The following is a 72,089-nucleotide window of genomic DNA, read 5'->3' on the forward strand; positions in this document are numbered from 1 at the left end:
AATTTGGTGCACATTTTGGTTTTAACACCGTGGCACATAAATTGTTTGAAATTAAAGCCCGACTGCCACCCAGTCAATGGGAGAGCGACTGACGCGACGCGCTAGGCATCTTTTGAATTGCTTTAAAGCACCGACATAAATCTCATATTTCATTTCTTATCAGCTCAATTAGAGAGCGCTTAAATGTTGCCTTGCCTTCTTTTCAATTAGTGTCAATATTTTAATCGCCCTCCATTAATTTCGCATGGCAGCGCAATTTTTCAAATTGCAAAATATGTGTGTGTGTGTTCTCCATTAATATTGACAGAGGTGTAATTTTGGCCATGTTTTCCAATTACGCTGAGATTAAGAACACGTTCATATATTGCAAAATGTCACAACACCAAAAACATTTTTTCTTGATAAATACGCTAATAAATGTACACAATAATGGTATTTAAAGGTTATCTACATAAAGGAGAGTTCACATAAAGGCTATTCAAAATGCTATTTAAATTGAACGATAGTATACCCTGCTTCAAGGACATTTTGAGAGGGTATTTTGCTAATGCATAAATCGAGTAGTTGGCCATAAAAATAGGGGCACATAAAATGCGGAAAAATGTAATGAAAACAAACAAAACTATAAATTCGAACTAGCCTATAAAACTTTATTGGCAGAGCATTTAGTGTGCAAATAAATATGAAAGTTTCATGCCTTTTTGTTTTTGTCGTCAGCATTTGTATTTAATTATGTTAAAAGCTAAATTATGCAATTTGTCTGGGAGGAAGAAAAAAAATTATTGTTTATTTACCTTGATTTTTTTGCTGACAAATTGCAATTTATAATAAACATGAGCATATATAAATTTGTTAAAATTTTAGTGAAAATTTATTACACAAACGTGGAATATGTAAAGATATGGGTAAATGTTTGCGACGAATCCAATTGTTCAGCGAAAGTCAAACAAATTTATCGATTCATCTACACTGAAAAGCTATTTCTTAAAATTCGTAATTGTCATCTAACATACTGTAGACTCATTTCAATAACATCTGTAAACCGTTGTTGCCTCCGATTACAGCCATTTAAGTGTAATAATTTAATTACCGCCTTTTAATTATGAAACATTTGAGTATGCAGTAAACATATTGATTTTTTTGCCTAATGTTTCGACATTGTCTTATGCTAATGTCTTTTAAATTTACATGTGACTCTAGTAGAAACCCAAAGCACACTCAACACAGCCAGGCAAACTAAGTCAAACAGCAACAAGAACAATAGCAAAACGACCTCAACAATTAAGCCAAAATGGTTGCCTGTGGTTTCAGGGTGACCGTAATTATAAGTTAAGCTGCTATTAATTATGGCGCCTAATAGAGCTCTACGATGAGGGGGCGGCGTTTAGCAGTCATTTGCCCCCAAAAACTCACATATGCTCAACCTTAACGTCACACACACACAATCAGGAACTCTCAGAGTTATCGCTTTGCGTCTGGCATCAGCAAAATTTATCAGTCCCGGCAATAAGCTAATCTGGCTGACAGCTTGAAGTCGGGAATTGGGGGTTGGGTGTCGGGTGTGGGGGCGCAAGTTCATCTCCTCCGCAATTACCTATGACACGACCCAAATGAAATCCAAATTAATTTCCCAATAGCTAAAGTTTTGTATCAAATTTGCATGTCATCCACGCCCCGACCCACACACACCTCCTACACATTCGCACATCATTTAATAGCAGCTGTGCGTGGGAACTTTCGTTGCTAATTAGCAATAAATTCGATGTTTGCATCTATTGAAAATACCTGCAACTGAAATATGGAATGAAATATTGTAACCGATATGCGGGAAATAGATGGAGATTGTGTGATTCGCGTGTTCCAGTTGATAGATACAATGCTGTATCAATAGTAGGGTTAATTAGTTGGAACTGGTTGTGTTGGCAATTAACCTTAATTGAAGCCTACACTGAAAGCAATTTTTCCACTTTGCTTACACTCCCATTTCCCTCAATTTATGTGATAACAGCTAACGATTTCAAATATAATCAAGCAGATTCATTCCCTCCGTCTTTGTCTTTTTTAGTCAACTGGAAGAACGGAAAAACAAAAACCTTGAAGAGAAAAAGCTGCATAAATCAATTTGAAATGAAACTTACACTTCATGTACTTTATGTCCGCTTGTCGCAGCTTTTATTTTGCTTTATTGGGAACTGCCTTTCTCCGCTCCATCATCGTCCCTTCGCACATGCAAACACACATATACTACTATACATTGTATCTGCGTAGCTCTACATAAATTTTCCGTGCAAAATCTGCATAAAATCAACGCTAACAAGCCCCATCCGCAGTCCTCAGTCCTCAGTCAGCCAACATCCACCATCGAGCATCTTCGCCGCCAACACAGAAAAGGGAATTCGACTGACTGTTGTTCTTCTTTGGAGGCTTGGAGTGGGACACTAAAATCAGTTACAAGTAACTACAACGTTGCAATCTTCTTTCTCTCGGCAGTCGAAGTCGTTGCTGTTTCCCAGGAAATCGACCAGCAAAGATATTCAGTTCACTGAGCAAATACTGAAGCAAACTGAAGTCAAGAGTGAAAACTAAAAGACAACGTGGGGCTCTTTAGAATGCTTATGGTGTACTGCAATAAACATTCATATCTTCATGAACTATGAGATAATATCAAGTGAAACTACTCGTAATCATCTGTGGTTTCGTTAAAATAAGCCTGATCGGAATGATTCTAGCCACTTATGTATGCTAAATGAATCAGAAACGAAAATAAAGTGTATCTTTTCATCAATTACGGAAGCTGCAGGAAGGCTACACGATTTTTTCAAGCACTAAAACACCAAAAACTTAATGTTCTTACGTTGTCTTTTTCTTTTTATTCTACATTTAACATTTGAAACTTTTATTAAGTAATTTTCAAATTATAAAATAATTTTGGCGGCAACAGTTCTTGATAAATTATTGTTGAAAATAATTACAAGTTGTAAGTAAATACATAATATCATACATACACAAGCACTTGAATTGAAGCCAATAGATTTTCCATTTTGAAAGATGTTATTTTTGAGTACTCCTTGAACTTCTCCTTAAACGTTGGAGCAATGGTGATGTTTTTAAATTTTTACTCCAAAATTTCTTATACAAGCTCTATAAAATTCAAGTCTGGGTTTTTTGGTGGTAAATATATTAGTTGGGGAGCTTAATATGGCTACCAATTTTTCACTATTTAGGGAATCGCCATATATAGGGAATCGCTCTTCTGATGGAAGATGCAACTTCTAATTTTGTCCACAGATAGCTTTAAATTTTTTATTAATATAATATTTTCTTATATTGGGAGCGATATATATGTATGTTATTCCCCTCAGTAATCGCAAAATTTCCAGCTCCAGCTCCAGACTCTGCAACTGCTCCCAAAAACATTAGACTACCGCTAGAAACAGGTCTGATTTGCTGGCGAATCTGAATTCGACATCGACATCACTCGATAACAAGTCAAAAGTTGTGCGTACACATATCAATTCTAGATTCGGTCATGATAGAAATACAATTTGATATTAATTTCCGAGACTTAAATAAAATATCACCTTTAAGAAGTGAAATTAAACAGTTTTAGTAAATAATTAATATAGATACAGTACGATGAAATAGTCACCATGATAAAATAGATCCAATCATGAAATACATTTATACGTAATTGGTTTTTTTTGTATAGGTGCGCGGGTTGTAACACAGTCCTTAATCCCTAATATTTATAATGCATTTAATAGTATGCATTACAATATATCCCGACGGTGATGCAGTTATCGGTCTTTCGATAATTAGTGTTGGCTAATGTTGACAGTTTGGTATATTTATACAAGAAAGTCCTGCCAGATCACAACAAAAGACAAATTAAATGACTTTCTTTAAATGCTAAATTTATTATTACGAAACTTCAGGGAATTTAGAATAAGTTGTTTTAAATTAAACTTTTCTTTATTTGAGATGTTAACTTGGAATTTCAAAAAATATGAATTGCACATTGAATACATTTCTTCTTACATTAACAATAGTTTTTACATTAATTTACACTTTCCCAACATCTCAACCTAGTAAACAGGAAATATGTAGATTACGTATGTATACTTTTATGTACGATTTTAAATTGACACCATGCAATATTCCAAATGTGATAATTAATGAGTACAGTTTGTCTAGATTAATTGGGTGTGACGTGATATGGTAAATAGGGTGTGATAAATAATGAAAATGTGGGGTAAACTTATTTGCCTAAGGCTTCATTACCTTTTAATTACAGATTGAAAACAAAAATGAAATTATATTTACAATTCTTGAAACTTCTTAATGCAAAGGGTTTGAAAGGTATGAGAACGATGACGTATGAGAAAGGAAGCGTCATGTTTAGTAATTGAAAGTGAGCGATAAATAAGGATCGTGATTACTTCGTTTACTACATGCATTGACTGAGGTGTTGTGGATATTAGTGGTTATTTTAGGGGTCGACTATTGTGAGCGTGATCTCGACGCCAGACGGCTGACATTTGGACAGCGGGCTAATAGCAAGGGAAATTGTAATGCTGTGTGGTTTTTCTCAATGATTTCGGCATTGCCTTCAAATGTCTTATTTAGTAAAAAAAACTACAAATAAAAAATTAAGATAAGTAAAATCTGGAGTTAAAGCTTATAAAGAGCATTCAAGCAGCAATTTAAAATTGATTAATTTTGTAATGAATTAAAGAACCCAGAAAAGGTCTACTGTTAATTTAAATTACTGCACTATTTCAAATTAATATTTAACTATAGCTGGTGAAAGTAGGAAAGGGGGAAGGTATCTTTCAGGCCAATTACCAATTGCCAATCTTCGAGTAAATCTACTATGTGCATAAGCCTCTTACAGGCCATTGCACGTGTTCACCAATTTTACTTGGCCAATCTGACTTGAGTGTAAAGGGTAAACGTAAAAGGATGCAGAGGAGGTGATAGAATATGGTTGGAATGCAAACTGACTTTGAGTTTGGTTCGGAGCAAATATAAAACAAAGTTCTCAGCCAAGTTTACGACTACTGTATTGTGGGCAAAGCTGACAGATACGAAAGCAAATACATACCATAGCATGCATAGGTCATTCGGAGTACTATAGTTTCTGATTTGGGGGCACGAGGCATAATTTAATGAGCAAATATTCACACAGCTGCCAAGTGGGAGCAAAGTACATAGACGTGTATGTAAATATCTGTATCTGCTACGGTCCATGGATAACAAACGACTTTATGTTTATGTAAATTGCGTACTAGTACAACGCCATCCGGAGTGCAAAATATGATCAACGCCCGTTAAGGGCCATTTCAGACATGGGGCCCACATAAACTTTAAAATGTCGACTGAAACAACACGAGAACTCGGCAAATATATGCATATGTACATTCGTTTGTATGTGTATATATTGTGTTATATTAAATAAATACTGTATGTAGCTGCTAGCAAAACTACATAAAAATTCCATTTACCGAGTTGAACATGAAATGTGAGCGAATTGTGAAGCAGTGGAAATTCATCCACAGGGCAGTCAGAAGCTCTGAGCTCTGAGTGCTTCTGTTTTCCCATACTATGTGTTGTTGCTTTAGTTAAGACTACATTAGCATTTGACTATTGTGCCGCCAGATGATGCAAAACACAAATTGTAAAGCGCATTATGAGACATAGCGATGACGTGCATATTCATCATGTGCAAATTATGAAATATAGAGTATTGCATACTCAAACTAAAATTTGATTAAACTGGTTGATTTAAGGCTGAGCTATAAGTTATGATTTCTTGACTAGAACTTGTTGTTTGTCTGCAGCAACGACTCTAATCTAATCTCAATACTAAAATAGGGGATTGATCATTTCTATTATTATGCAAATATATCAAATAATAAAGTATTTTACATGATTACTATATTATCATCTTAAATATACTCATTTTCCACTTATCAGCCACCAGAGATACATATCTTTGTAGCAACAATTGGGCGTCACGCGATGCAATTGATATGCAACTAATTGTTAGGTGCTAAGACTTCATTCATTGTAATATCAACTAGTAATTTATAACTCCTCATTCATGTTTAATAGTTACTTTTTAGCAGTCAAGATCAATAAAAATGGGAGTAAATTGACTGATAATAACTAATATTAATATATCCATCTTGTAATCAAATGCTACGATATTTGGATTGTCGGAAAATGAATTTTGTGCTCGAAATAAAACAAGTTTGATTATCATTAGTCAACGCAGTCTGTATTGAAGCGTCTTTGATAGTGGATCGATCATGTGGCATTGGTTGACATTCTTGAGTTTCCTACATTTTCTAAGCCTGGTTGCAGCTCAGACTGATCCTCTTGTGGTGGAGCTACCCAATGGGAGAATACAAGGTCGTGATAACGGAGGGTATTACAGCTACGAGTCAATACCCTATGCGGAACCTCCTGTAGGGGAGTTGCGCTTCGAGGCACCTCGACCATACAGTCAGCAATGGAAGCACGTATTTGATGCCACTCAACCTCCAGAACTCTGCCTACAGTGGTCCATTTTGGTAGATGAGGATAATAAACTGATGGGCAAAGAGGATTGTCTGACTGTGAGTGTGTACAAGCCAAAGAATGAAAATCGGAAAACCTTCCCAGTGGTGGTTGTTATTCATGGTGGTGCATTTATGTTCGGCGGTGCGGCTGAAGTGGGTCATGAGATGATCCTGGCCCATGGCAATGTGATTGTGGTTAAAATCAGTTATCGGCTTGGCCCACTCGGATTCTTGAGCACCGGTGATGCCGACTTGCCAGGTAATTTTGGGCTGAAGGATCAGCGACTGGCGTTGAATTGGATAAAGGATAACATTGCACGATTCGGCGGAGAGCCAGAGAATATATTGTTATTTGGCCAATCTGCTGGCGGTGCTTCAGTACACTTGCAGCTCCTTCAGCCGAATATTAAGCAACTGGCAAAGGCTGCCATCTCTATTAGTGGAAATGCTTTAGATCCCTGGGCTTTACTACAAGGGTATAAACAAAGAGCATTTGAGTTGGCAAAATTTATGGGTTGCGAGGATATTAACAGTTCCAACGAAATAAAGAAATGCTTGAAATCGAAGGAACCCAAGGACATTGTGTCTTCAGTTCGTAATTTTCTCGTCATTGGTTATGTTCCGTTCGCCATATTTGGTCCAGTGGTGGAACCCGAAGATGCGATAGATTCCTTTTTGACCCAACATCCTGAGGATATTATGAAGAATTCCAACTTCGCGGAAATTCCTTGGTTAATAAGCTATACAACAGAGGATGGAGGATTCAATGCTGCTATGTTACTGGAGAAACAACCCAATGGGAAGGAGCTTATAGAAGAGCTAAATAATCGATGGAAGGAGCTGGCACCAGATTTTCTTTTTTATCGCCAGTCGATGAACAGCGTTGATGAAATTGACAGTTATAGTAATAATCTCAAAGAAAGATATTTGGGAAATCGTAGCTTTAACCTAGATACCTATGGTGATGTTGAGCGTATCTTCACCGACATTTTATTCAAGAACAGTGTGGTGAAATTAATGGATTTATACAAAAAACATGGAAAGAGTCCTTTTTATGCATACATCTACGACTTTCCCTCGAAGAAAGGTCTAGCCCACTGGCTTTCTAGAAGGAATGATATTAATTTTGGTAAGAACTTTTGCTTCTGTCATTTAAATTGAAGTTCTTCAATTCGTATTTACAGGAACTGTTCACTGCGACGATTTCATCCTGATGTTTGGCCTACAACCAAACTCCTCGTTAACTTCTGATGAGAGAACTGTATCACAATATTTTATACAAATGATTGAAGGATTCGCACAGAGTTCAACTGGTGTCTTAAACTACGCAAACTGCAAGTTTAGGAACAATCTGGATCATAAACAAATTCAACTGCTTTCGATAACACGTAGCGGCTGCGAGAATCTTGAGATCGACGTACTTCCTTGAATTATAGAAGGTGGTAATAATTTCACTAAAATTCATTAAATTGTTCATTTACAATAAATGCACACAAATATCGTTTTATCTATCTATAATTATTAAGCTTTAGTTCAATAATTTACTTATGCAATTGAAACGAACATTTTATGCTATTTAAAGATATGTGAGTGGGTTTGGTTTGGTCACACTTAATATTTGTATCCCACTCGACTCGAAGTATCATACTTTTTTATTGCCACATCAAAGTGTAATAGCCATTTCATTATATTTCTCCTTTCCGAACTCGAACTTCTTAATTAGATTCCCCTTTTAGACGGCGACTACAAAGTACGTGTAAGTGTGTTTGTGGGACCAAACGATGAAGTTGGTAGACGGATTTATAGCATATATGTATGGTTGCCGAGCACTTTTATCACTCGTAAGTGCAATGGAAAAATCTCCAAGGTATTATTCGAGTATCAAAAAAAAGAAGAGAAACAATCTTCATAAAAACTATGTATGTACCCATATAATACGACTATTAGCAATTACTCGGTGAGGCCTTTTACGATATCTTACTTATTTGCTGAAGCCAGCCAACATTGCGGCTACTCAATCAATATTGGATTTTACCGCAATCACACACACCACCCACGCTCACAAAGCCGCATACATATAGTAGGTATGAAGAATTTATTGTATTTGTTGGCGGTTTGTTTGCTGGCCAAACATGAGACCCGGCACAACAGCAGCAGCGGCAGCAACAACAAGAGAAGCAGCCACAACAACAAGAAAAACAAATAGTCTGGTTGTACAAATAAATTAAATTAAAATGTATACAAACATAAATTATTTAGAGATAATGTACTGGGTATAGGCGAGAAAGAGAGAGAGGGACAGAGCCACATTGGAAGAGGCTACTAACAATAAGCAGCCGGCCAGAAACCCACAATAAATGCAATAAAAGCAAATTCAATTGGCGAATATAACGAAAACGAGAATAAAAGTAGAAGAAATAACGCAAGAAAGCGAAAAGGAAAAATAAAGTGAGGCCAGAGCCAGAACCAAAAGCAGTACCAGAAGCAGAAGTCAGCCACAAACAATGACAAATAAGCCAACCAGCGGACCGAATTCCGAATAAATCACCAAAAATGAGAACTCAAACCCGAGTTCGAACCCCAAACTACCATATAACATATACTGTATATAAAATCCTGTGGCAAAATGAGCGAAATATGTTTCGGCCGTTATTTGTTTATTTTCTGCTTTGGCGAATTCATCTCCCCCATGGGCTGGAGTGGACGTCTGGTTGATTGTTCCGCATTTACCTGACCAACAAATTTTGGCAACTGTCGAGCATCTTGCAAACAACAAAAGCTACCAGTATTGCCTGCAAGTGCCAGAGTATTAAATGCTTTAAGGCTCCCCAAAAATATTCTAATAGAATAAAATATAAACTGAATGCAAACTAATTAAGCTGCTGTCTTTATTATGAACTGTTAAAACATTAGTTAGTCTTGATTGCAACTCAGCTTGTCAAAAGCAAATCAAATGCCACAAAATGCATTATTCTTCACAAATAAAAAATATATACATTTCAAAGTTCTAGTCCATATTTTATTTGAGATAAAAACAAAACAAGTTTCTCTTTGGTTACTTTTCGTAGTGAAACTTATTAAGATGCAAAATAGTAAAACTGGAATCGAGTGCTTGGTAAATCAATTTCTGCATTCCCTCAAAAAATTTGCATTTTCTTTGCGGAAAACAAAATACAGTTAAGTTATTGAATTATATCTTTAGCATAACTTTTCGCAAGAATTTGTTAGCAAGTGCATAAATATACGATTGAGTAAATATTTCAATTTAAAGTTAAGAATGTTTGATTTGGAGCTAACTGTTGCATTTCGAATAATATGAGCTTCAAAATAATGCTCAAATAAAATAATTATTTCAAGTACATTTCTTAGCAAGAAGAACACATTAGCAAACAGAGCACAGAACGTTTAAGTTTAAATTGCAGAGTAATGCCATGCTACTACTACACTACACATGTATATCTTCTAAGTGGAAACTTTTAAAATTTAAATGCGTTCTTATTAAAAGAAACGTATACATAAATTGAATTTACTTTAAATTAAGTTTTTCTATTGAGCTAATACATAATTACTTCATCGTGCACTTATCTTTCTGTGGTATCCAAATTAGACTATTTGAGATAGATTTATAATTTTTTTTCGGATAAAAATTTTTAAAGTTACAAACAACATGGATGACAATCTGATATTTAGCACTTGTACTTGTAGTACTATTGCAATATACCAAATACAGTATTTGATATTTTTGTGGTATTTCTGTAGTATATTAATTTGTTATATTTTAAAATTTATACTGCGCTTTTATTCATAATGGGTAGCGGATATCTCACAGTTGCGTACACTCAATTGCAGCTTTCTGAATTGTGTAATAAGTGAATTTCATATATTTAAACTACAATAATTTTTAATTGAATAGTTATATGTACACACGAGTGTATGCAATATTTAACAAGTAAGAAAGCTACAAACCAAAATATTGCGGTACCACATAAATACTAAAAAATTACTAATTGTATATTGGGTATATTTATTCAATGTATGAATACTATAGAGTGCGAAATATACTAGATTATCAATCAAAGCAACTAAGACCCCTAGTAAGTAGGCGTTTTTCCCAAAGTATTTCATTAACAATTTCGACAATTTTTATCTGATCACAACCAAATTTTCACCAATCACGGTCAGACAGACGGACACGTCTACATCCTCTCGGCTGTTGACGCTGATTAAGAATGTGTGTATATACTTTATCGGGTCGGAGATGCCTCCTTCTACCTGTTACATACATTTCCTGCCGGCATAAAGTTATAATACCCTATGGGTAGTGGGTATAAAAAAATGTATAATTGTTTTAAATAGGGCTTATAATATATTCTTGATTTAAAACTCACGTTCTTTTAAACAATTACGTTATCGATTGTAGGTCGGAATGTGAACTTTCACTAGTCCTATTTATTTCATGAAAACGACATGTGTATCTATAAATACTTGTCGACAACTTTGATGTGAGCTGAGACTGAAATCTGTTTGAGTTTTTCAGTTGTTAGTTGCCATTGCTGTTGTTGTTGCCGAGACTGATTTTTGTCATGTTGGCTTGACAGCCTTGGTCTGTGGCTTCCGGCATGTCCAAGTTTAAGACGAAGTACTTGGCAACTTCATAAAATATTCAGCTGCACTTCAGCTCGGCAAACTAGCACTAAGAAGTTGCCTGCTGGTCAACAATCACGTTCGGAGTACTTGCCAGGCAGCACCTTGTCTCTAAGTGGAGTTCATTGGCGATGGCGAATGGGAGGATTACACACAGGAAGTGAAAATCGTTGCATTGCCAAATGGTAGATTAAAACGGTGTTAAGTTGAGGCTGCCACGAATGCCACTTGCGGCACTTAGAGGATCTAACGTCAAGTACTTAAGATTATGCCAAGCGAATGGTTAAGCTGTTCATGCGACAAAGCGAGGGGCCATCGAATAGTTTATAGAAATGATTCCATTTTGCTGCCGACATTTGAATGAAAAATGAGAAGAAAAAACAAGTGACACTTGGACTTGCTTTGCTAATGCTGTGAATTGAAGAGAAATGGGAAACGAGAGGCAGCCAAGGGTAATGTCGACAGCAACACCTTCTGCAGCTACAGCTACAGCCTGCCACAACCAACAAAATGTTGTTGAAGGACATGTAGTGGATAACATGAAATACACCAGCAAACGACAACAGCAACAATGAGTGAATGCAAACCGTCGTCGGCATTCGAGCATTCGGTTGTGTAAACATTTTAATTTCTGCAGCAAACAAATGCGCAGCAGCCACAGCAGCCTCAGTCTTAGCCAACAATCCCCAGCTCACTTTCTCTTTGCACTACTGTCTTCTCATACTGCTTGCTGTCCTCGTCCTTTCAGTCTCTAATGGCAATACGTATGTACATGCTGCTCCCAAAACAACATTCATTCCATGTGGACCATGGTCGTCCAATCCCATTGCAATGTCGGTTGCCGCCATTGTGTAGGAAGAGAAGGTATTCGGGCGGCATCAAGACGATGATTGTTGTTCTTTGGATATCCGTTTTTAAATTTCCAGCCCGCCACAATTGAATTCCAGTGAAGACTGAGAGAATGTCATTGCTACTTTAGAAAGAATTTGAGTTAAAATTGCCATAAGAACTATAATCTTAAAAAAATTGTTGACGATATTTCAGTATGCATTCCAATGACATTCAATGACAACTCACGCAACCATCACTAACAGAAGGTACAGTTTATGAAATCTTAGTTTTTGAACATTTTAGCTGCAGTCCCCAAATGCCGTTTAGCTCACAATCTCTCTCACACACACACATACAACCGTACATTATGACAGGAGAATATGCTTTTTGTTCAGTTTATGGCCTTTTCTGCTGCCATAAACACCAACATGCCCCCTCCCCTTCCCCGTGCTAACCGCTTCTCAGCTCAAGTTCCCACTCCAACGGCATGCCCCATTACTGCATGCAGTACTTGTTGGAAAAAAAAAATGCACAAAAATACAAGTAAGAATGCTCTAGTCGAGAATGCTCGAATGCGATATCCTCTGCATCCAATTTGAATATCATCATCAACTTCTCTTAGAATCAAACATTGATATTTGAAAGCATTTATTTCCTACTGCAGCAGGAGACTTCGAGCTGGACTGGTATCTTTTTACCCAGCGCAATTATGTGTTATACCTTTTGACCAGGATACTGGGTATACAAAGAAAGCAAAAGGCAACTGAGAAACCGCATTTAGCAGCACCACACACAATAATGTTTATTTGTATATAAAATAAATTCATATATATATGTGTGTTTGTTGTATGTGTGTACATAAGTATATATTCATATAGCATAAGTATTCATAACATAGGGAGAAATGCAGCCATGCTTTTTGTGTGCAAAAATGGCAGATACGAGCTTGCATTTCAAGGATACTGTTACAAAGCGAAGCCTGCCTGACTTGTGGACATACGAGACTGAGAAGGACGGGCAGAAATAGTGAGACAGAGAGAGAGATATGAATTGAGAGGAAAAGAGTCCCGTTTCCACTGTTCAACAAAAAAAAGATGAAAGTTTATTTTACATTTGCACATGCACTTCGCGCAATTAATTTTGCAAAATTTCAAATTTAGCAAGCCCACAACAAAAACGAACGCAAAAAGGGATGGCGAATATCAGAAAAGAAAAACATTTTCATTTAGCTGACAGTTTATTATTTTTAATGAGGCATATTATAAGTGTAATCAACTACAACACACCCTTTCACTGGCCAGCTGAAGCGTTGATTTTGATAGCCACAATAAAAACAATGACACTTTCATTAAAATATTTATACACTGCATCCTTTATTCATTATTCTTTACACTCGACTTGAATATGGTTCATGGCTTCTCGTTTATGAAAAAAATATGTTAAGGTTACTTGTACTTGTTATTCGGCTTAATTATAATACAGCTAAATTCTGTTCGAACAAACTGTTATAAAGTATAAGTCCCGAATCAGTCCATACAATGATGATAATGATAATATATAGTTGCTGAGGTATAAGAATTAGAGTCAAATAATTGAATGTGTAATCAGTAGACATATTTCTAAATGTTCGTATCTCCCACTTGTGGAACACTAAAGGTATTTCCGATACAACAGAAGGTAAAGTAAATGAATATGCATTATTCTGAATGAAATCATATTTCAAATACTTGAACTTATGAATGTAGTTCAGACCAGGCGACTTGATATGCAAGTTATCAAAATAATATTTCTTAAAACAACCAGTAAATTTTGATAAAATATACAAATTAGATATTTTAAATACCAGTAGATCAGTCAGAGGTTATCAAACTAAAAAAATAAAATTTTATTTCTATGAAAAATAATGACTATAAACTTAAGAATACATAAAAATCACCACAGTTCCAAAAGTATTTGAATATGTAATTAGAATTAAATAAGTTTAACAAACAGTAAATATCTTAGCGATTATAATTATCAGAGCCAAAATGTTCTAAATATATTAATAAGATGAAAAAAGGTATAAATACATATTATAGCCGGACTATCAGTTTTAGCTGCTTTGCTTAAAGTGTAAATTATAGTTAATGTTCCTTATTTGTATTTAGCTTTAAAGGATTATGGAATCCTTATTTATGTTCCTATTACATATTCCGTTAGTTACAAGATGCGACAATATTTTGCTTTTTTAGAATGGCAATCGAAGCATGCTCAAATGTATTTCTCAATTGTCCTTGAGCATTTATTGTAAAAAGAAAGGAAAGAGGAAACGTTAGTAATTTGTGTATGTAGATGGCATAAATTCATACTCTCGTAGTATGACATAAAAGATTATTTACCTTGGTTTTGTCTCGCTCTGTAGGGGTTCAAAATATACTTTAACGCATGGCAAAAGTTTCACCCCATAAATTAATTCTCAATGTGGCATTTGGTCTTTTTGGAAAAGTACAATGACATTTATTATAATTTAGCCTTTACGAAAAATGCGACAAAATAAAAGCACCAACAAAAATAACACACACTCATACACATATTCACAATACTTATATTAAAACATCTTTACTGTCTACGCAGTAAGAAATGACAATAAATCTAACTAAGTATATTAAGTACACTGCAAAATTGAAAAAATATATTTAAGCATTTAACAATTATATTAACAAGAATTTTAGGTAAGAGTTACACAAAATTGAACTGAATGTTCATTTTTAGTTATAGAAAAATACTGCAAGCACTAAAAAAAGTTTAAAAATGTTTAACAAAAAAAAAAAGAAGTTATGTAGGTTTTGTTTAACTTTAATTAAAATTAATTAATTAAGATATTATTTTGTAGATGAAATATTATGAAATATTTTGTATTTAATATTTTTTAAAAATGGATTGTATAACAAATATAGTTAATTATGGATATATAATATTTAAATTCGTTTAATAATAATGATATATCAATGATCTTTTAATTTATCCAACTCGACAAAGGGAAATTTGAAGCTTTTTTACGGACTTTCAGCAGTGTAGCTACGGCTCTGCCATGATATCTCATGTAGCCACATAAACGGAATATAATATGCCCGTTAACATGGACACCAGCGACGCACACACACACACTCTTACAAAGACAGGGCTTGTTGAGAAGTGTGGGGCGAGTGCAATTTGATCTTGTGCAAACAATTGGACCGGGTCAAAGACAAAACCAACTTGAAAGCACGCCCAATCCTATGGGCTATACTCGTATATGGCGCTTATGCTAGTCTCACAGTGTCGAGTCTGGGTCTCGGTCTCTGTCTCGAGTCATGTGCAGGAACTGTGTGACTATTATCCTTTGACCACTACTCGGGCTGCTAACCTTAACCATAAATTGGCTAAATAGCCACGCAACATGCCAGGGGTTGACAGCGGAGTAAACTACACGTCTGACCGTCGATATGAATGTTGGTTATGCCGCACATACACATTAGTACGATAGTATACTATGTTTGTACTGGGATGCGTGTGTGTGTGTGTGTGCGTGAGGTCCAATCAATTTATCACTTGAAAAGCGACAAGCTCGTCGCTTGCACTACGTCCCATGTCCTGTGTCCCATGTCCTTTTGCACTACGGATGCGGCTATTTTGCTGTGTCTGTGGTTGTTTTGGCAGCCATCCACACATCCACACACGCCAGAGGTAGGGGCAGAAGCAGGGAAAGGCTCGACACACAAATGGGTGGGAGTAAAAAAGAATTATAATTTTTCCCCCCATTATAACATTTATAAACAAAAGGGATATTAGTGCCAAGCGCTTGTTTGCCCCACATGACGACAGCAGCCGCTGGTCAAGCGATTATTGCAGTGCGAAAACAACTTGGTGTGGCAAGCGTCGAGGTCGTGTGTCGTGTGTCGTGGCATTGGGAATATTGGTCAGCTGAGAGGGGACCGAAAAACTGAAAGGTATTAGGGCGCACGTTATGGGGCTCATTGAATGTGTCGCAAAAGATTTAATGGAGCATGATCCTGGCATAGGTGAAATATGCAGTATAAACGTACGTATTTAATCAGACGGGAAAACAAGCCATGGACTCTATGGATGACCGCTGACCCAACAGCAATAAATCATCACTCTGCCAGGCGGCGGCGAGTTGCGTCCAGTTCCTGGCATTTGGTTTATTGATATTGTAGTCATAGTATTACATGGCATTGTTTATCCATGTCCTGTGTCTCCATCCTTCTTTCTCCCACACACATACCCACACACGCAGACACACATTAATATTAATCAAATTTATACTTTACTCTCATATTTCGTGTATCTCGGTTTTTGGGGAGAAATTGATCATGTTGGACAAAAGTTTACTACAGCTTATTGACTTGCAGCTGCGTTTCAACCAAAACTTTAACAATTTGCTTAAGGCAGGTCCTGCCCTGGACTAAATTATGTTAATTTGTGTATGTGAGATGAGGATGAGGATGTAGGCGAAGATGGCGATGACGATGACGATGTAACTGGAGTTAGTTCAATAAAGTTGTACGTTGTTGGCCATACTTAACTCATAACTAATGCAAAGAAAGTTATTAGAGCTAAGGATTTGGGCTCGGCTCGACTCGGCTCGACTCGCTTCGACTCGATATGGCAGGGCAAGGCAAGATTACGCATACGTCATGTCAGCCGAGCGGAAATGGGCGCTTTCAGCCGCTGCATGCCACATGGGCCACATATCAAATCGCATTTGAGGCATTTAGCCAGACGAAAAACGACTGCAACAAATCAACTAAGTGAAAGCCGAGTGCTTGGTCATGCCAGTTAGCAGTTTGACAAATTGCCACTCGGCTTTATGGCCTGCAGGGGAACAGCGGGGAGCGGGAAACTGGATGTGTAAGGGTAAGAGTCTTGTGAAAGGTAAGAAGAGCAAAGGCAAGACGTTGTTTATTTGCCTTTCATGTCGCGCATGTTAAATGCAAATTATTCAAAATACCCTTACCACTAGTTTGTACCTTTTTTCTGCAACCTGCTAAGACCCTGCTCGAAGGACCAAACACACATTCGCACCTTTGCACATATCCTGCACGTTGGTTGACCTTTTCACAATCCGGCAAAGCAGCCATCCGCCGCTGCCTCGTCAGTCGCCCGTGTAATTTGTGACATTTTGTTTTGCTCAGCTTCGTTTTAACAAATAAGCTTCACGCGATTATGCAAATTTTTAGTGTAGTGTTCACTTGCTTTTCCTTTTAAATACAATGCAAAGTTCTCTCGCCCAGGTCGTACTCTGAGGTGAGCCTGCTTCCGCCATGAAAGGTCACCTAACCGAAGCTCTTGCCTCATTTTTTAGTGCCTGCCTGGCTGCTCGGCTGCCATCACAGAGATTTGCATGAATAAATTAGATTTCGTTTATTGTTTGAGTGGAACATGCAATAAAACTTTAGTTTATTTACGCCAACTTTGAGTAGTTTGAAGGGCGTGAAAGTCGTTGACAGTGAAATTTAATGTAATAATCTTCAAAAATGCATGCAAAATAAGCACAGACGAAGTGTTGAAAGTACACAACAAAAATAAAAATAGTTGTTCAGGGTAAAACATTTTCAAAAGAAATAAATGCATTTTTCTTTGTTATTTCAGATGAACTTCTACATAAATTTACTCAAATTTATTACAGTAAAATTTAATAATAACTTCTCATAACATTTAACCATCATTCCGTCCCCTTCGAGCCTTAGACGTGTGTTTACCAACTTCATAAGACGTGTATTATGTGCATTTGATATATTTCTCAATAAAAGTATCACGCGAGTCCAACAATGCCACATGGCGCATGAAGCATGGTGCAACAGAGGCAACTTGGCGTAGCTGGAGGCGGACAATGAGGATGAAAAACTCATGTGTCACAGGGAAAATGAGAAATGATCAAAGTGAGTGTTTGGCTGTGGAAAACTGCAAATGCAGCAGCTGCTGCTGCCCAACTGGGACATCATCAGCTGCTACTTGCAATATTCAGCAAATCCAAGCCAAGCAGATGTGTGTACTCTACTGCCCCGTCTCTTCTATCTTCTGTCCGGTCCACTAGCTTAATACGGTCTAAAACTGCAACTGCAGCAGCACCAACTGTGAGAGCAAGCTCATCTGCTACTGCGAAGTAATCAGCAAGCCAGTCAAGAGGCGTGAATGGGAAATAGGAGTCCAGAGAGGGGCGTTGCCAGATTAAAGTGGGTTTGGGGAACTGTTTGTGTGTGTGTGTCTGCCATGTGCTTAGCCCAAGTAATTAGTTGCTGTGCATTGATTTTTACGCCGCGACGCCGGCTGCTCCCTAATTTGGCATGACAAATTGTTAATACGTCAAAGCGCTGACATTCTGCAGCCAGCCAAGGCTTCAACAACAACAACAATAACAAAAATAACGCTTTAGTATACATACATATGTACACAAGTATAGCAATTGATGTGGCAACGTTGTTGCTGTCGCCGCCGTCTGCCTGAAGCCGTCAGAATTTATGGTAATAAAAGCTGTAGACATGGCTTAGTATGTATGTATGTCATGATTCAGCGTGTGTGTGTGTGAGTGTGTGTGCAGACAGAGTGCGCTGACATGAGGCGTAATGGCACGCCTCATCACATTTAGAGAATTCATAAAACAAGTATACGCCGAGTATGCGTTGAGCATAAATCATTTTAACGCAAAAGGCGCAACCCAAGAAGAACAAATGCTGTGCACCATTTCACACTGGCCACCTGTCCATATACCATATGTATTTACTTTATATGTGTTCCGCTCAACACTCCTTCATTCAATTCATATGCGCACCTCACGGACAGTCGAAGCAATTACTTAAACACAAATAATACGAGCACTCAACCCGGACTTTATAATGCCATCAGTTTATTCACAAGTAATATATTATCAGTGGAGCTCAAGTATTCACTTGTTTTTGACGATTTATTTTTTTTCTTACAACACAAGAAGGTGCTCTGCACTCGGCACTTACAAATTTTTGAAGTTTCTGTGAATAATAAAAGTATAAGGGTTTTGCCTGATTGTAGATCCTACTACCAGCTTGAGGGGCTATAAGAGTGAAATTGTCAGTGAAATCAGTTTTTTCTTTTTAGGCACATTCATTAGGAGTGGTCTTCGACTATATTATAATTATTACTTTTTTATATTTGGCATAGCGAAATGATTATATATATCAAGAAATTAATGTAGTTGTATAGCGATCCACGAAATAAAGCTGTCAGTTAGTATTTTTAGTATATTAATTCCGTAAATTTGGTATACCAAATGTCTGCATACTTTGTTTTAAATGAAAATTTACTCCAATCACTATAACTGTAGGTAAACAGTTTCTGAGCATTACAATAAATGAGGGTGTACTTTCGTTGAAAACCGTTTTTCTAAAATGAAATTACTGTGTTTATTTGAGCCAGTTATTTTAACGCAGACGATAACCGATTTATGGATCTCACCATTTGAACTGGTGCGTTTTTATACCCGCTACCCATAGGGTAGAAGGGTATTATAACTTTGTGCCCGCAGGAAATGTATGTAACAGGTAGAAGGAGGCATCTCCGACCCTATAAAGTATATATATTCTTGATCAGCGTCAACAGCCGAGACGATCTAGCCATGTCCGTCTGTGTGTCAGTGTGTCTGTCCGTCCGTCCGTATGAACACCTAGATCTCAGAGACTATAAGAGATAGAGCTATAATTTTTTTTCGATAGCATTTGTTATGTTTGCACGCAGATCAAGTTTGTTTCAAATTTTTGCCACGCCCACTTCCGCCCCGCAAATCAAAAAAATCGAATAACAAGCCTAATTTAAAAGCTAGAGTTCCCAATTTTGGTATATACTATAACTACTATAGTAGTTATGATTCCTGGTTGCGATCAAATAAAAACTGTGGAAGTTATTAAGGAAATAATTTTGTATGAGCAAAAACGCCTACTTACTAGGGCTCTTAGTTGTTTCGGCCGACAATCTGGTACATTTTGCCGTCCATGGTATATTTTGAATGGTGTGCTGTATCGATATACCAAACATACCTTTTGGTATATTTTTAGTATTTTTTTTAGTATTTTCGGTATATTTTGAAAATGATAAAAATGGGTAGCGGGTATCTCACAGTCGAGCACACTCGACTGTAACTTTCTTACTTGTTTAATTTTAATCACTGGATTCACAACAAAAAAAGCTTGAGTATTAATTAATCATTTGTTTCAAATGGAAAGGGTATATTTTAGAGTAACTGAAATTTAATCTAAATTTGCTGTCATTCGTTTGCAGACAGAAAACATTTACAGCAAATTGAAATTAAAAGAGAATAACGAATTGATGGGGTCATGAATTGAGTTTCATTGCCAAATGGCAATGCTGGGCGCGAAGCTGATATCTCGTTGCTTGCAATTCGCTGTTGTCTGCTCGATATTTGATGTAAACAATAGATAATGATTACAAATTTATTATTGTCCCATCTCGTTTAGCGCTAGCATTGATGGGACTCGGGCATCTGGAATCGGTTCAGAGAAGGACAATAGAATCGTTTAGAGAAGTGCTCAGAATAAAATAGACAATAAAATCAAGCTCGTGGCAATCTGGTAACATGGAAAGCCATAAATTTAATGCAGCTGCTCGATAAAGTACTTGTAATTATTTAACTAATGAGTTCTTTAAGTCTGCTGAGCAAGTTCAGTATACAGACGGCATGTGTACAATTAACATTTAAATATCATTGTGAAAATAGTTGCAAACTATTCCACTTTTTTCATCCCAATTACCAAGCTGACCTCTGCATAGTAGCAACCATTTTTTTATGACTTTCCACCAGTTTTCTCACTGACAAATATACCAAACGTATTTAACTTCATTTTGTTTTCCTTCGTTTCTGTTTTGCAATTTGCACAGCTCCACTGCGAAAATTTAATTTGTTTTGTGCATTTGCCAGAGGCGTTTGTGTGTCATGCATTTTTACACCTTAATTTGCGGCTAATTTGCATATTCTATATGAGTATTTTCGCCTGCTGTGCAATTTTAGTCGCACTTCTACTTGCCAACTATCTTTATTCACTTTTCCCATTCTGTGTATTTTTTTTTGTTATGCGAAATGTTGTTTGCTTAACAGCTGCACTAATTTTGGTAAAAGTGAAACAAACTACAACATAAATAAACGAGCTTCTTTCTGAATTTGCCTTCTAGATACACTTTCGGATTTCACTATATTCAAAATTGAATTTAAAACAAAATTTGCTGTTGCTTTTTTACTAAATTTAGCATATCATAACGTAATGCATAACTGAATAATTATACTATCAATTAGGATACAAAACTCATGCAGTTGAATGATTTATTTTGATAAAAAGTCAATCCGACAACGGTTGATTTTTTGTTTATCCACGTTGAACAATATTTGTTTATTTCTCATTTTTATACACTTCAATACATTAATTTAATAAATAAATTATGAACTACATCAAATTAAAATACTCGTTTATGTACAATCAAATATACGTAAAATTAATTGCAAACAATTTCGAACGGAATTAATAACTTAGCTACAGTAGCATTTAATGAATAATCTTTGAATTGAAACGAATCGAATTGTGACCAACTTGCTTCTTTTTTTGTTTTGTACTCGGATAGTTTTGAAACTGCTTTTAAAAATTCGATTAGATGAATTAATTTCATTACATTCATCACTAAAGGCCATCTAAAAATGAATATATCTATATGTACTTCTATTTTGCTTAAGGACGGCAGCCTGGCTCGACTTTCACTGCATTTCTATTCGGTGGGGCATAATCTATGATTATCCCAAAGGCCCCTCAAGGTTGATCTCACATGCAACACACGATTAACGTACTTCAAAGACAACCATTGCCCCAGCAACCACACCAGGGTATTTTGCCACCAGTATGGGAGCTAATCGAGATCTTGCGGCGATTGGAACGCATGCTAAAGCTGGTCGAGGACTCGCGGGATGAGCCAAAGCTGTTGGAATTGCGATCGGACAAGGAGGTGACTGTCTCGTGATTGCTGTCCTGGTGGGAATGGTGACTGTGGTGGGGATTGCTGCTGATCAGACTGCTGTGCTGGTGGTGGTGTCCATGGTGGTGATGATGACTGCCACTTGCCCCACCACTTGAGTTGCTAATCCGATGCACATTGTGCACGGTTCCCTCCGAGTGGCGTCGCGAGCACTTTGTCCTGTTGACGGTCGCAGTCATCGGCACTGGATCGCTGCCCTCCTTCCGATGATGATGATGGTGAGTGGTGCTGGGTGGGGCTGAGTTGGTGGCTGCAATCTCGGCATGAACCGCAGGCATTGAATTACTATTGGTACGTCGCCGTGCGGAATGTGGAGAGCTTGGCGTACTGTGGCTGATCTGCTTGAAGATCTTAATATTCGGATGGGTCAATACACTGGCTGCCACAGTCGTTAAATCGCCACAACTGGCTGTTGTTGTGGGCACCGTGTTCACCGCAGCAACGCCGCCAGCGACAGGCACAGCTGGCTGCTCCTCGCCACATACTATTGAGACCCGGCGAGCCTTTCGCTTGGCCGCTTCGTCATCCTGGCAAAAGGGAACAACACGTATGATTCCGGAATACATTAACCAACGGTTAGGGATAAGTCCTACCTCATTTCCTGCTGTTGCTTCGCTGCCATCCGCTGCCGTCGGCTCAGTGGCCGTGCACTCGACGTCCAGTGAGCGCGTGAGTTGCGATGGTGACGATCGAAAGATGGCTCTTTTGGCCGCCGCCGATGCCAAGGACTTGTACAGATGACTTTTGTTAGGCGACAAGCCAACTGGTGGCGATGGCGGTGGGTCTGTGGGCATGGCTGGACGGCGAGCAGGGGGCAACGGTGGCGGTGGCTTGTTGGGTACATTGGGCTTGGCTGCCACAGGCGGTTTTTGTCCATTCGTTGGAGGCGCCTGCCCTGGTGAACCAGCTGCCTGGTTGAGCTGCTCGAATCCAAGATAGGTGCACTTCTCCGGAAATGGGGCCATCGGATCCGGCATATGTGGTGCCGGACTATCCGTGTGTTCACGTTCAAGCGACCGCGTTCGGCTGGAGAGCTTGCGGCCACTGCTCGTATCAGAGGTGTGACTAGCCGTTGTGGTTGTTGTGGTTCCAGTTGTGACTGTCCCATTCGAGATAGTCGGATTTGTGCCGTCGTACTGCAGATATAGGTTCATCTCGGAGCGATAGGGTTTCTTGGTGATATCCGTGTTGTTGTTCGCCGAGATCAGATTGTCTCGTGACTTACTCTTCTCCAACTGAATGGCTAAAATATCCTCAGATATGGTCTCGATGTCATTAAGTATTGATTCCAGATTCACTGAATCCGTCTAAAATGAGAGTTATTTGCATTAGTCTTGAGGCAGCACAATGGAATGAATGACATTTATATCGCAACAAATCAAAGCAACTAAAAGGATTTTGAGTTTGTGAAAGGAAAACATTTCAAGGGATCAAATGATTTATTACAAAAAAAGACAGTTAAAAAGCAGCAATCGACAAGATAATGAAAATATATTTGAAAATTGTTTGAACACATTTCAATATTAAATAGGAAAAACACCCACTTGTAGAGCCAAAGTGACTTACTATTTTATTTTAAGCTATGATAGCTTGATATGTTATCAATTGAAGCAACATGTAAATAAAGGTCTAACATTCAATATTAATTTATTAGGAAGTTTACAACATAACATCAACTACAATTATATTGAAGTAGGAAAATTAATTTTTCTCGCTAAAAAAATATAGTTTCGCATAAAATAGTTTTCGCATATTGATAATTTTACAATATAAGTATAAAGTCTGAAAGTCAATGAAAGGAATAAAAACAAGCAACAAAGGTACAGTCGCGTGTGGACGACTGTGGGAGACCCGCTCCTCATTTTGAATAAAAACATTTCGTAAAAGCATACCAAATTAATATAATATGGTATATACCATATGTTCAAAATATACCAACTATGAACCAATTTCAGGTGTCGTTTTTTGTCGTACAAAATTATTTCATAAAATATGACGCTGATCAAGAAGATATACTTCATATATACTTCATGTGATCGGAGATGCCTTCTCCCTGTTACATACATTTCCTTCAGACATTAAGTTAAAATACCCTTCTACCTTAGGGCTAACGGGTATAAACATTAAAAATACAAATAGAAAATATTCAACTTTCAACTGAAAAAAGCTACTTTGGGATGAGTTTTAAAAAAGGTTTGATATAATGGCACATAAACATTAGGTATCTGATAATGATAAGATTTCCTATGATTTGGGAATAATATTCACTAGAAACGACAAACACATAGAGTATGCATGAAAATGCACATATATTAATATTTTGAAATAATGAAGATTTTGAAGCTTTTATTGTGAAGTCGATAATGACTGCTGATGATCTGGTGAAAAGATCACCCTCACCTGACTGCCTATATCCGGAATACTGGTATTCGAGGCAACTGTTACAACTGTGCTGCTTGTAAAGCTGTTGCTGGTTGAGACCTTCGTTGCCTGTCGCAAAGGCGATGTTGTTGTTGTTGGTTTTGTAGTGTGTGTGGTGACGGTCATCAGTGGCTTTGTCAAGGCAGTGGCCGATATGCAAGTGCTGTGGCAACTCTTTTGTGCGGTTGCGTAGACAGGCTCAACGTTGTGGGTCAGGGGCAGTAGAGACGGACACGGAGATAGGGACGGAAACAGAGTCGGAATCGAAATCGGAGTTGGAGACGAGGGCGCGGAAGCTGACGCTGATACTGGCACTGATTTGGCAGCTGAAGCGGCAGCAGCAGCAGCAAGCGCAGCGGCATAAATATCAACCACACTCCCAGTGCAGACGCCACCCGCAGCCTCCCCATCAACACCTAAGCCGACGGCAGCGGCAACATTCACCACTGCCCGATGCAGAGCGCACTGTTGCGATGGCAGCGACTTCAGCTGTGGTTGTTGCACTACTTGCTGTTGGCATTGGTGCAGGCGCTGCTGCTGTTGGGCGAGGCTGTGGTCGTGGACGTGGGAGTGGGAGTGAGCTTGGCATTTCTGGTGATGCAGCTGGCAATGTGCTCGCGAACGCGAGCGCGAGCGATGGCGTGGACTTACTTGAGGTGAGAGCCGCTGAACAGGACGCTGATATGGCGATGCGAGTGCATTGTTCACAAATATATCCGGTGGCTCACGCAGTGGGGCCGCCGTTTCCAGTGGCGGGGGCGGAGAACCTGGCGGCAGTGCGTCTGGATTCTGATTGGCCAGCTTGGTGTTGAGCTTGAGGCGCGGCTTAATGGGGGCGAAGAAATGCTTGGGGCTGTTGAGCGCTTGTTGCGTTGCGTTTGTGGTTATCGCCACGGTCTCAATGATGCCTCCTCCTGCACCGCCGGCTGTCGTTGCTGGCAAATTGAGGGCCACCTTGGGCAGGGCCTGCAGCGTTGATGTGGGCACAAAAGTAGTCAGCGTTGGAGCTGGCACTGGCGGAGGCGGTGACCGTGATGGCGACGAGGCGTTCGAGTACTTGCGCTGCGAAAACGGCGACTGCAGATTGTAATCCCAGCCATTTGTATGCTTCATAGTCTTGCCCGTCGTCGTGCTGGAGCTGGTACCCAGCTCAGGAGTGGGAGTCAGAACTGTAATAGGCAAGCTGTCAGTTGGAATTATCGCCATTTACCGCAAATATTCCTCACCTGTATTGGCGCCCATGTGCTGCTGCAAGATGTTCTCAAAGTAGGAAAGTGGCGGCACCATTGCCTGCAAATCATTTAGCTGATTGGCCACCAGCTCAATTGGTGTCAGTGGCGTTAATGGACCCACCAGACTGGGCAGCGTACTCTGCGAGCCATTGAGATCGGGTGTGCAGATCATCAAATGTTCTGGTGGATGGGACAGCATCATCTCCGGATTGCTAAGTGTCTCCTCCGAGACCACCGAGAGATGATCAAAGTGCATAGGTTGACCCTCTGGCTTCGCTGGAGCGCTACTCTCATTAACCTTGATGTTGGGTTCTTCGGGAGGCAGCGGCGGCTTGATCGGAGCACATGATCCTCCCTCCTGGCAGCACTCATCGCTGCAGTGCCCATCGTCCGCGCAACGACACGTATCACATGAGTCAGAGTCCTGTGAAATGCATTCAAATTGAACGTATCGTCTAATGTTAGCTTATGATTTCAATACTCACATCACTGTTTCCATCACAACCTGCACTGCCTCTTCCACCGCCACTGCAGCGACGTCCACTGCCTCCGCTCCCTCGACATCCACCAAACTCATGTTCGTTCAGCTTCGCCTTGAAGCGCTTGTTGAGCCGATCACATTCGTCGCGCAGTGTCCAGATCTCTCGACGCAGCTGCTCATTTTCACGCCGTAAACGCTTGATATCTGATTGACCTGCGAATTGCATACAACATCTTTTAATAAAGAGTGTTCCAAACCGTCTTCTAATCCTTGATAAAATCAGGATATACACTAAAGTAAAGTATTTCATTTCGAACATTTAAATTGCAAATGCTCTTTTGAGCATGAAATAAAACACACGCCTAAAATAAACTAGATTTGAATCTTATCGATTCACTAGTTTTGGTCGAAAATCGATTTATTCAGTTTAAAAATCGATCTATTGCCTAAACAGACTGTTTAATTTGGCTAAGATTGTAAAATTATAGTTCCTAAACAAATTAAAAACAAATCAATGCTCTAAAAAGATTTATTAGTGAAAATTAAGAATCGTTTTCAGTTCTTATACACACAATAGACTGTATAGTACCATTAATGGTACTTTCTGCATAATATAATATAACAGATAAAACCTATATAAAGAGATTAGAAGTTTGACAATTATTATTAGGCCAGTATGTCACCTCTAATTCCATTGTTTATGTTTGTCCAACCTGTGATTTGGCAATGAAAACTATGAACACACACTATCTCATTGAGAATATACGTATTTAGATACGTATGCACATATACATATTTATAATATTGTAGCCAGAGGGATTCTATCACTGTCTACGTTTCTTTTATTTTGTTTTGAAGATTTACGTTTTATGAATCTTCTTTGAGTTTATACGCGTTTTTAATTAGTTTTTTTATGGTTTTCTGTGTGCTAGCACATTTAGTTTATGATTATTTTCATTTCCTGTTTAAAATATGCCTTTTATTTCCAATCAACACAGTTTTGAGTAGCATTTTAATGTTTTTTTAGGAGATTATTTGATACTCACCTCGTTCAACTTCCGCATTTATGTTGATTGTGCGCAATCTAAGTTCTTCATTTTCGTATATCATGCCACGAGACGACTTCCTGTCCAATCTGTAATCAGGGCAGAGAATTAATAACTAAACTAATAGTGCGATATTAATGAATAAAATATGCTACAAAAGAACAACTAATATTGCCTTCGTATTGTCAATGGTTGCCATTGCGAACGTGTGCCAAACAGCATTCCGTTCGTGATTTTTAAACAGATTTTTCTTATCAATAACTCCGAATTTAAGGGAATATGTTGAGAGAAGGATAGAGATGATGCCTCATCGAATGCTGTAAGTCAACTGAGTTCCAGTTCTGTGATGTTCTTAGCCCAATTATTGGGTCTGTTTTGAGATCTTTCAACACCCGCTAAACATAAATAAATAGTATTAAAGAGACCTAGACAAATAAATGTATAGGCGTCGATTTCGTTAGCTAGGAACGCGTCAGAGATATGAACAATATTTGAAGAAGGTGGAACCTAGCAATAATCTGGAGCAAAAAACAAACCCAAAATAAATAAATAAATTTTGAAAACTTTAATAGTTCAAATAAAAGGGGTGATTTACCCAATTATTTGATTAGATATATGTACATTTATATATGGTACGTCTGTCTGTTTTTAGCTTGCAAATTAAATAATACACTGATATAAGTAATATTTCGATAATAATAATTTTTCTGGTCTAATCATGCCAATTAAAAGCTATATGCAAATCCCAAATGATCCATAAAAAAGCCTCTACAAATTTTCCATAACTAACACTGTTTATTATTTTTTCGAACAAAAAAAAATAAGCGCGTGAATTTATTTTTGACACTGCCGTCTGAACAATTTTGAAAAACTGCCGACCTGTTAGACCAACTGCCACTGATCTAAGCATGTGGACGCCCTGCTGATAGCATTTTTAACGCGAATGTCTTCGAATGTGCTTGACTGTTTGCTGTATTCGTTTATTTTTTTGTGTATCGTTCTTTGAGGGGGAGAGAGAACTGAGAGAAACGCATTTTATAATAGTGTGTCCCACTCTCTACTATTGTGACTAAATTTGGAGCACCCAGCACCTACAAGAATGACAGGGTATACGAGTTTTTAGGAAATGTTGGTACATTTTAAATTAGTCACCAATGGCAAGGTATAGCATAGTCGACCACTTCTCTTCACATAAATCGCTATGCGCATGGTTTATTTTAATATTGTTGGAAAAACAAATAATTAAAATCAGACGTGTGTGCCTTACTCTAAAATATCCGATACAAATATTTTTAGTCCGAATTTTAGAAAATGAAATAAACAGATATTTATTGTAATTAAAATGTAATAACTATAATTATAATATTTTATTATTTCATTTAAATGTATTCAATGATTGACTATTTATACATATTATAATTCCATGCTCTTTATTGAAATCACAGATTCTAGCTTGTCTTTACTGTTGGCAACCGACAATTCGAGAACAAGAACCCTGCTTTGCTGAATATGCTTTCAAAATCGCAGGACATCGCATCGGTACACAGTAGTCTAAAGCACAAAATTCTAAAAAACGAACCGTATCGAATAATGTATTGTGTCTAACGTCAATGTTCTGTTAAATCTCAATTGACCGATCAGTTTATCACTTAATATTAATACAAACTAGCGCAGTGTAAACATTCTTCAATTTGCAGAATAAATTTGCTGTTTCATTTATGAACAGTGAACAACTAAACTTATTAAGTTCGTTCGAGAACATCATACACACATATGCACACCAATTACTAAGTTTGTTTCTTAAATCGTAGGATATATTTAACAAGCTGAGAGAAAATTTCTAAGCTCTGAAGCACATACTCCACGAATCTGAAGACCATTTTGAATTAAAGTCAAAGTTTGCAAAATTGGTAAAATTCCAAATGCATCAATTAACAAGTCTAGAGTATTAGCGTATGCATTGGTAAAATATCGTATAGTAGGTCAAGGTACACTTGTGATATTATTTTAAAATTTTGGAAACAAATTTGTTGGTAGATATTCGTTATTATTTATTATGTACTTATTATTATTCTCTTGTTTTCAGGCAAGAGTCGCTAGAGATCATACTTGAATAAATTCACAGATGTTTTCCGATATAATAATATCGATAGACTGAAACTTAACATATTAACAGCATTAGTGTTCAGCTTTTGCCAGTATCAGATTAGCTGTCAGTTCTGTTATGCGACAAAATTAAAGCTAATTAAAATTTATTTAATATACAAATCCGATGACTTGAAACCCTAAAGAAATCCGTATATAATTAGGTTTCCAATTATTGTACAGGATACGTTAATCTTTACACTAAAATGATATCATATCGTATGAACGATTATATTGTTTTTAAAAAAATTATGGTTTATTTATTAAATTTATAAAGCCTATTACATACATAAATACTTAAAACTTATTACGATAATGTTCAATATACAATAAAGTAATGAATTGGAAACGCAAGTTTACATTGTGCCAATATAAATAAAAAAATGAACTAGTTCCGTTCCGAAAGAGCTACGATGCAACCCTAGACACGATGATCTATTTTTAAAATACGAGAGAGAATGCGTGAGCGTTTCTTTTGAATAGAAAAGCGTATCGATAAAAGTGTATGATCGATATATAGAAAAACAGTTTGGCAGTTTAATTCATAAAATGTGATGTTGATTTGGAAAATAGGAGAATGAACCGTATGAAAACAAACGTTTGCTGAAAATATCGAGTAAACTTTTAGCAATATGTGTAACATCAACTTGAACAATGCGCATGACTCGATGATAAACAATAAACTTTTATTTATATTTGTTTTTAGTTCTGCTTGGGGCGAACAATGTTTATTTTACGATCACTAAAGTGTATGCATATTAGAAACTTTAATGACTTTTAATATTAATCGATACCAGGTCATCGCGAGCCAGATGTTCGTAAAAGAAAAATGTGAATGTGCATGTGGGGAAAATAAGAAAAACTTTGGCGAATTGCTTACTTTGCGGACTTCTCGGAACGCTTGTTACTCTTGCGACTTCGATCATATTGGGTTCGAGAGCTTTTCGCGCCTTTCATTGAAAACAATCAAGTTTTTAACAAATAATATATTTATTGTCACACAATACACATAGTCCCATGAACGTGTTGAGCTTCATACACAGAATATCCACGATTAGTTTTGTTAACTTTTGTGAAAAGTTGTACTAATTTGTTTATTTCGTGTTTAACATTGTACACAATTATTTTTGGGATAATACTTTAAACAATATGAAAAATTAGATAACAACAGAAATTTCACCGCAACGAAACAAGAAATGTGTTCGTATTGCAATACCGCACGAGTCGGCAATAAGCAGAAAACTGACAGTTGGGCGAGATCAGTGTTGGCCAAAAACAGGCGACTACAACAACAGAATAGAATAAAAGCAACAAACGAACAACGCCAACGACTGGCATTGAATGCCGCCAAGAGCAACAAGCTCTGCCTATGACGGCCACTGGCTCAATTTTTAATAAAACTAAAAAAAAGCAAAAAAGAAAAAAAAATTAATAGAAGAAAACTGTGAAAAGTTTCATAAAGCAAATGCGGAGGGTAAATCTTAAAAGCACTACCAGTATCAACAAATCATCGTTCTCAATGAAATGTGCGCATGCTGCTCAGAGATTAAATATAAAAAGGAAAAACCTATGCATAACAATGCTGAGCATCGACTAAGACATGCTCTATACACCTTAAAGTGGCAAATTATTGTTACAAAAGTTACAAATCCAGATCAAATTTGCGCTCTAAACCAAAGAAGAGATATAGTTTTTGCTGTTTCAATAGATGAAAAAGGTATAAAAAATGTACAATTTTAATATCAATTCACTAAATATTGACTATTTCATTGCATTCTTTAAAAAAGGAATCACAGAAACCGATTTCACAGTATAGAGTACAAGAGACAATTTAAAGGGTATGTATATAAAAATCCACAACATTTAATTTTTCTGAAAAAGCTTTTTCAAACATACATTTGTATGTACATATGTATTCTTAAACATAAATACAATACATTGCGTACACAATTTGTATACAATGTAAGTTGTGTGCTTTACTATTTGGACTAATATAATTAAAATAAATTTCAAACCAGATACATATTAAACTTGATATTAATCGTTCTATGAATAATTAATAAATGTAAATTCATGTAAATGCTTTATAAAAACTGTATCTAAAACCAAATTGAATTTATTTATTACCATTGGTTAAATGTCATTTACGATTTGCATTTTTATGCACATTGTATGTATTATTGCTTGTTTTGGTTACAAAAAAAAAAAAATTAAAAAATGTATTAAATTTAATCAACCCATTAATCGGATTGAACGCATGGTTTGGTTTATGTCTGAAAGTATGTTTTTTGCCCATTTACAATTCGATTACAATTACTAAAGGACAACAGAAATGAATTTATTTTAACAATAAGCAGCAGATACTATAAAATTGCAACTGCACCGCATTTACAATTAATTTTACAGCTGAGCTACCGAGATCAAATTAAATAAGTTCGTACATTATTCAGCAATCTTTTTTTCCAATAGCAAAACGTAATATTTCCACAGGGTAATTATCGGCATTGTCGAAATTACGCTACGCGTTGCCAAAAAATATCAATTCTGAAATAGGTGTCTGAAATGTGTCAGTGTCAGTGACTGGCTAAATATAAATATGTGTAAGTGGTGCAAATTAAAATCATCTTAGACGCCTACGCAAATTCATCTCACAAAGCACCCACGTCTACGTAAAACAATCGTCTGTTATCTAGGATCAAATGAATGAAATAAAGCAATTTGCAGTCTGATTTGAGCCCATTGATCATACCTAAAAAAAATCATACACACAAATATATCTACGCCACGTGAAATACGAGGGCAACTACAACACGTATTCAAATGTAAAGAATAATTCCTACCGGCTAACCGATTTCTTATATGTCAACCCTCGTGAATAAAATATAAAGGCAATTATTTATTTACTATATAATGTAAAGTTCGCAGGGGTAACTTCGGCACACATAAATAATATTTTTCGTTTGTGTTTGCTTATGCAAATGTGTGAATTTAAATTATTTATCAGCCATTAAAAAATTAGCCGAGGTTATGAGGGCCAATTAATAACAATAAAAAACCTGACTTTTTTCTCATTTTTTTGGTTGACAAAATTTGTTTCTAAACTAATCGCGTCTGTCATTTCATTTGCTATTTGCCATTGTTTATTTTTATATCAATTTGAGAGAGACAGCATAATCCTGGCAAACGAGTATTTTAATATTATTTAAATTGTTGTAGAATGAATTGCATTCCTTATAAGCTGTCAGCTTTCAACTGACTATTGAAATAATCAATAATATCAATAGTTGGAGAAGAATATGGAAATTAATTTAATTTTGTTTGTTGTACGTATAAGCTGTCACTTTTCAATGGACTGTTAAAATAATAAACAAAACCAATATCTGCAAAAATATTGAACATCATTTTAATTTTGTTGACATATCATTATTAAAATTGGCTTCACAATTATTTTTACTTTTTTTAATTACCATTGCTTTCCTCATTCCAAATGAAACCAAAAGCACAATGCGAAAGGTTGTCGATATTAATTTAGCAACTAAACTCTTATACAGTTCGCGTATAAGAGAATATATAAGAATAAACTTTGTGAAGACAAAAGCTTTCTTGAGAACTGATATTTCCGGTAATATCGCCGAGCTTTGCACTGCTTTATAATGCTTCCGCTGATCGGATATTCCAACCGTTTGTTGAGCTTTTGAATTACCATTTTTTATCAATAGATCGACTGAGTATAAAGATACATACATATATAATCGTATATAGTTTGGTTGAGTTACCTGCTATTTAGCTTATAGTGGGCATGCCGTCTTCGTTCTCGGAGCATAGTCGTGTGTTAGTTTTCCGCATATGAAAGAAAAACCAACAAAACAAAAGAAAAGCAAAAGGCACATAAAGTAAAAACAAAAAGGAAAACAAAACATAACAAAAATAGTATCAAAAAAACGCAACAAGAAAATTACACGAATTATTTTCGTTTGTTATAAATGTGTGCGGGAAAGACGTGTAAACATTATGATTTAAAATTTCCATAATTTGTTTCTTTTGTTTTCCTTCAATTCTTGTTTCTCCTACTTGCTTTGTGTGTGTGTTGTTTGAATACTCGAGAGTGTATTTATTTAGTTAAAAACCAAGTGTGTAAGCGCATATTGTTAGTGAGTTACTTGTTATTGGTCAAAAGTAAATAAAAATGAAAAAGATTGAGAAACTTTGCAGTTGCATCTGCACGCAAAACATTTTGAGACATATGGAATATTAATGAATAATATTTTAATATTCTTGAACATTGCCTTAGCTTGCATATAGTTCATAGTGCCCGCCTATCTGTCTCAAACACAATACCCATGTCTAAGCATAAAATTATGTATACGTGTGTAAAATAATATGTAAATATATTTGTATATGTTAACACGCAGCTGCTTTCAGCAGTAGAAACAGGCGCCACACAATGGCATTTTTCCAACGCAGTAACCCCTTCTCGTCCCACAACAATAGTGGAGACAATAACAAGTGTGGGACACAAGGAATGGCGGCTGTATGTGAGGTCGTGAAGCATTTTGTTCGCAAGGGTCGAGAGAGACAAAGAGAAAGAAAGAGAGGGAGGGAGAGAGAGAGAGAAAGCAGCATAATCTGCCAAAGCAATTGATTTATCGATTAAGTTGTCAAGTGCTCATTGTCATCATTCATCAGTATTTGCATATGTTACTATCAAGAACTGCTCCAACGACAGTCTCAACAGACGCATGGAGGAAAAAATTTTCATTGCCTCTGCTCTGATTAAATAATTCATACATTTTAGCAGAGTTACATTTAATACCAAAAACGAAAGGACTTCTTTCTCCAATTTTCTATTAAGTTTTAGAGCATCCCTTTTTTTGTATATTAATAAAATCGTCTGCTTTTGTTAAATTATTGAAAAGAGAGAGAGGTCAACCAAATTTTGTTGCACGTTTTTACTCACTTTAAATAAATTTAAGTACTATGCATTTTTATTTTAAATAAGTTGGAATTCCGCTATCAGAATTATTCCATTTTCGAGAATATGTTGTCATATAAAATTCAATGATTGTAATATATATTTAAATGTGTCAAAAATTTTCGGCAGACAACTATCAATAGAATACGAGTATATTTACGATTTGAGTGCTACAGTTACTCCAAAAAATACTTACAAATACACCACATTACAAAAACTTTAAATTTGTCTTATTTAATGAAGAGTAAGAAATCTTGCGAAGAATTGAATAATTGTCATTCAATCATTAAATATATATAAATTTTAAATGTAATAAAATGAAAAATAAAACCGTTTAAATTTAATAAATTTTCAATTTTTATTCATTTTTGTAAAAACTAAGTTTAAGGTTTTTAATTAGCAGTTCGTATTGGAAAAAATCAACAATTTAATTTAAAATTAGGTTCTATGGAGAGGCCAGCGAACTGACAGATGGTCGAATAAATGATGCCGATCAGATTATTCGGAGAGTTTACTCGTATTTACAGTATAAAGAGAGATCAACCAACTAAATAATAAGAGAAATCATAAATATAGACTTTTTTCCGTTTCATCAACACGTATTTAAAGGGCGAGCCTAGGTTTAATTAGCTCAGAACGGAATTTATAAACGTAAAGTAATCCAATTGAAATGGTCCCACCAATTATGGTTTGATTTTAATAGTCAAACACTTTGGCAGATTTATGATTATTTATAAACTTACTCAGTATCGTAATAAGAACTCATAAATAAGTGTAAACACGCGGATTCAATTAATTGCTTTATCCAATTAATGCTTCGATGAGAACAACAATTAGCATGCCTTTTGAGGAAAACAATGTTCAACTCGTAAAGAGTTTACGAAGAATTCTTCAGGTTATTACTTGGGCACTCGCGCATGCTCGGCATATTTCAAATAAGTGGATCATAAACCGAATTTATAAATAAATATGTGCCCAGACAAAAATAATTCTGGAGCGACGGCGACGACCGGTCGATACACCTTCACATTCACAACGACGAACGAACTCGCTGCCAACGCAGAGAGATGCAGTCAAAGATCTAGTGGCTACATATGTTAGATGCAGATACGTAGCTAGCAGATATCCAAGACACAAAAAGAGGTCTCTGTGTGGGGCAAAGGCCTAGCGCGGCACGAACACTGACGGATACGGATATTCATACGTTGTGGCCTAGGAGGCACGCGACTGATAACTGCACCGCTGCGTCTACTGAGGCAACCACTTCGCGACGACGCACGCCGCTTCAGATTTGTATATATGGATGTATATATGTATATATATATTTGTATTTTGTGTGTATAAGCGTATGTGCGTGCTGTTGTTTCTCATGTTAAATAATTGCGTATACATTTTATTCGTTGTTGCTCATTTTGTGGCTGAGCTACGCGCTCATAAAGAAAAGCGCATGAGGTTGGCGGCATTCGCATACGACGTGCCAATTCAGTGACGGAATGTGCGTGTGTTTCCAAGTCAAATTTACATCCATGCGTTAGCTAAACTACTACAAATTGAGAGCAAGAACGAACTCACAGGCGCTCGCACTAATGCACAAAAAATACACACGCATATTGAATGGTATGCGAGTGTGCATGACCAAAAACCAAATGCACAGCTCAAATCCGAGTAAAAAGAGAAAGAAATCATGCCAAAAAAAACGTTTGCAAGTTTTTTAGCTGTTTATTTTCCATTGGCCTAGTGCTTGTTGAGCGATGCAGTTGGTATGCATGACTTCTGGCTAGAACATCAAATCATTTTATTACGCCTATTTTTGTACTCATCGCTAGCCAAAGACTAGACGGGTATAAAAACTTTGCGCCAATAGAAGATTTATGTAACAAGCATGAAAAGATATTTTGGATTTTATGATTAGCTTGAGTAGTCGATATTGTTTCAATAACGACATGGCGTATTTGAAGTCTATGCACATAAAATAAGATTCCAATGATCCGTTTTCAATAAATTGTGGAATTGTGAAAGTTTAATTAATTATGTTTGCTTATTATACATTAAAGTCGAACATAAAGGAAAATTATAAACCAATCTGACAGCGCTCGACTTTGAGATTCATTAACCATACCAAATTAAAATATTAAAAAATACAAAAATAGAAAAAGTATTACTTACTCCTACAAAATACTACTTAAATATACCAAATAAAAAGATTAAAATACTAAAAAAGAAATTATACTATAAAAATTAAAACTTACTGAAAATGTTATATATTGTACAATAATATAAAAGCTACCCCCATTTTAAATAAAAGCAAAATTTTGAATCAAATCAAAATCATTATATCTCTATCTCTTATAATCTTGGAGATCTAGCTGTTCATACGGACTTACGAACATCGCTATATCGTCTCGGTTGTTGACGCTGATCAAGAATATATATAATTATGGGGTCGGAGATGACTTATTTTACCTGTTATATACATTTGCTGCAGGTTATATTTACGTTCTGAATCCCTTATTATATGATGTATTCGCCTTCTAAATACTCGAACAAATTTATTTATTTTTAACAAGGCATTGAATCTGCAACACGTAACTAAGCTAAAAATTCTGTCGGATTGACAATAAAATCAAAAACAAACAAATTTATAAATATTTATCGCCCCCATGAACTCCTCTTTGAAACGGAAGCATTAACTAGGCTTTCAATGTGCCTGTCGGATGCTTGTTGCAGTTAAAGTTATTAATAGAATTAATGACTTTTGGAATTCGAAAGTATGAACTGGATCATTAATGTGACACTATCATTAATTTCACAGATTTTAGCTGTCTTCAGGCATTGACTGGACGGCAGATATTAGCAATAAATTAGCTATTTAAAGTGTTTTATATTTTGTTCATAATTTAATTGTTACTTTGAAATTTGAAGACAACCCGAGCAGCCTTTTTTTTGGAATATTTAAAATCCACTAGAATATTTATTTAGTGCGATTTAAATAAGTGTGATTGGCGTAACACATTTATTTATTTGAAACGTGTCAAAATTTCAACTTAATTAGATTCTTGCCAAACAAATGGTCTGTTTACGTTTTGTTGCCTGACATTTTTCTGACTCTGAAGCTTAATGTAGATATTTATGCATGTGCGTGTGTGGAAAGGTGAGCGCGAAGATTCACCAAAGTCTATTTTAATAATCTCTTTTGCTCTTGCAACCTCAAGTCCATTTTTGTGACTCACTCGTCTCATGGGGCAGCTGTAAAGTTGGCCAACATTCCAGCCGAACGAAATGTGCATCAATAGCAGCAATAGTAAACAATATAATTTGTCTGCCATATGACTGAATGATATATATTTACTTGTACCCCCAAGTACAAGTAACACTCAATCTGGAATTTGGACATTACTCAAGCCATTCAATTCGCTTTACTCTGTTTCTCAAGACATTTTGTAAATAATTTCCAAAATAAAAACAATGCGTCACACTGTTGTTGGCAGTGCTAATTGAAGCGATCCAACCGAAAGACATTAAAAACACCAATGTATTCACATATTCCATATGTTGAACTTGCGATACCCTTGCCAGACGTGACCTTATTCAATTGTTAACAAAGCAAGTAAAAAAGCTACAGTCGAGTATCTACGTCTGTGAGTTACCAGCTACCCATTTGGGGAAAAAATCATATTTTTAAAATATACCAAAAATGTACCGAAAAATACTTATATACACCGAAGCCTATACTTATTATTTCTATATTGTTCTACATTCGAAATATACCAGATTGTTAGCCAAAACAGTTGAGACACGATTATTATTATTAATATTTAAAATAATTTATACACTTTGTAGATAAAACAGCTGAGACACGATTATTATTATTGATAATTAAAATAACTTATACACTTTGTATCTGATCGCAACAAAAATATATCTATATTTCGCATAGTCTCTGATATCTAGGTTTTCGTCGTCTCGGCTTTTGATGCTGATCAAGAATATATATACTTTATAGGGACAGAGATGCCTCCTTCTGCCTGTATGTATGTAACAGGCACAAAGTTACCATGTAGGCATCGGGTATAAAAAGAAAAGAGAATATACCCATTGTTAGGGTATTTGACTCAGCGGGAATTTCGTTCAATTGATTCGATTTCGGGTTCTATTTCCTTGTGGAGGAGGCTGCGATCAAGGTGGCGGAAGCAAAATCAATTTAATTATCGAAAATTAGCAGAGCACAGTTTTCCAGTCATAAAATAATATACGAGATTATTGTTGTTGTTTTTTGTTATTGATTAAACAGGGGAAAATAACGCATTGCTAGCATTTGGGGGTTCATTGTTCCGATGGTGCTTTTTATGAGCGTAAATGAAATTCAAATAAGTTTTTCAAGCATTTTCCCTTATTATTTCTTGCGCTGCCAATTGTGAAAAAGCCAAATCGTGATAATCACGATGAAATATACGCTATGAATTCAACTGAATTAAATGAAAAGTTCCAGTAAAACAAATTGAATAAAAACCTCAATTTTAACTCGGCCGATTGACAATTTGTCGGCCAAAAAAGCTAAAATAATGTGTTGTCCAATTAAAATAAATTTCAATAAATTTTCTTTTGATGCCAAAGACAAATTTGTCCAGCTGTGCAGCCGGATAATCGAACATTGACCGCCGCCTGTCCTCGTTTAATTAGCCATATAATAAATTCATTGGAAAATTGTGTGCGGCTCAAATGAAACAAAAAAACACAAAAATTAATTTTTAAACGATTTCAAGTACATTCTACGGCGTAATTGAAATAAATCCCGTAATGCTTTTAAACATTGTTGCGAATCGCAATCAACTGCCAGAAGAAATTTTCATTAGCAGCAGACTTAATTACAGGTAAACACATTGATCAGCATTAAGTAGAGACACACGCGAATGAAAGCATTCAAAAAGCAATTTCAAATTTGATCAATTCACAATTGTTATATATCCAAGAGACCCCAATCTTTCGCATTTAGTTCATCCATCGCTTATTTATTTATTTTATTATCAATTTGCAATTTTCCTTATGTGGTTGTTTCTTGGCCAAGTTTATGATCTTGAAAATTATTGGCGTTATTAAAAAATATAGAAAAAATAAAGAAAAGTGGTCCGAAGTTAATTGAGTCATAAATTTCCTGCAGATGCAAACAAAGTGTTAGAGAATTTTATGCGCTTACAAACTTGGAATAGAATTGAACTTTTAACAAAGCTAAATAAACGATGCTCTTCGAGTATTGAAAGTGTGTGTATTGTGTAAGTAAGTAATTATAATTTAATGCAACGTACTTGATTTTGTTGGCGATGAGCTTTGCGTTGATTTCCTCTGATTGCCGTCACTATGATCGCCGTTACTGCCGCTGGCGCGTCCGCTAATTAAATTGTCGTCCAAGGAAATGCCGTCGAGCCAATGCATGACATTATTTCACTTATCTAAACTCTTGTTTCGGGGTTGTGTTATTAGTTTTATACCACAAAAAATGCACATTCACATATTTGTCACATTCGAAGCATTTCACTTGTCAACGTTTTAGATTTTCTTACTCACGGCGAGAATAATGTAAATTTACCAGCAACAAGTCGTGTCTAGTTGGGCAGTTTCGATTGTTTTGACAGCGTTGTATCGTATGTACACACGAGTATTGTGTAGCGTATCGCTTGATGCGCTTTCAACACGCATACGCCTAGTGCACCCGTATAATTAGCACATTGCACTTTCAACAACATTTTTTTTTGTAGCGCAGAACACACGCAATTTATTACTTATTTCCAGTTGCACTGTGTGGCTGTGATTGCGGCAACTGCTATTGCAGTTGCAATTGCATTTCAATTAAAACAAAATATATTTTTAGAGCAATCGCGAGACAACAAAAAAAAAAGCGACAGCAGCAGCGACGACGACGACGACAACGACAACAACGACACGACTTTTTGATAATTCCAATCGATTTTGCTGCTGTCTCTTGCATTTGTCGATTTGCCTGCTAACTTGTTGTTGGCCCGCTGGCTAACCGGCTGCTTCTGCTGGCCCTGCTGCTTCGACTTGTGCTTCAGCCCGCGACTCTGACTGACACGCCGGACGCTGACCGGGCAGCGGCTGTTGCTGTTGCTATTGCTGTGGCTGCGGCTGCGACTGTGGCTGTGGCTGAGGCAATGTCTGTGGGCAGCGGCGTCTGTGGCGCGTTTCCAATCGCTTCGCACGTTATTGTTTCCATTGTGTTCGATATTTGTGTTTTCTTCTACTCTTGTTATTTGTACATACTCGTACACAAATGAGTCTGCGTATGTAAATGTATTTGTATATAAGTTCGCTTCAATTTATTGTACCTTTCAGTGTATGCGTGTGTGTGTGTTTGTATGTTTTGTGTTTATTTTATACATGCTCGAAATGTTTTCTAGTATTACGCTATGCCCTCCATTCTGCTCACCCTTTAAAGACGGAAAAGGCCGACAAACCCGCAGACAGTCTGATTGGGTCGTCGTCGTCGTCGACGTCGTCGAAGTTCTGGCCAATTTCCTTTTAGACATGTCGGGACATAAACATTCGAATTAGCATTTGGCATTCGCATATTCCTACCTGCTGCTGCCTACGTATTCAATGAGAATTCATTGCGAACAAGTGTTCGTAGTATATCGAAGGCTACACATGAGACTGCATCCCACGTTAACCACAAATCTATATACTTGCGGCAACTTTCACATCTAAGTTTATCCCGAATGTGTTTTAAAATAATAAAATACTCGCGGCATTCTATCAGGTATCCCATTTAGTTATTTGCATCTTACTCATTCTCTCAGCGTGATTATTTGTTTAACAGTCAGTTTGTATAAATAATTCGAAGCAGTTGATCAAATGATCGACTATCTTCGACTTGTTGGTTGTTTGTTTGTGGGAAACCCACCAAATTTCACAAACGATTTCCAATTAACTATAAAATGTACTGCTTTGGTAAACATTTAAAGGTAATTTACATCATTAGTTAATCATTTGTGACATCTCTATATATAACCTAGCTACTGTCCTCAAATTCTGTGCATTTATCGATGTTTATAATTTTATGTCGATCAAGAAATAATTTATCTCTTTTTATACCCGCTACCTATTGGGTAGAAGGGTATTATAATGTTGTGCCTTCAGGACGATATAAAGTGTAGTACTACATTAATATTACAAATATAGCATTCGGTATATTTTAGTATTTTGTGGTATATTAACTTGATATATTTTAAGACTAATACCGCACTGTTTTGTTACTTTTATTCAAAATGAGTAGAGGGTATCTCAGAGTCGAGCACACTTGACTGTACTTTTCTTACTTGCAATTTTAAACTTTAAACAATGGAACTCAACCTTAGCAAAATGACGTCTAATTGATTTGTGGGTCTTATTTCTAAAACATTCTGTTCTGGTTCTTCTTTATAATAGCTTTCAAAATGTTAAAGTAAATCTTTCGATATATAGGCATGTATTTCAATACAATTTGGAAAAGTTTGCAAAGGCCTTTTGCATTTTGATCAATGAACTATTTGCACACGAGTTAATTAAATAGTTCATTTAATTTATTTCGCTTCTTGTAGCATGTCGGAAACATTTTTAAATGCTATTTCTCTGCCCGGTGGTGTACGCATTTAAATATATTTTCATTATTATCATATTGGCAGGTCGTGAAACCACATCACAACCAGAAAAAAAACTACAAATGGCGGCACGTCGACAATTAAGGCTGACGTTCAGTTTTTGTAATTTAAAACTGATTGTTAATAAAAACAATAAGTTCAAATAGACAAATGGCTTTGACTCAATATTTAAAAATTATGTTTTCACTCCCACATGTCACAAACACACACACAAACAGACACACACACACACACACACAGATACACACACTTGGGAAATTGCGTATGGCCTTCAGCTGTGCAGTGTCGATCTTTCAAAAATGCTGGCAAAATGATTTGAAACATTAAAGTCGAAAATTGATTTATTGCACAACAGAAAGAGAGACGTCACCCATACGGACTGCATTACATTCGACGCTCGACGGGCGACGCTCGACGCTCGACGCTGAACGTCAATCGCGTGCACTTGGTTAAAAAAGTTTTGCATTTATAATTATTATCGGAAAATATTTTTCTTGGCGCTTGTTCTATGTGTTTGATTATTTACGTTTCAATCAAAAATCGCAAGAAATATCATCAACAAGAAACTACAAGCAAAGCTCGCTCACTTCTAATCGATCGCGCCACGCGGCGTATGAGCAACGTTTCCAGGGATACGTCGAACAGTGGGCACAAATGCGTCCGACGCGTTTGGAAGACCGACTTACTCTGCTACAAACTGCATTCGCACAGCACACTGCTCCACAACAGCTGTCTTCCAGGCAGCTTCAAGTGTTGCCCCTACATATCATACTACAAAACAATGTGTGTTTGTGTGTGTATGTTGTGTGTGTGCTGCCGAGTGTGCGTAGGCCGCAAATGAGGCGAGACAACGCAGACTGCATGAGGCGATTCCCTTACATTGTGCTCTATTCTATTCTATTTTATTTTATTTTATTTTATTCCGTTCTGTGCTCTGTTCGGCTCTTCACCCCTGACGCTGCTTTCTCCCCCGAGCTCTGGGTTTGCTTTGTTGTTGGAAAATTAAAAGAATCAAAGACAACAGCAAAGAGCGAAATTAAGTATTTAGTTATAGTACTCGTATCTATCGTCGCTAGACATGCATTCTGCCGCCTTGAATCTGGTTAAGGTTCGGGGGAAGTGCAACATGACGCAGAGGACGTGGAATGCATGTGTTTCTCTGTGTCTGTGGGAAGTAGTTAGGCAGTGGCAAGTGTGTGTGCAGTGCTCAATGGCAACACTTAAATACTAGCGTAGAGTGAACCAACGCCAAGTCAATTAGGTTCACTGAAACCTTGTATAATTGTAGTTAATTAGCGTTATTTTTTTTTTCATTAAATGTGTGTTTTAATATTTATTAATTATAATAATGAGTGATGTCAATGATAGAAATTGCTTTTACTATTTTGGATTTTTAAATTTAATTTTTATATTTAAATATAAAATATTTAGCATAATTTTTTTTAAATTAAACTCATACTGGCTTCGACTTACACTTTACATTTTTTTGCAAAGCGTTGCTTAATAGGCTCACCCTACGCGGCAGTCGGCAGTTGGCGTTTAAGCGCTTCAGTGTGTGTGTGTTGGGTATACGACAAAGCTGAATGCGAGAAGCAGGCGAAGATGGAAAGCAAAAAACAAAATGTGTAAGAGTCTCATTCCTATGCTGAGATAAAACTGCATTGTTTTATTTAAGAAAAAAATGTCTAAGGAATAGATGATGTAACGGAAATTGATTGAACGGGTTGTCAGCTCTTTTACATTTTTAATATAATGACAGCAATTCAAGAGGAATATAAATAAAATAGAGATACGTGTAGTGAAGGTTTCTTTTGTTGACAAAGAAATAATAAAATAAATAATAATAAAAATAATTCAATTTTCACGACTATAAAATTCTTTGTGGTTGACAACTCTATTTGACAATGATATAAGCAATTACGTTTTTTGCTACACACGCTAGTGGAGAGGAGCGTAACTCATTTCCTTGTGCCGTGCAACGTGCAACGTTCCCTCTTTCTTGGCACAGCCATCGAAAGGCAACAACGTAACAAGTCAGCATGCGGGACTTCCAGAGGAGCGCGCGCTCCATTAACACGTCATCGATGGAAGCGCAATCTGAATCAGGCCTTGTCGTCTGTCGATTATCTTATTGGAAACTCAATCGACTCGCACATACATATTTAAATAGTATTTTCCTTGGTATTCCAAGCAAATGGGAATTCATATCTTTCCACTCAAGCAAACAAATTTGCTAGAGCAAGAGAAGGAGGAAGGCAGAACGGAACGGATGAATATAGGAAGAGATGTGTGACGCCCACATGCAATATTTATTGTGGTTGGATGCTAAACACACACACACACACAGACACTCAGTGTGTAAAGCATAAACTAACCTTTGACACTGTGCCTTAGGTCTGTCTGCTGGAGTTAGCCAGCCAGAGGTCTGGCTAGCAAACGGACCAATTTCATTTATTCGAGTATTTTGATTATTTATGCCGTTACTCCTATGTATGCGCAGCGTGTGCTCCTGGCAAAGGGCAAAGAAATTCAATTGAATTTCATAAATACAACTTGCTGCTGGCATCGATTCAAACTGGCCACAAAAAAGGACTCGAACATAACGAAACTTTAACCTGAAACCAGAAACCTGAAGTGCCCAATCCTTTGCGTCTGTGTTTGTTGCCAGTTGCCAGTCGCCAGTTTGCTGCATTGTTTTTCGCTTCGATTACGAAATTGTAATCCAAACCCGTAAACACAAAATAAATTTGTTGCTCTGAGTTATTAGTTTTTCTTACCTGTTGGCAGCCAGCAACTCGTTGAGTGAAACTTTTTTTTCCTGTTTTCATTTTTTTTGCAAAAATGAAAGCAGTTTGTGAATGGCAACAAGTGCACTCATTGGGCGGCCTGCCCTCTTCGTGTTTCGATGGCATTCAACTTGTAAGTCCCCTCCGTCGCCCCTTCCTTCATCTCTTTTTGTGAAATATTCGTTTTGGTTTTCATTTTATTGGAGTGAATTACGAATGATTATTGAAAAAGGTGCTCAGCACAGTTTCTATTATATTCGATTGCAAAGGTCATGATGGCTGGCTGGATAAGTGCAGTTTTGCATTGCAAAGTGGAACTCTTAAAAATTCAATTTATTTAATAAGCTAAATAAATAACAATGTTCGTAACTTTCAAAGCGAAGAACGACTGGGAAAACAACAAAGCGATGCATTGTTAAAATTATTAGAACTACAAACTATAAGTATGTGTATCACAATGAATTATAATAATGAAGTATTAACAATAAGAGTGAAAACTAATTTGAATTAACCATTTACTGCAATCATATATTTTCTCAACATTTAGCAAATATTTGACAATTTGTAATATAAGTGAATACAATTTGTCTTAAGAAATAATACAGGTAAAGGCTGGCAATAATTTATTAAAAATTCTTCTAAAGCCCATCATCTTCCACATATTAACAATAACTTTAAGGGCAATTATCATTAATTGTTATAGCCATTTAAATTTAACGCATCATTAACAGAGGCCACTAAGAGTCGGGCGCAAATATTGTCGAAAGCTTCGGATATACGTTTATAGGAAAACCGGCAAACGAGCTTTTCACAAAAAGCTTTTGCGCTTGAAAGAGAGCCCATGATTTAAGAGAGAACACGCTACGTGTTGGTGAAAGTATTACAACATTTTTCTCGCTCGCGTTTTACACAAATTGTTGCCTATTTTTAGGCGTTCGCCTTAAAAACGTGTCTGATTTCTCAGCCTTTTTTGCACACCCACTTTGCCAACCCTCTCAAGCGACAACAACTTGGCATCTGGACGTTATGACAAATTTAATTACCAAGAGCAAAGCTGCTGTTTGCAATTGATAACCCAAGTTCAATGAATCGTTCAAAATTGATAGCCATTAAAATTTCTGGCATGCCTGCGCATTGATCAACCAAAATACTTCCCAAGGTCTTCGCCAGGTACAACAGCAGCAAAAAGTTGCCAGACAAAGAGCACATCATCAGCATGACACACTTTTCAAAGGCTACCTAATTAACACTCAAATGTTTTAGCCATCGTAAAAAGAGTGGGCTCAGTCTTTGATTTCGCTATCGCAACAAAGATATCTTGCAATTAGAGAAGTTGGCTTTAGCTTTAGGATATTTACAAATTTATGTTAAAGCTAGATAGAGGTAATAGACAATGGAGCAATGATTTTGACTATTTTTATAAAAATTACTATTTAATAATAATATTATAGTATCAATATCATTTTATCCAATTGATTCAGCTTTTATAATATTATGATTGATTTTAACTATCTTGATATCTTTCTTTGGAAATACAATCACAAGTCAGCTACACGTGGTATGCGTAAAATGAGTCACTGGCCAAGAGAAATCGTAGATAGAACATGTGCTTGTAGCAGCTGTCAAGTGTCTTGAATAATTTATGAATTAATTGTTCTTGCGTGTTGTGTTCTAGCAGCTTCTTCCAATGGGGCAAATCACGTAACCAGCAACTTATCATTGCATTGTTAATGCGAAAGATCCTTATTAAGAGCTGAATTAATTTAAAACAAAATCCTGGCAACTTCTTTCGTATCATTTCCAATTGCGGCATTTTGAATGCATTTGAAATTGAATTGCATCAATTGCATATATTATGTGCCATATTTAAGATTATTTCATCTTATTAAATGCGATTTGTTTCGGGTAAAGACCGTTTAACAAAAGCTTATCCAATCTTGTATTCACCCCCATTATTTATTATTGTGGTATTGGTTTTTGCAGCGTGTCTGGAGTTAAGCTCAGGGGTTCTTGCAAGTGGCAATGATAATTGAATATTATGGCAATCAAATTCACATGAAATCCCCTTGTGTCAGAAGACCTGATACTGCAGCACTTGGGGTGTGCATTACCCTCTGAGTAAAATCACTGAAGTGTATTTGCAACCAGTTTATTATGCATCTATATTATATCATCAGGATTTAGGAGGAAATATTATATGATATACACTTGAATTCAATTGCGTATGTTGATTTATATCGTTTAATATTTAAAAACTTTTGTTTGGTCGGTACAGAAGAGAGCAACTATGAATACCTACTTTATGATTGAGATTTTAGCACTATGGGCGATATATGTACATACGTTTCAGAAATATTAGTGTGTCCAACACTTCTTTCGCCTTTTCATCAGAAAAATCTTTAATTAAAAGTTTTCCAGAATATGCATGTTGGGAAATATAAATTACGGGCAGATTGCTTTTGATTTAAATTGTCAGAGTAACATAAAAAGTATAACACTATAATTTTGTATTTCAACTTTTAACGAATCTCAATTAAATAGCTTGTATGCGTTAATATGTGCAAAGTGCTTGCTAGAAATATCAGGTTTTAGATCGTTGTGATGTTGCATTTTCTTCAGCCTTGAATAAGCTTTTAATTAGCGTGCAGCTTAGTCCAGTAGAGTTGAGTTTTCTGTTTAAAAATGATTACCGCCTTTGGAAAGAGTTATCAAGAAAAGCGACAGCACAGACAACGAGTTGCGTCAAGTCCCATCATCAACAACAACAACAACAACAACAACAACGAGAACAACATTATGAGCAGGATAGAGGAGAGAAGCTTTCTCAGTCGCGGCATACAAAAACAACATTTAATGTTGCCATGGTTGCCAAGCAGACGGAGGAAATTCTTTTGTTTTCCTTTCATTAATGCAGCAACAATGTATGAGAACGCTACTAATTGCAATCAAGATATCTACAACTTGTTGCTTGTTGAGCTTGTTTTTTGAGTTTGTGCAACCTCTCTAGAGTCGACGTTTCAAGATATGTCAGTTCTCATTGTTGGCTTATTGGTGCATTTATTGTCTTGATAATTGGCTCCATCATCTCTTCAATTAGTTCACTTAAACATGCTTTGCTAAATATTAGCGACACTAAAAGACGTCCTTGATTCGGCAAACACTCGTCAATAAAACACGCATTAAATCGTTTTTCAATTTGTAAAATATTTGTGAATCCTGTCCTTCAATGAAGTCCATCTCACATGGGTTGCTGCAGTTTGAGCTGCAGCTGACAAATTGACAATCGACTGGCAAGGATCTGAGGCAGCATATTTGAGAATGACATGGAAATGTACATGACAGAACTTTCACTTTGATTGCCTTGAATTTTCGGCAGGCAGCTTGAATGACTTGGGCGACTTTGGATCCGACTAATGGACGCAGCAACAAAAATACCGTAAGCCCTCTACTGACTGAGTGCACCGATGACATGGCGACCCTTCAGCAGGCTTTAAGTGCACAACATCTGAACATTTGTCGAAGGTTTCTCCTGAGCAAATGCTTTGCAAGTTCAAAGTAGCAAATATTGCCACCAGCAGGAATTTCTGTTCCAAGGATTGTGAGAAGAGCATCCAAATGTCTCTTCAATTTTCACACATTCAACATACGCCTGAAATTCAATCTTGTACGGCACAATAATATTTTGTTGATAGTAAATATTGTGTTATTAATTATTGGCAATTTCATTCACTACATTCCTTTTCGATGAACCATTAAAGCAAGTTAAAAAAAGAAATTAAAATTTGCATTGAAAATGCTATAATTCCATATAAAAAAATCTTAGAGTTAAACAAAACTAATAAGGAATTTTATTTAAATGTTGCTGGAGCTGTTGATTTAAAACTTAAACGAGCAAATAACTAAATCAGAAAATGTTGAAAAATATTTTGTAGCCAGAAGCTGTGTTTAGCATCAACAAGCAGTCAGTGCCAAAAGCCAAACGTCCTTTTTATTACCTTTGTCAAATGCACAAATAGCTGAAATCCACAGAGCTTAGAGCACCTTCTCTACCACCTCCACCTCCACATCCACCTCCGCCTCCAAACGCCCATCGCCATCTCTCTATCTCTATGCCCCTCCGGGTATCCCTTGCTCTACCAGTGCAATCCATGACAAAACAGCAGAGGCCCAAAACAAATTTACACATTTTGGTAGCCAAAAAAGGGTGATTCGAAAGGTAGCTCGATAGCTTGGGTCGCTCGCTGTTGGTGGACGAGCGTCCTTGTGCCCTCTGCTTGGCCAAATATTCAAACGTCTAAAAGTATGCAATAAAATATTATATCGTAATAAAAAGCAAACACGCAACACGAAGCACGAAGCAAAGGGATTGGATGTGATGTGATGGCATGGGATAGAAGGTGGAATTGGAGGTGGTTCGTTATCATACGATTGAGCAATACTTTTTTGTGTAATATTTCCTGAGCCTGTTGACAGAATGAGAGGATAAGAGTTTGCCCGACGATGGCCATACATTGGAAAATTGTCGCAATGCTTCAAGATTTATAGCAGATTTATCGACGGCTTTAGCAGGTTGTGCAGCTGCTGCTGCTACTTTTGACAGTGCCATTGTTTTAACAAGCGCTTGCTATGAGCGTATTACGTATACGCACAGAAGTCTTTATGCTCTTCACTCTAAGCTGCATCGAATCTCTCGTTATTGCATGCTGCAAATCTCAAATTGTATGCAAATCAATCCATCAAAAGCTGCATTCACTTTATAGAGTATTTTCACATAAAAAAAAGTGGGTAAGCTAAAGTCGAGTGTGCTCGACTGTGACATACCCGCTACCCATTTTTAATGAAAGCAAAAAAGTGCGGTATTAATTTTAAAATATAGCAAATTAAAAATTAACACAAAAAAAACTAAAAATTTACTACTATATTTGGTATATTGATAAGGTACAACATGCTAACTTTACCATAGAATGTTAAAATATACCTGATTGTCAGCCAACTACGGATCCTGAAAATAAGTTTTTCTAAAAAACACGTGGAAATCTTACTGAGTGTCGACTATGAGATGACCATATCTCTAGTGATAAACAACTGAATTTATATTCTCATATATGTAAAGGTTTGTAGGTAAACAATTGTTTTTTTTTCCATAAGATAATATAAGTTCTTAAGTAAAGAAAAAATAATCTACATAAACTAAATTGCACACGTTGCCTAGTAACAGGAGAATAGATTTAACTGATTTACGACTCTCATAATCTTTCTTTAATAATTTAGGAGTATATCAAGTTATCGCTATCAAAACAGTATCTCATATATTGAGAATTAATTTTACAAATTGGATTTCGTTCTTCAGAGGCAGAATCGGATATGACGCACAGAAATAATCAACAAAATATAAAAATAGCTTAAGAATATGACGACATCATCTAGCTGTTGACTCTACTTAAATACCCTTCTACCCTTTTGATACCGAATATAAATACGCATGGTTGTGATATGTTGACTGTGCTAGTGAACAAAACAAATTCGTGACGTGTTGGCCTTTGTTAAAAAGCAAAACTAATCCAACATACCATATAAATAAATGTTTTTGTGACGCGTATGTATAATGTATGTGGACACATCCGGACATTGTCTGCATCAAAAATATAATGAATGACAGCCAACTGGCGGCTGTTGCTGAAAGTGAAATTTATGCATCAGTTTTTCTTTATTAAATTTGTATTTATTTTCGTCTAAAAGTTGTTTAATTATTAAGATAGAGAATAAGCATAAAAGTGCATATAAAATAATTCCATTTCGGATAGCAAAAGAAAATTCTCTAGCATGTTTTTTCTCATTTTCATATCAAAAGTAAATCACACACAAAATGCCCACAGAACGAAAGAGAGAGATTGAGAAAGAATACACCGATTTAAAACAAAGCTCATACAAAAATATGTTAGTTTCGAGAGTCTACTGAATATTAATTATTTAGTCTCCAAACAGTTTCTTGCCCAGATCCATCATCCGATGATTGCGGCAGACACGCAAGGCATCGGCCTTCTTCAGCACGGCAACAACATCAGCATTGACATCGACCAGCTGTGAGAGGAAGTCCTCGTAGGCAGACTTAACATTCGCGGGCAATGTGCCGATTTTCACCTTCTTCAGTGTCTTCACAATGCCCTCTGCCCAGCCAGACTCGAGGGCGAACTCCGAGAGCCACGGCACCAGAGGCAGAACCCCACACATCGTCTGCATGCCGAGGAACCACAGTTCCGAGACATCCGACCAGACACCCTTGTAGGCGATGGACACGACCAGGGCGGTGGGATCGTTGCTCTCATCGATGTTGTAGGCATCCCAAAGGAATCGAATGGTGGCCTGAATGTAGCGGCAGATGGAGAAGTCATTCTGCTTCACCTTCTTGGACTGCTGCTTAAGCAGCAGTAGACCAAGCACAGCCAAGTTGCCATGAATAACCAGGTTCTCGGGTGTATCCTTGAGCTCGGGCAGATTCTCCACCACAAACTTCAGCAGATTAGCGAAAGTGGGTGCATCCTCAGCACGCTTCGGCTCCAGCACAGTGAAGTTCATCAGAATGTTGCACAGAGCAACAATTGCACCACGAGCCTCCTTCATCTGAGCCTGTTGCTCGGGTGTTGGCACCGGGTCGGGTTCGTTCATGCGCTTCAGTCGCTCCGCACGTGGAATGGGCGGACGCTTCCAGTGGGCAATGCTGAAGTACAGCTCGATGGCCTCCAGCAGCACCTCGTCCTGCTTGTGGGTAAAGAGCACACGTCTGGCCTCATCCTCAACAGCGAAGTGGCACAATGCTGGCATCATGACCCGCAGAATATCGACTGGCGGGGTTCCCTCTCTGGGACCTGCGCGCCAGGTCTTCAGATCGTGGAAGCTCTCATTGGCAATCTTGAGCATGAAGGGTAATAGCTTGTAGATCGCTGGACGCATGGCAGTTGTCTCCTGGGCCAACCAGGCAGACAATATGCGCACCGTTGCCACAATGAAGGCCTTGTCACGTGGATTGCCATTCTCGCGAATCTTGTCCTGGCTGACTCGGGTCAACACTGCCATCACCTGGTTGAAAGCGCCCTTGAGGGCCGTGTAGGTGGTCTGCTTCTCTTTGGGCTCGAGATCCAGCTGATCGGTAGCCATGTACTCGATGCACTGCTCCAGAATGACGAAGCAGCAGGTGAGCAGCTCCGCCTGCTTGAACGTCGTCTCCAGCTTCTTCTCGTCCATCTGCATGCGCACCTCAATGGCGGCCAACTGCAGCAGCATGAGGAAAAATTGCTTCTGATCATCCATGAAGGCCCACTGAATGCCCAGCACCTGAAGGGTCGTGGCAATCAAGTGAAGTGCGGGATCCCGCTGCTTGGGTCCAATCTTTGCCTTCAATATGTCCCCGCAGCCCTTGAACAGACTCTCTGGCCAGATCTGACCCTCGAGTGAGTTCACCACAATCTCGCGACGGCAGGTGATCAGAATGTCTGCAAGAATGCGACACAGCTCGTACTTGCGTTCCGTGTGATCCGTCTCCATGTCGAGAGCGATGCGCTGGATGAGCGCATGGAAGGCTGTGGGATCCTCGGGCCAGGACACAACACCGAACTTGTTCACGAGCAGCACAATCAAGTGCAGAGCCTCGTCGGTCTGGAAACTCTGTGCCGAATAGATCTGCGACATTTTGGGAATGGCTCCCGTCTCCAAAAGTGCCTGCTGACCAGGCTCATAGCTCGCAATACTCTTGAGGCAACTGTATGCCTCGCTGACCACAATCAGATTGTCCTCGTAGTCCTCGTCGTCGGCCTGTTCGACGATCTCCAGCAACGTGGGTATGGCATCGATGATGTCCTTGTGGGTGGCCAACTCCTCCTCCTGGCAGAAGCCCGTGAGAATCGAGAGGGCGACGCTCTTGTACACCAGAGGCGGGCAATCGTTGGGCAAGTCCTTGGAGACGAGCAGTTTGCGCAGAAAGGGGAATCCAATGGCCTCAAAGAGCAGCTTCTTGCCCGCCGTGTTGCAGTCCTTGCCCTTCATAAGCTTCGTGACCATGAACAGAGCCGCGAACTTTTCAGTATCGCTTCGCGTGCCCTTCAGCAGATTGGCGCACTTGCGCACAGGTTCCGGCACGTCTGTCATATCTCCTTGCCTCTCGTATGCAGCTGCTGTATCTATGTATATATAGGTGGATTGTAAGCTATATACTTTTTTATAGGCGTCTATATGCGCACGCTCTATAAATAACTCTCACACTTTCACTTGGCTACACACACACACTCAGCACTCAGCAGTTCCCGTTGGCTTCGATCGCTTTTTCCGACCGAATGTTTTTTCTTCTTGGATTTTGGCTTCCTCGCTCGACGACGCACTCTCGCGCACTGATCGCTGTCGGAAAATCGGCTTCTCACTTGCCGCATTTTCAATTTTCCAAAGAGGCCGCAGCTGTTGCTGTTCAAATCTCATTTGGACATGGCTGAAAACCTACACAAATTTCTATTTTACGTTTCGTGATATTTGTGCATCTTGTACATTATTTTAAATGTAACTTAAAAAGCTCTCTAATAGTTGAAGTTAATCTAAATTATCTTATTTTCGTGAATTAATTCGAATCTTTTTTACCATAAATATTGTTGTCTTTAGACTTTCGATATTTCAATAAAATTTAATTATTTGTTTTCTTTTATAGAGAACATAATTGATTCTGAATTGGTATTTAGCAATAGTTTTTGCCAACAATATGACAATCAATTCAAATCGAGCGAATGACGATTTCATTTTGGTTACCCGAATGCATTTCTCTTCTCTACCATATTTAGCTCTCTTCCTCTCTCCCACTTACCCAACACTCTCAGCATTTGCTTCTCTCATGAGCAATGTTGTTTATATTTAGAACATGATTTGTCGTTTTTTGACTTTTTCATGTTTACGTTTCAGACAAACTGTGAGAATTCAGCCGGCGGCTGCATTTGTTCCAGAATTTTTTCACTGTTTCGAGTGTGAGTCTTTGTGTGTACAGCACATAGCCAGAAGATATAGTGTATATATAACGAATGCTCTATGTATACGTGTATTACTTATACACACACAATTCTCACATGTTCTTTCACGTGTTAAAGTAAAACTGCGATTAATTTCATGCGTTGCAATAAAAAATTGCAAATACAAAATAAATATACCCATGCATGCTGATTAATTCAAATGCAAATAGACATATATACGTATATGTACATATATGTATGTGGATGCACAGTTATTCTGTGCATATATTATTTAAATATGTTTCTCGCTATTTATTTGGGGTCAATGAATTCCATTTCGATATCCACTTTTAATAAAAAAAAACTGAATTTATAATTAATCTTATTTATTATTTAATACACTCAGTTCGGTTTATCTCCCAATATGCAAACAAAGGCGTTAGGGTAACAAAAAGTCGAATAAATTTAAATGTAATGATCTTACTTGTTTACAAATTCGCCAGCTGTTAAAAAATATGTACACATATTTTAGCATTTCTTAATACGTATTAGTGTAAAAGATACAATTTGCATTTCTAGTCTTTCTTGTTCAAATGTTTTTCAAATTAACTCAATCAATTTTTTTGGATCACAGTTTATTATTGTGTTTCTACAAATAACCTCAAACATATTATAATATTATTATATTTTAGAGCATTTAATCATTTGTTTGCGACATTCAACATTTCTCAGTGGGACGATTTTATGTGTCAAAACAATAATACATATTTTTAATGAGCTGAAAGAAATGTCTAAATTTCACATTAAAGTTGGCAAATAAGGAATATTTTGGCAACCAAAAACCATTTATCTGAATCATTAGCATTAACCGCTGACACTCTTTAAATAGGTGAACTGATAAACCTCACACATGTCCACATATTTGGCGACTGCTGGCGAATATGTTGATTGCAAATTTAATTATCATTGGCAATCGATCCTTCAATAACGGTCAAAAACATAATACAATATAGAATCCGTACCACATATAAGCAAAATGTGAAACTACAAAAATTATTTCAATTGTTTGTTGAACAACGAAATGCGAGCAGCGAGCTAACAATTCGCATTCAAAAATTGCACTCACACTCATTATAACCAATGGCCATGGCTAATATTTGGCAACATTTTCACTGAGTCGCAGTTTCGAACAAAAGCGAAGGTCCACAATATGCCCTGGAGTTGTGTTCCACAACAAGGCACAGAACTTAATACATATACTTAAATATTCGAATACAAAAAGTTTTTATTTTTGAAGGATTATTTGCCAGGAAACAAGTTTTAAGAGAATATAGTAGAGGAGAGTCCAATTTTGAATTTTCCATTTCAAATAGATTGATCTACCAAAAAAAGTAACCTTTTATAATAGGCTGCTTCATTACTCAAATGTAATATAGTATTTTGTAGCTATTGTTAAACTTAAAACCAAATCACAGATATTTGTAATTCCAAGCTTGGCATACTCTATAATTACCTACCCTATTAGTACAGGGTATAAACTGGACGTTGGATGTTCACCCGCATGTAATTCGTATCTCTTAATGTGCGTGTGTTTGCGTTTGTTATTATTATTTTAAATTGATAATGCTGGCGCCAGTTTCAACTCCGGGATATTTTCCACTATGCGTAATTTGAGCATAGATTCATATGGACAACTGTGTAAATCGAGAATGTTGAAATAATTGGCTTAAAGAGTAAATTGTGAAATTGTACATTTTATGCTCAAAAGCTTATGTTAGTTATATTTTATTACTAATTAGTTAAAAATGCCGAAAGCATCTTGTTTTCAATCATTGAACTGTGTATAAATCAGAATCTTTAGCATGAATTCAAATAAGGTCTTAGAAGATCAGTGGGAAAATCTTTAATGTATAAAATCCAACAGACTCAAAATAAATCCAACTTTGTGGTCTAAACGCTTCGCTTGAATCTACATTGCATGATGACTGCATTTTAATAGCACTGAGCACTGAGACACTTGACAAATGTGTCTCCTCTTCAACTGGAAATGCTCGAACAACAACTTGAAAGTCGTAATGACATACAATTTATTTGAGTTCTAGAAATTGGAACAGTCAGCGCCCAGTAACGCCCCCAAAACGACATGCGCAATACCGTTTGTGGACAGACAATCTTTGGGGCCAGTTTGACACTGTTATCAAGATGAGATGAGGAAGTTGTTGATGGAACGGCTTCAAGCTGAAATCAATGTTGATGATCTGCTCACAACATTTTGGGGCCAGTCAAAAGTTGCCAAACGTCTGACTTTGGCGGCGGTTATCTATCTATTTAATTCCCCAGCTTCCTTCCCGCCAATACACAAAATCTGCACGTGCCCCATTTAGTATACGCTGTGTGTCTTGGCTCTGTTTTGGCCGATAGCCGATGGCTGTTGGCCGTTGGCCGCAATTGGTGGCCATTGGCAAATTCGATGAAATGAAAAATACAAACAAAATCATTTGTCAAAACATTTCGAAAGAGCTTTATAAACTCTTAACTTCAATATCAGGCAGCAGTTTCGCCTTCCCCCCGAAAATCGATGATGTCCAGTGACGCAACGTCAACGTTAACAACGAGCTAAAGCAATCGGCAATACAATAAAGGCCGCAGTGTGAAGGCGGAAGTCGAATCGGAAGAGGAAAAGAAATCGGAATAGAAAGTGTGAGTACGAATGTGAATGTGAATGCGAGTATGAGTGTAAGTGTGAGCGAGTGTTTCCCATTCAATGTTGTTGAAAGTGTGGAGCTCTTTTAAGCCTCCGTTGAGAAGGTCAGTAGATTCGAATATTGCACGTCCCTTTTAGGAATCTCACTTCACATCTGCTCTTTCGTCCCATTCTCGTGATTAGTGTTAAGAGGTTTCTTTATTTTTTTTTTTTTGCGTTTTTGTTACATTTTTATTTTCTTGGTTTTATTGTGGCTATTTTGCTTTTCTTCATTTCGTCTTGGCTTTGCGGCAAACATCGTTTGTCAGCCGATTTATTTCAATTATGTATAGCGATTCATGTATTGTAATATGTTTCCTCTTTTAGCTTAAAGCTGCCCCGCCTTCACTATGTGACAAATGAGAACCAAGGCAATTGATATTGAAGGCTATTTTTAAAGCCGTATATTTCTAATGAGGTGAATTGATTTGCCTTATTTGTTGGAACTGGAACATAAGTTTGCAAATATATTTATGATATATCTGTGAATATCTGGGAGATTATCTGTTAACAACGAGCAAGGATGGAACTTAAAGTTTATGCGAATATCATTATAAGTTTATGATTTAATTAATTATTTTAAAAACATAATATAATATTTCTCATTTCTAAATATGCCATATTAACTTACTCCATTTGTTGGAAGTGGAATTGAGGGTTGTAAATAAAACTACAACATCACTCTTAATCGTTAATGGATGCAATTTTAATTTTGAGCCAATATTATTATTAATGAGTATGTGAATAAAATAATTACAAAAAAAAAAAATTTCCTATTTAAAAACGTCTCAAATTGATTCTCCTGATTTGTTGGTAATGAATCTGTGGTTTCCAAATATGTCTATAATGAGAAATTATTGGTTAACAATGTGCAAAGATGGAATTTAAATTCCAAGCGAATCTAATTTTTATAAGTTTATGATTTGTTGGTAGTGAAAATGAGCTTTGCTCTCTATACACAATTTTAATTCAAAGCGAATTTTGTTATAAGAAGTTCATGATTCAATTAAAGATCAAGTCAACTTAATCGATGCTACTTGACTTTATCTCTTGCCCTGACATTTAAGTTGTTGTGTCAAGCGAAGTTGAGCCTAAAAACGACTTAAATCCCTAGACAGCGCAGGTACAGTCCTTTCACTGTAGACACTGGGTCCCAAGGAGCAAAAAATGTCATCGAATAACTGCCAAATAACTGTATACTTTGTGCGCTTTGGAAAAGCCCAAGGCGGCAGTCAGTTGTTCTTTCATTTTGCAGCAAAAACACGGGCTCAGCTCGGTACGAGTTCCAAGTTCCGTTGAGGGTTTCCCAGCTGTTTGCGAGTGAGGCACGTGCCAATTTAAATGCAAAATCACAAGCCGCATGGAAGGAGAAATTTAATTTCACATAGCAGCAGCAAAACAATCATATTTTGCTTGCCTTTCCATTTTCCTCAGCATCCCATCGCATATGCATATAGCCCTGCAGGGCTACAGAAGAGAGGTGTGAGGGTGGAAGAGGGTATAAAAGAGAAGCATTGGGGCTCCTGCTGCCTGTTAACATTCTTTTGTGATCCCAGATATCAATGGCTGATTAATGTGAGGGTTCTGAAGGCTGCCTAGTTGCCAAGCTCTTCTGCTTTCTCTGTCTCTCCCCGATCCAAACAATTTCCAATTTCAATAGCATATATCCTCCGAGTTGGGCATGTGTTAACCGAATACACCTTAAGTGGAAAAGCGCCTTACCCAAACCATCGAGATATGGCATTGTTTGTGGCAAACACTTGGCAGGATGAATGTGACTGAATAATAATTGCATTTTATTAAATTATGGCTGTGTGGAGTATCTGCAGAATATGTCAAATCTTTATACGAGTCAAGCCAAAAGACAGATCTAATTTTCGAAATATTTTAAAAGTTATTATTGAATAGAAAATAATCACCTTGTTCACCTTGTTTGCGCGAATTAAGTGCGGTGCAGATAGAAAAGACAACAAATTATGCAAATCCCATTGAATGGCTTATGCTTCATGAATTTATATCGAATAACGAATTACGTAAACTCGTTGAGGATGCGGCTTTAAGAGTTTGCCCATCTGAACAATAAAAGCTCATTTGTTGCTATTATCGTTTCACTAACAAATAACAAATCATCGAGCAACAAAGCACACAACAACAGAATCCCTCCCACTCCCACCTGTTCGTCCTCGATGGTACAGCGAGTTGTGCTGGATGAGTAGAGCAAGGAACAAGGAACAAGGATAAGGAACGGTGGGAGGGCGACGAACTTATAGCCGAACCGTGCGTTCGCTTACGTCTCGGACAGGAGCTGTGCGCTGATGCCGCACAAACTGCTGCCAATAAATTGTGTTAATAAACCAAAAGTTGTTAATTTAAATGATTTATATCTGAAGACGGCGGGCGGTTTCCTCTCTGCGTTGCCCATTCCTTCCGCCCCCCCTGCGCTCTTGTTATTGCTGAGCCTCAAAAAATTTACGTAATTTGGCATAACCTTTGCGGGGCAGCTCTCGTCCTTAGTTAGGCTTTCAGCCCAGTTTGTTGGCTTAGTTTCAGGCCCTTCCGTCCGCCATTCCCGTGGCAACCAATGGGTCAAACATTCAGTGTTGATGTTGGCGAGGGCAGAGCGAAGGCGGAGACGGAGACGGTTGCCGCTTGCCCAACGTCAGCTTAAACCAATTTACGTTGCCGATGTCTTCATTTTGGCAGCGGCTCAGCGCCGTGTGTTGTGAATTATGGCGCCCCAAAACGGAGGCGACTGTGCGTATGCGTAATGTGGATTGCTTGCTTGGCAGCCTGCTGTTGTCTATGGTTGCCCAGTTTGCTCGAGCATCCTTCTCTTTAGTTATTATATAAATATACTATATATTTATATGTATATATCTATGTTTATATTTGTGCCTATGTTTGTATGCGTATATAAATTTATGTCTTATTGTTTGTAGTCGAAATTATTTCATTTGTTTGTCTTTATTACAAGCAAATCCCGTTCAATGCCGCGTAAGTTTGCGGGTGAGTGTGTGCCCAGGGCCCAAGGGCCGCGAGGTATGGGGAAAGGGGAAAGGGGCATGCGGCATGTGGCATGTAGTCATTTCAGTAAAGCGAAAGCAGAATCGGTAGCAGCAGCTTCCATTTTCCACAGCGTTTGCTTTTAATGGTCGGCGGCTGTTTCGGGGATTTTCCACATCTTAACTCCGGCCGAGACCTACAAATATTTGATGCTCACATTTTTCGCTGTTGTTTCGTTTTATTGATTGGCGCCGTGCCTGGTTTATGAGTTTCAGTCATCCTCTTGTTGTTGCCGCTGTTATTGTTGTTGTCGTTCATCTTTGTTGCTCTTTTTTTGTTGTTTGTCGTTTCGGCTTCTATCGAGCGGAACGCTGTGCTACATTGAAAAGGATTTCGTTCGACTTTAAACCGTAGTCTTTACATTTTGACAGGAAGCTCCCTCTCTTCGTCCTTAAATTTTGACTTAGTCACATCAATTAATGAAATGTTTCCTTATAAACATTGATTTTATATTTTAATATAGTTGTAAACATGTTCAGCAATCAAATTAAGCTTTATTCGTGTTTCATTATAGAACTGTTTTCTCATTTTCTTATTTATTTATTTTGAGTCTCTGCGAATAGCAAGCCCAAAATATAGCAATAACTAATGACTGAGTAATTAATTTGTTGTAAATTACAAATGTTAAAAAAAGATCACTTTCCTCTATTTAAAACTTGTACAAATTCAAATACACAAAAAAAAAAATTTTAAATCTAATCTTTTGTGATATCACTTATTGCACCTGATATTTATATGGACAGTAGTTTTCTTACTTGAAAGAAGTATAATTTACCATGCACAATTCTTAAAAAAATGTGTGGTGATTTATGAGACTCCAATTTATTTATATTATTTTGTATTTGGCTAATTCTCTGAGGAGTGTCGCGTGCGACCATCTTTACAGTGACAAAAAAAAAAAAAATAAATAAATAACTTGAAACACTTTTAAAAACTAGAAACGATTATTTTTATAGCTCTAGGTTAGTACTTTAATTAGAGCTAAGAATGGTTTTGGAATGTTTTTTCTGTTCTGATAATTCCAAAAATTAACAAATTCGTACGAAAAACCAAAAAAAATAACTAATTTGTATATAATATTTTATAGTAAAACAGAAAAAGTTCCCAAAATCAATCTTAGCTCAAAAAATAGTGCTAATTCAAAGCTTAAAGAATAACCTGCACTTATTTTTAAAATTCTTTTAGTTTATGTTTTTTTTTATTTTGTCACTGTAAAGACGGTTGCACGCGACATTTGCCAGAGTATTACCCATTTGCAGATTAGAAAGGGAAAATATTAATCAGGAAATGGAATGGCAATGAACGGTAATATAAATGAAAATGAATAATTCGGATGTGGGTGATCGGCAAAAGTATGATCTATTATGAATTTAATATATAATATAATATATATTTTTCCCCCTGAATTTATCTCTGTTACATTCAAACGAGACCATCGCACTTTTTAAGTATTACCTACACATTTTCGATGGGCACAGAGTCGAACAATTGTCGCAATGCACTCAACATCTACTTATTATATTCCTGATTTGAATGCATTCAGTCAGTTTGAGTGCTAGTTTCGAGTCGCAGTGGCATAAATGAATATAAAGCATCTCGTTGTCAACAGTCATTTGACAGTCAAGGAAAATGACGAAGGATGTGCAGGATAATGCGCGGGTACTTTGTTGTATTTGTACATTCTTAATAAAAGCATAAATTATGCAAAATAGCTGATGAGAACAAGAAGCTGATGGCACCATTTTTTCCATGTGCCATGCAATTCCATATTTCTGTCTGACCTTCAGACACGTCTATAGTGATAAGTACAATTTCATTTCAAGAAAAAAATCAGAAAAGAGTTTAAAAAGCTCTCTGGAATATCGCGTTATCTTCGTGTTTAATAAATTTGCAAGTCAGCTCGTAAATTTCGTGATTTGGATTCCAGACACACACATAGTTAGAGGACTCGAATAATGCAAAGTCATTGCCAGGTCAAGGTTATGCGACGAGCACAATCATCTGCATACATCTAGTCGCATGTAGAAAATGTGTCTACATAGAGCAACACTACGTGAATGAAGTGCCACAAATAAATTTGCTATTGATAGCACGGACCACCTCGTAATCAGCCGAAAAGGGATGAGAGCCCAATTCCCCGATGGTCGTGACTCCTTCACACCATAATCCAATCGAGCGAAGCGTTTTTTATGGATTCCATATGGCAAATCGCGTGCAAATTTGAATGAAATTTTTTCTCCATGCCCGCCACGTGAGTGCAATCTCTGTCCTCCCCTTACACCTTTCACACTTTCCCATTTCCCATTTCGGCAGGCTAACACAGTTGGATATTGAGGAAAAGGTTTAATTTAAGCGCACCACGTGTGTCCACGTCCTTTCTATACTCTTTGGCCATAGAACATTGTCATAAAATGGTATTCTAAATTGTAGCAAAGAATGCAAAAAAAAAACAAATGTGGCGTATTTGAATTTAACTTCAATAGATGAAATAAAAGAGATGAGTATCGCTTCATCAATGAATGTGTGAATCTTAAATTAAAATATATATTACTATTTTACTTACAGGATATTTATGTGTCCAGCATTCTCACCTACAACTTCATTGCGATAACAGATGCGAGAAAAAAAACTTATTCACATCATATGATTCGAAGAATTCCTTTGATAGCTTGCTCATATTTTGTATATGTCCCGTGTGAATTGCTCCTTGCTTGTTTGTCATTCGCCATTTGCCATTTGCCGTTTACCATTTACCATTTGCTCTTCGCTTTTCTTTTTGTTTTATTTACTTTCTCCGCATGTACACGCAATATTTATTGCATCATTTTTAACCCAACTGCCGAAAGAAGCGCAGCTTTTTCAAAAAGAGTTGTCACACAAAAACAGCAGTCTATTAGATCTATAAATTGGTATGAATGTATGCACAGCATGACAATTGCTCGGCTCGCTTTTCATATTTGCGAACTCTAATTGGATTCACAGAACATTTGATTAAATTCAGACTACCGTAGCGGAATTTATTGTGGTTCAGAGAAGCTTATTGTTCAAAAATCTGGGAACCATATTACTAATCTTAGCAGTAAAATCTAATTAATATATTTAAAATACAATCAACGTTCATAATATTGTAACAAACATAACGTAAATGATTGTAGTCAGCTTTAGACCAAGATAAACAACTATGTATGAAATGCAAAAGTGAAACTCGAATTTTATTTGAAGTTCTTTTTTGACTTTCACTGGAAAATAAAAAAACGCCTAAACATATTCAATTTCCGAACCACTTTGGGTACAGTTTTCACTTATAAATATATTAAACAAAAAGCTTTTAAAGCTTTTTATATAATCCAAGTTTGCTACCTTATAAATTACAGCTTTCGTACACAAAAGCTGTTTGCTTTTAAGCTTTTATTGCCTGAGCTTTTTGTTTATGGCGTTCAATTTATGGCATTGATAGATAAGCACTCTCAGACTACCATTTATTCCGATCTGTTTAAAACTCTTTGAATACAGTTAAGACCATTTCAAAAGAGACCTGTAAGCATCACTTATTTCACTATTTTGACCAAAAATTACAGAAGTTCTTCATCAACGGCATCATCTCTCAACCGTTAAAAATGTAGATAATAACGAAGCATGTTGGATTTCAATAAATTAATTTTCACATCATAAAAAAAAATTTGAATTTAACTAAAAAATTATCTCAAACTTCTTCACACCCTCAATATTTTTTTTTGAAAGTTACCTACGTATTTTAGAATTATAAAATGTATTTATAATATATATTGAAAATTATAAAATCTTTGCCATATCATATCATACATATATTAAAATTAAACTTTGTGAAAAGTAATATAAAAATTAAATTACATATGAATATGTACATATATAAATAAATGTAATGATAATGATTAAAAACTCTTACCGCTTTCATGGAAAGCGCCTGAAAGAGAAAAAAGACAAAAGTTATGAATAACATCTTCGAAATCAATGTAAAAACTAAAAATTGTAAGTTTGTGTAATGATTATTTGTTACTTTATTAACTTGCGAGTGGGAAGTCTAAAATGAGTGTGCAATGTTCGATAAAAATAAGAGAACGTGTTATATTGATGAATTTAATACATGATTTACTGTGCAACTGTTTTTAAACGGATTTTCAGAAAATGTTTAATCCGCACGCCGCAAATGGAGCGAATAAATTGAAACGGTAAACGAAACTAAAGTGGACGTCGGCAGCTAAATAAAAGTTCAATAAAAATATTTGCGAAATGCAGACAGTTCGGGGCAGACATAAACAACAACAATGCCAAGGAGTTAAGGAAACTGCGAAGTGAATAAGGGCAACAAAAGTGCAGCTGGCACATTAAGTGAAGAAAAATTCCTCCCAGTTCCAGTCGGAGTCCCAGAAGGTTGCAACTCAATAATCAACTGCATATGGGCCACATATAGATACGAGAACTTGCCGCGGCGTTGCAGATGATGCTGGAAGTAACTCTCACTGCATGCTTGCTGCTGTCTTTGCTTTCTGTTTGCAGACTTTGCGAATCGTTCTGTTGGGGATCGATGCAGTGTGGCATGGAGGCGAGGACTGCAAAGTGAAGAGTGTCTGGCAAAAATATGCTGCGTTGTTAATTTTGCCATCATACGCCCTGACAGCAGTGATTGAAGGCCGAGGAGCTAAACGCTTAACGTTGATTGCTCGGTAGCAACGATGCAGCCTGTAAATTGAATGTTGCCGCTGTCGGTTGCTCTTCTGTGCTTCAATGCCCCGGGCTTGATGCTGAAACGCATTATTCTTAATCGATTGCTCATACGCAGCATTGAGCTAACGAGCGGTCGTGCTCGCATTATAGAGCATGAAGTTGCTCCTGAACGGCCAGTTAATGAAAACAAGCTGCCTGTGACGAAATTAAGCCAAAAAGTTTGCTGTCTTCTCCTCGACTCCCCTCCACCAGCTGTCGCGTCTGTTAATGTTGCCGAATTTGCATTTCATGTGGCTCCTTCTTTGCTTCTTACTCGCATTGCCGCCGCACCGCGCCGAGTCGGTTGTTGGTTGTTCGTTGTCCTCCAACGTATTGTCAAGTCACGTACCCAATTTTAAGCAGAAGAAAAGTCAATACACTCGACTCATGAGGCCTGCCATCGTGTTCTTGCAGGTCTGAAGGCTGCAAAAAAAGAAAACCAAAGAATATATATCGAGTTCAGAGCTACCCTTTTTTCAATAAATTCTTATTAACTTTTACCCAGTCAACAGACTTAAACACATTTTGTAGCTGTTTTAACAACCTGATGCAGAAGAATAAATTAATTACGCAATTTAACGGCAACTTACTGCAATTTGTCTGTCATACTCCACTTTTTAAACTACAATATGTTAAGAATAATATAAACCGCACAGGAGAGTTTTTTATAAGTAACAAATTCTATAAGTTTATTACATTTACAGTCTTCAAGAATTTGAGACAAACAATCCCGCTTTATTGCAATTTTTAAAATTAAGCTTTTCGTGGAAACTTTATAATTACTTTTATTGCAATGGCCACGGTGAATACAAAATTTTATTGGACAGTTTCAGTCAGGTCTTCATTGGCATTTCCCAAGGTTAGAAAAATCCCCAATCAAGGTTCGAATCACTCTTTTTTTGGTTCTTTTCATCACCTTTTGCGATGATATTGCGTAGAAGTGAAAGTCATTTTGTGTTTTTGGCTAGTCAACAGGAATGCGATTAAATTCAGAAGTGTGTGTTTAAGAAATAAGCTTAGCTTCTGGCGACAAAGTCTTAACTGAAATTATAGCCAATAAAGGTGGAAGGGGTGGTTCTCTTTTAATTAGTTAAGTGACAAAAGCAAAAGAGTTGGAATGAAAATATACCAATATGCAAATTCTTCATTATCAATATATGTTGTCATAACATCTAATTCCGAGTAGTTGCATTTGTTTTCTCCTTTTAGAATTACTTCTTGAAAAGAGTGTATCTCTATATATTTAAATTAAATAAAGAAGTTTAGTAAGGGCGTAGCACGCCTTCCTGAACTTCTACTAAGAGATACAAATTAATTCATATATTAACAAATATATTTAAAATAACAAAACAATATTATTTTGAACTGGCAAAAAAATATTAAATAAAAATAATAAATAAAAATGCTACTGTAGAGTGTGCGCCACTGTAATATATATTACCTGCAATTATTCCGATATCCATATACTATATCATTTAATTTATTACATAAAGTCCAATATATACCTGATTGTCAACCAAAGATCCGACTGGAACAGTTGTGTTTAATTATCTTCCATAATGGTTATATGATAAAATCCAAATTTTCAGTAATCATAAAGACTGTAGTTACGATTGTATCTACGACTAAAGCTTTAATATTTTTTTTTTCGATTTGCAATCATCAAATCTTCGTACAATAATAAGAATTGCTACCTATTATAGTTTTTGAGATCCAGATATCAAATAATCTATTTAAAGACTAGAATAATGAGATTGAGATTGAGCTTTCTTTAGTTACGATTGGAAAATAAAAATAGTTTACATACTGACAAAAATAATTTTGTGTCTCAATTTTTATTAAAACAATTCAACGTAGACTAAACGTACTTGCTTACATATTCTCATTTCATTGTGAAGTTAACAATTATAACATTACGCCACTCTGTGATTTCAAGATTAGGCCGCATTTTCATCGTTAATAAAATTTGTTTACAATTAAACGCAACAAAACATAAAACCATAAAAGAAACGGTTCTTTATGTTTTAAAATTTTTCAAAAACTGGGAACAGTTCACGAAGCTGAATCGGTTAACAGCGTTCTGAATGTGGGAACAGTCATGCGCACTGGCAACTCAGGTTGCCCATGCAACAGTTTGCCCTTTATTAAGCAAAGTTCAGAACAGAATTTAAGCGGAATGGAAACTGAAACGTCGAATACGCCCGAAATGTAAAGTAAGCCCAACCAAACTATGGGACACCGTCCCATGAAGCAAAACCATTTCCACATTAAGATTTTGGATGCTTCTAGATGCAGTTACATCATGCGGGCGATGAGTGTGCGAAAAGTGCGCCTGAGATGCGATTACGATCAAGATGGTATGGGTGGAGGCCAAATGCATAGTCGCGAGGTTTCTTTGGGAGCTTAAATACAATTGAAATATTCTATGTCATAGCAAATTTCCCTTGCCCCAAGTGAGTGTGGCAAATAGCGCTAAGGGCGTCACCCAGCTACAGATTAAGAAGTTTCCATCAACTTGGCTTCAAAGCGAGCCCCAAAATTGTCACAAAGTGCGGGTAATCCTCCAGTGACAGGGCCGTATATAATTTGTTTTATGACTGACTGTTTAACATGTATTTATTTGTGTGCAAGAAATGAAATGGGAAGCGTCATCCAGAATTCATTTAAACCACAAACCCATTGAAATCAAAATCGGATTAAATGCTTTTAAATTACCATCATTTGAATTAATCGCTCAACCAATTAAACTGTAACCCAATAATATGTTCGTACGTAAAAGATGAAAAAAAATTTGCAATTTTTTTATTACCATTTTTCTTTTTTTTTAATATCGGATATAACCAGCATATGTAATCGCATGGCAGTCTAATGAATGACAAAGGAAAATCCTTGAAAACCCAACTTTGGATAATCGCATAGAAAAGGGTCTGAGGCTGAGGCAAAGGCATGTGGCAACAGTGTTGTGCTCAAAAGTTGTTGCACTTTTGTTTGAATTTCCTTGGCTTTTTCATGCCTCTGTGACCGCCACAAAAGTTTTTTGGCCTCTGTGACATTTTCAGAGCGTTTTCCTTTCCATTCACCCTTCCTGTTTGAGATCCACTTTATAACTTTTATAGAGTACACATATATACATATATATTTTTTATACTGCATACATGTGTAAGTAAGTACTTAGGGAACCGCAGGGCAAACTCATGTCTGCGTCTGGTCTGTCTCTGTCTGTCAAAGTTTCACTATTTGACTGGCTAATTTGCTGTGAAAGCTGATTTGTTTCCATTATGAAAACGATTTTGAACTGAAGATTGTGTAATTAAAGTTAAAGTTGAAACAACTGCGAATTAATTGCTGCGACTCTATCTATTAGCATTTCCATTTAAAGCATTTACACTTATAATAACATTTAATGTGCTTAATTTTTGTATCCATTACATGAATAGTTAAGCTCCCATGTACTTTTCCAGGCTTAATTGGGTGGAAAAATATAGTGAAGTTTGTTTTATAGTGAAATGTAAACTGGCCATTCAGAGAATATAAACAATTTAGCATGATTAAGCTTTAATAGTTAAAGCCCAGCCGAAACAATTGAATATTATTCTCACACTATTACAATTTTATTGGTAATTATTTAAATATTCTTTTTATTTATAGTATTAAGAGTCAGAAGGTCACAAAAATTTGAGGCATTTACTATTTTAACTGTTAAATGTATTTTATTCATACTGCCACAATTAGAGAGTCAAACATTCAAAAATAATATGAAATATTTTAGGATTAGTTATATTACTTTCTGAGTTGCTTAGAGAAGAACTTGACTGTGGTTAAATTGCAAATGAATTGCTTTGAATAATATGTGCATGTTTACATAGCATATTTCTCTTAAATATCAAATTCAGGGCATTTACGATTCGTGTGCATACTAAGTAAAGATGGCAATGAAATTCAAATTCATATATTTAAATTCAATGCAATCGACATCTATCAGACGTCACAGAGAGTTCAGCTAGGTGTGGATGATGTTCCTAAGGCACGGAATGAGCCATGATGACTCTGTCTCTGGTTCGATTTGCATGACGCTAAAATATTCCAAGAGCAAGGAAGAATACACGCACTTCGTGTATTGAATTATGTATGATAACGTTTTTTTTTTCAATTCAAGAACGAAAAAACGAAAATAACGAAATATTAGTGTTTACCGTAATCATTGCATTGACAGATGGTTAATGTTACGGTGTACCATCGTGTTCTTTAAAGCCAAGAACAGGACGATCTTTGGCATACTCTAGATGTTGGTGCTACGTGCTCTGGGGGCAACGATTGACATACACATAAATAAGGAGCGAGCCGTAATAAATTCAATGGACCATGCTGGAGTCCAACAAAAGGCAGCCTTGAGCGAGGGATTATTAATATTTTCCATACTGCTTTTGCAGCTTTGTTTGAGTTCCTGAAATGTGAGCCACATCCACAGCAGTTGGCTCCATGCGGAAACTTGGATATAAATCAGAGCAAGTATAAAAATGCACGTCAACGTGCTGCACGCATACCCTGCTGACTGCTGACTACCGCATGTCGGGACAATCAAGCAATCCATTGGTCAAGAGGGCCGCTGGTTTGCAGTTTACAGAATATAAATAGGGACTGAGGCTGGGACTGGGTGTTGCTTAGAAACCAGTTTAAACAATGCTCACCAATGCTGGCCTAATGACTGCAAGCCACAATATCAACGAGTTAAATCATGCTAAGAATAAAGCTGTAACGCAGAAATATGAAAGCCAGTTTGAGTTCCTGCACCTTCTCCAACTTCTCATTTGCCTAGAGTCTTTAATCTAACCCACATATGGTATGTGTTTGTTACAGACCACAAGCTGTCGACGACTCCCTAATAACCAGACAACTTTCATCCTGAACAATGTAATGCTCAAAGCCACAAATTTAATTGGACATTCCTCATCTGGTGTCCAGTGAACAAGGCGATTGCCTATTTGCATAATTTCTGATTTACTTTTAATGGTCATAAGCAATATTTTAAAATTAGTGAAGCCAATTATAATTGATATTCATAATTTAATCCAAATTCGCCGCAATTTCAAAGTATTGCTAAACATATTTTACAATTTGATACCATGAGTAAGATTGTGTGCAAAAGATTGAATGAATAAGTTTCGTTCGTTCATTTTAAAACAGTGAACTAGGTCGTTTTTTTTTTAGTGAATTTTGTTCCAAACATTGATAATTGTTCGATTTCGTTCATCGCTTACACATTGCTTTATTTTAAGTATGTTATTACTGTAGGATACTATTTAGATTTGTAAATGTGTTTATGTTTTCACATAGAATTTGTAACGCATATCATAAATTTAAAACAAGTAAGAAAGCTACAGTCGAGTGTACTCGACTGTGAGATACCCGCTTCCCATTTAAATAAAAGCAATATATTTTGCGGTATTATTCTCAAAATATACCAAATATACTGAAAAATACTAAAAATATACAAAATGGTATACCGCATTCAAAATATACCATAGACAGCACAATATACCAGATTCTTAGCCAAAGCAACTAAGACCCCCAGTAAGTAGGCGTTTTTGCCCATACAAAAGTATTTCTTTAATAACTTCCACAATTTTTATCTGATACCAAAATTCGCAACTCTAGCTTTACATTTTGAATTGCGGGGGCGGAAGTGGGCGTGGCAAAAATTTGATCTGCGTGCAAACATAACATATGCTGTTGAAAAAAATTATAGCTCTTTCTCTTATAGTCTCTGAGATCTAGGTGTTCATACGGACAGACGGACAGACACACAGACGGACATGGCTAGATCGTCTCGGCTGTTGACGTTGATCAAGAATATATATACTTTATAAGGTCGAAGATGCCTCCTTCTACCTGTTACATACATTTCCTGCCGGCACAAAATTATAATAACATACCCATCTACCCTATGGGTAGCGGGTATAAAAATCCATTTTAATCAAATTTTAAAGTTCAACACTTCATTGTGAAGTTGAAGGAAAATAAATCGAAACATGTGAGCACAAACGAACGAAATATCAAAAGTGAACTAAATTAAAGAACTGAACAAAGAACGATGAACTTATTGAGTAAGTTCATATTACAGAATACGTAGATTTAATTCAATCGTTCGTGAACGATCCCACATTAGTCATTCTTTACTAAAGGCTCTTTAGTATCTCCTATAGCTACGTTGAAATGTAAAGTAAATCTGAGTAAAGTGCATTTTTGCTCACGTTCTTAGCGTCACCTTTTCTTGTATACTTGGCTTATAATGTAAAGTATTCTTTTACTATACGTGTGCATGTTTAAGACGAATTTTTTGTTCCTCGACGAAGACAAATTCAAATGCTTATAAAATGCGTCTACTGTGCTTTTCATATTTCAGCTTTTCTTCTTTAAACTTCCTATTGCTAAATACATGTATATACACGAATTTATCTTTAAAATAAATACATTTTTCTCTTCGAACAGATTTAAGCAGTAGTAGCCCAAAACTATTAATATGATTTTTATTGATTTTCGTTGTCAGTTCTAGATTGAAAGCAAAGTGTGCAGAAGGATTAAATGGATCTATAAAAATTGAGTTGGTACCACAAACGTGCCGCTTGAATGCGTCTGTGGCTGGACAACGTGATTCACGATGGCGTTCTGTCATAATCCCAATGGCAATTGTTAATAAAGCTTCACTTAAATACAATATGGATATTGACATTAAAGCAAAATCAATTTGTCAATTACATGAAATATTTTTTGTTAAAGAACAGACACAGTAAATGTTAAACTTTTAATTCCATTTGCGCATGAAAACCAACAAATAAATCAAAGTCACGCCAGCAATGGGAATGGTCCAGTGCGATTGGCTGTGGGCAACGATGAGGTGGGGAGGGAGGAGAGAGACGCAGTGCAGAGGCTACAACTGCGGCAGCTGCAATGTCCAATGAATTAAAAGTATAAACAAACATACCGCGCATACAAACACAAATACATATACACTTTTATATATAATTGTATTCTGGTAGAGCAAAAGTTTACAATTTTGCTACAGTTGCGACTGTGATTTAAGTGCCGGGACTGCTGGGACATCGCAACCACTAAAATAAATTCGTAAAATACGGGAAACAAAAAGCGAAAAATGGAAAATTCATAAATTGAAAAGTATAGTTTATTTGCCAGACTTCACAAAGCAAGCCGTCTTGAAAATATGAAATAGCACAACCAATAGATTTTTGTATAAAGTATTTTGCTTGAATTTCACTTAAATGCTCACTCAATTCGCAATCCATTCATTTTCAATTCAATTCAATTCGAAATTCAATTCAATTGATTTTTTATTGCCATTTGTGCATTTCACTCTCAGCATGCTCTTTTTTTTTTAGATCAACATTTTTGTTTGCCGCTTCCACTGAATTTGCCGAGGAATCGCGTGTGTAGCAGATTAGAACCATTTGAATTGTTTGTAAAACTAAAAAGACCTATAACTTCACCGTATTTGGAAAATGATGGCTGCAAACTGATGAGTTTTAACTTAACTTTTCACAGATTTTTATTTATTATAAGAATGACAGAATACTCAAAGCTTGATTTTGACAAAAAATTAAAAAAATATTATCTTAGTAAACCAAATTGAGACAAATACAAACATTGAGATTGTTTTGTTTTTTCACAGAAAATCACAACACTACTTGGACACAGAGAATATGTATCCAGATATGTCAAGTTCA

The 72,089-nt window shown here is 36.8% G+C and overlaps 4 protein-coding genes across 11 annotated transcripts; 1 reads left to right on the forward strand and 3 right to left on the reverse strand.

Annotated features, from left to right (window-relative positions):
* The first annotated feature begins 6,291 nt into the window (after positions 1-6,291).
* On the forward strand, positions 6,292-8,049 carry LOC132786474 (esterase-5B-like). The gene is made up of 2 exons (XM_060793012.1): positions 6,292-7,692; positions 7,748-8,049. The coding sequence occupies exons 1-2, from the start codon at positions 6,312-6,314 to the stop codon at positions 7,990-7,992; spliced, it is 1,626 nt and encodes a 541-aa protein (XP_060648995.1). The 5' UTR covers positions 6,292-6,311; the 3' UTR covers positions 7,993-8,049.
* Positions 8,050-21,427: 13,378 nt separating this feature from the next.
* On the reverse strand, positions 21,428-40,645 carry LOC132785296 (mucin-2). 8 transcript variants are annotated; one of them, XM_060791323.1, is made up of 9 exons: positions 39,686-40,645; positions 33,187-33,223; positions 27,266-27,354; positions 26,224-26,432; positions 25,733-26,162; positions 25,071-25,675; positions 24,486-24,971; positions 22,679-23,392; positions 21,428-22,612 (listed from the first exon to the last, which is right to left on the reverse strand). In XM_060791323.1, exons 1-9 carry the CDS (start codon positions 39,810-39,812, stop codon positions 21,902-21,904), a joined length of 3,408 nt encoding a protein of 1,135 aa, XP_060647306.1. In that variant the 5' UTR covers positions 39,813-40,645; the 3' UTR covers positions 21,428-21,901. The 8 variants fall into 8 exon arrangements, with proteins under 8 accessions (XP_060647306.1, XP_060647299.1, XP_060647301.1 ...); XM_060791316.1 differs by lacking the exon at positions 24,486-24,971 and having other exon boundaries at positions 21,431-22,612; positions 25,158-25,675; XM_060791318.1 differs by lacking the exon at positions 24,486-24,971 and having other exon boundaries at positions 21,431-22,612; positions 25,158-25,675; positions 33,187-33,267; positions 39,684-39,765.
* Positions 40,223-41,906, reverse strand: LOC132785297 (uncharacterized). The gene is made up of 2 exons (XM_060791324.1): positions 40,825-41,906; positions 40,223-40,674 (listed from the first exon to the last, which is right to left on the reverse strand). The coding sequence occupies exons 1-2, from the start codon at positions 40,922-40,924 to the stop codon at positions 40,223-40,225; spliced, it is 552 nt and encodes a 183-aa protein (XP_060647307.1). The 5' UTR covers positions 40,925-41,906.
* Positions 41,907-50,528: 8,622 nt separating this feature from the next.
* LOC132785988 (neurochondrin homolog) lies at positions 50,529-53,207 on the reverse strand. Its single transcript, XM_060792348.1, has 2 exons — positions 53,075-53,207; positions 50,529-52,994 (listed from the first exon to the last, which is right to left on the reverse strand). The coding sequence occupies exon 2, from the start codon at positions 52,960-52,962 to the stop codon at positions 50,791-50,793; it is 2,172 nt and encodes a 723-aa protein (XP_060648331.1). The 5' UTR covers positions 52,963-52,994; positions 53,075-53,207; the 3' UTR covers positions 50,529-50,790.
* Positions 53,208-72,089: the final 18,882 nt, after the last annotated feature.

The sequence above is a fragment of the Drosophila nasuta genome, chromosome 2R (genome assembly GCF_023558535.2).
Source record: "Drosophila nasuta strain 15112-1781.00 chromosome 2R, ASM2355853v1, whole genome shotgun sequence".
Classification (NCBI taxonomy): Eukaryota; Metazoa; Arthropoda; class Insecta; order Diptera; family Drosophilidae; genus Drosophila; species Drosophila nasuta.

Excerpts from the sequence above, each read along its gene's own strand:
- LOC132786474 (XM_060793012.1), top strand. The coding sequence starts at position 6,312 with ATGTGGCATTGGTTGACATTCTTGAGTTTCCTACATTTTCTAAGCCTG. Across the intron at positions 7,693-7,747 it reads AAGGAATGATATTAATTTTG|GAACTGTTCACTGCGACGAT; the intron begins GTAAGAACTTTT and ends TCGTATTTACAG.
- LOC132785296 (XM_060791323.1), bottom strand. The coding sequence starts at position 39,812 with ATGCATTGGCTCGACGGCATTTCCTTGGACGACAATTTAATTAGCGGA. Across the intron at positions 27,355-33,186 it reads CACTATAAGCTAAATAGCAG|ATTGGACAGGAAGTCGTCTC; the intron begins GTAACTCAACCA and ends CCCTGATTACAG. Across the intron at positions 25,676-25,732 it reads GCACATGGGCGCCAATACAG|TTCTGACTCCCACTCCTGAG; the intron begins GTGAGGAATATT and ends TGCCTATTACAG.
- LOC132785297 (XM_060791324.1), bottom strand. The coding sequence starts at position 40,924 with ATGTCTAAAAGGAAATTGGCCAGAACTTCGACGACGTCGACGACGACG. Across the intron at positions 40,675-40,824 it reads GCCTTTTCCGTCTTTAAAGG|ACTCATTTGTGTACGAGTAT; the intron begins GTGAGCAGAATG and ends TTACATACGCAG.
- LOC132785988 (XM_060792348.1), bottom strand. The coding sequence starts at position 52,962 with ATGACAGACGTGCCGGAACCTGTGCGCAAGTGCGCCAATCTGCTGAAG.